The sequence below is a fragment of the Mustela nivalis genome, assembly GCF_964662115.1.
Source record: "Mustela nivalis genome assembly, chromosome: 20".
Classification (NCBI taxonomy): domain Eukaryota; kingdom Metazoa; phylum Chordata; class Mammalia; order Carnivora; family Mustelidae; genus Mustela; species Mustela nivalis.
Genome location: NC_139039.1, coordinates 10165899 through 10237987, shown reverse-complemented (window position 1 = coordinate 10237987; position 72089 = coordinate 10165899).

The following is a 72089-nucleotide window of genomic DNA, read 5'->3' as shown; positions in this document are numbered from 1 at the left end:
AAGGGCGGGCTCTTCATGCAGTGGGGAGTCTGCTTGAGGATTCTCTCTCTGCCTCTCCTCTGCTCCTCTCCCTGCTTGTGTGCTCCCTCTCTAAAATAAATAAATCAATCTTTAAAAAGAAAAGTCACATCATTAGCTTGTAAAGCTTATTCTTTGCAGATACTTCAAGAAGGGTATCTGCATGTAGAATTCAAGTTCTCTTATGTTGAAAACTGTTTCATGTCCTCAGATGCCTGCTTGAGTGCATTTAGTTCTTTTTGGAATGTCATTTTGCAGTTTTCTTCTGTTTCATGGTTGGGTTTTTTGGGGGGGAGTATTTGTCTTCTGAAATTGATGTGTACTGACCTTTTGCAATACTGCTGTATAGATCTGTTGATTTTCTTCTTGGTTAAATTTTTTTTTTTTTTTGTGGTATTGAGTGTTTTATAAGAATCCTGGTTCAACCACAACTCTTTTGTCAGATTCTTTGGTGGAGTTTTGTTTGGTGGTAAAGGAGGGGCTATGAGAGATGTGAGTATGTGTGTGTTTCCTTTTTTGGTTAGGATGTTTCTCCAACAGAGCTTATTTAGTGCTTAAACCAGGTGACGTGGTAGTGTTTGCCTTAGTCCACTACACATTTTCTTCAGGCTTTTCCTTCCTCATTTAAATAACTTCCCTCCCCTCCCATTTATGTAAACTTTCTCTTTGAAAGGTTATAAATACATCGATTTTGGAAACCACTAGCAAGCCTTTTTTCAGATGATAATTCTAGCTTGTATCATTTCTTAGCTCTTGGATTCCTATGCACCCATTTTTTTAGACTGGACATTGGATACTTTTTATTTTTATTTTTTAAGGTTTCATTTATTTATTTGAGAGAGAGAGAGAGAGAGCATGAGTAGGGGGCAGAGAGAGAAGGAGAAGTGGACTCCCTGCTGAGCAGGGAGCCTGATGTGAGGCTTGATCCCAGGGGCATGATCCCCGAGATCATGATCTGAGACAAGGCAGATGCTAAACTGACTGAGCCACCCAGGTGCCCCACTTTTTAATAGCCTGTTTCACTCTTTAGTCCTTTTTATCATTTTTAGCTTCATTTTGTTGATTAATTTCTCTTGGTTTCCCAACCAGAAACTCAGAACTGTGAAGACAATATACATAAGGCCTCAGAATTTTTTATCTTGGTAATGCATAGCATGGTGCCATGAATACAGTAGGTATTCACTAAACACGTAGTGCTTGATAAGTAATGGAAGCCTAATTTTAGTGAGGGAAGGAGAAAAACCTGTGCAGCAAAGTAAAGTCATCAAGTCAATGTGACTCCCCCTCCAGCTGTGTTTGACACATGTCCCAGAGAAGCCAGACAGGGGGGAGACATGTTCAGGACAAGCTGTGGGACAACAAGCGAACGAACAGTGGGAGGAAAAGAATTCGTCCGCAATGCTCTGTTTGCACCACTTTCTAGTGTAATCCTTACTGGAAAACAGAAAGATGAGAGAGAGACTTGCTCTTTGGCCCAAAGATAGGCCAACAAGTCCACCTTGCCCAGTTCCCTGGTTTGGCACAGCCTGCCTGATCCTAACCTTAATATGTATGGGCGGTATACCTTGTCTGATCATCCGCAAAATTACAGGCATTAATATTGGTCTGGTAGATGGTTGGCAGGATTGAATGAGAGGAAGGTGGCAGGATGGTGGGGCCGACTGCCTGAGTCTGCATCTGTGACTTTGGGCCAGTTGCTTACCCTCCCCTGCTCCACAGCTTCATTTGTTATGCAGGGGCATTAATATTATTTACCTCAGAGGGCTTCTGTGAGAACTAAATGGACTGAAACAAGGAGAGCCACTTAGGACAGTGCTTGGCACATAAGAAGACCTCGGTTAAGTTTTATTTTTGACTATGATGGTCTATCTAAAGCACAGTGTCTGACACATGGTAGGAACTCATTGAATGCAGCTATCATTAACTCAATATTTAGTAGCATTTACTAAGATTGTTGTCCATGACAATAAATCTTAAAAAAAAAAAAAACAGTTTATTTGTTTATTTTAAGGAGAGAGAGAGAGGGAGGAGGGGAAGGGGCAGAGGGAATCTCAAGCAGACTCCATGCTGAGTATGGAGCTGGAAGAGGGGCTCAATCCCACCACCCTGAGATCATGACCTGAGCTGAAACCAAGAGTTGGACACTTACATACTGTCCCAACCAGGCACCCCACTGACAAAAATTCTTTAGGGAGCAAAAATTCTCCTCTGAAAGACTGGAAAGGATAGAGGGGATGGTGATTCTAATAACCACAGAGCATTTAACCATGACATTGTTAATTACTCTGTTCTCTTGGCCTCTGTTTATTTCAGCTATAAAATGAAATGTTTAGAATTTGATTTCAAGCTTGCTTGCAAAGCTGAGAACTTCCATCCTTTCAAACAGGGGGAACCTGGGTGGCTCAGTTGGTTAACCAGCTGCCTTTGGCTCAGGTCATGATCCCTGGGTCCTGGGATCGAGCCTCACATCACACTCCCTGCTAAGCGGGGAGCCTATGGAATAGGCCTGGGTTAGCTCAGGGCTAGATCAGTAATTCTCAAAATGCTGTCTTCAAATAAAAAACAACAGCATCATCTGGGAACCTGTTAGAGATGCAAATTATGGGGCCCCACTTCCAACCTCCTGAATCAGAAACATGGGGGATGGGACCCAAAACCTGTGGTTTAGTAAGCCCCCCCGAGGTGATTCTGATGCTCATTAAATTTTGTGGAACCCTGAACTGGAATACCAGAGGAAACTTAAAGAAAAATATGTCCTTGGTGGTTAAGAAGACTCTAAGGAGAAGCAGTGGTTCTCAACCCAGTTCATACATTAGAATCACCTAGGAAAAAGACCACCAAACACCAAAATTTGGCTCCAGCTCTAAAAATTCCGATTTGTTTGGTGGAGACGAGCCCCAGGAATCAGCATGTTTAAGAACACCCCAGGTGATTTCTACTGAGGCTCACTGCTTGTTAAACAATCTCATTATGCAAACGAATAAAGGGGTGCTCTGAGAAATTAGATTGATCACCAAAGTCATAGAACCAATTTGAACTCCAACTCAGGTGACCTGATCCTTCAGCCAGTCCTAAATCAATCATGTTTATATTGTTGTTTTATTGATTAAGTTCTATAATCTCCCCCTTTTGGAAAAAACACGGAGTCAAAATATTTAAAAATAATTCAAATTATATATTTAGTTATCTAATATGTTTGCCCAAAGAATGTCCAAATCTTTTCATATTAGGGGGTTATTGATCTTTTATTTTTCATTTAATCAGTGGTTGTCCAAATAAATCCTTACACACACACACACACACACACACACACACACACACTCTACCCAGAGTTCCAGTTTCCTACATAAACACGTGTATGTGAGCTAGTTCATACAGGATATCAAATGTTCTCTTGTAAGTTAACATTTAACAGATTATAACAATGGAAAGTTGAAAATATCAATCTCCATATTGTCAACTTTCTTTAAAAAAAATAAAAAAGATTTTATTTAGTTATTTGTAAGAGAGAGAATGCACAAGCAGGGCAAGTGGCAGGCAGAGGAAGAACCAGGCTCCCTGCTGAGCAAGGAGCCTGATGCAGGACTTGATTCTAGGACTTTCAGATCATGACCTGAGCCAAAGGTAGATGTTTAACTGACTGAGCCACTCAGGTGTCCCTCTATCCTGACAAATTTCTAAGAAGAGTGTCTTATAGGGAAATAAGAGAGAACCTATGATCAGTGATTCCTGGGCATCTACCAGACACATTAATTATTGACGGCTTTTGGAGTTACTATTTAACCAGGATAATTTTCAAAAGTGACTTAATAGCTCCAAATGTACTTTGCACTTAAAGGAACTAGAGGAAGACAATTTTTTATATTGTGGGGATGTATAGCCAGTGCTTTACAGAAATTTGCAAAGTGAAATATGGCAAGATACAGCAATACAACAATCTAGACTGTGCCTTTCAAACTATGTTTATTCCTCAGAGGTGTTTATAGATTCTGCACATGATTTAAACCTCCTTTTTATACTTTATTTTAAGTTGTTTTAAAAGTTGAATTAAAAAGAAAATAGGCACATTCAAATGTGTTATATGACATTTAACACACTGAAGATGACCAATGAAATTAGCCTTATTTATTGATCAGCTTTACAAGTATGTGTCATAAAGTTGAATTCAGTTAATATTTGCAAGTGTAAAATATACTAATAAATATGCTTCTACTTGTTTTATTTATTGAGAGTTTGTGTGCATTTCATTAAATACACATTCTACATTTACAAATTTTAGAAATCACTGGACAAGAAAAAGATAAATAGAATTTCCTAAGAAAAATTAAATCTACGGGCTAACATCTAGATAAAATAGCCAACTGGAAAGAAAATATTTTTAGGTGTCTGAGGCACGCTGACAACTGCTGATTTATTTGGATGGATTACTAGATTAACTTTATGTGCATGTATGTGTGTGTTTATGTGTATGTATTATGGGTTTTACAAGAAGTATCCAGGATCTCTATCAGAATAAAATTCCATAGATCATGTTCTCTTTTCCTTTTTATAGGTTCCTGCATTGGTGGTATTTCCCTGCCCCCTGCCCTTAGAGTGCTCTATAAATAAAGGACTCCTCCATAGACTTGGTCAGAAAAGAAAAAGATAATCTCTACCCCCTACAAGAAAGTAAGAAAGAGAGAAAAGAAAGTGATCCCTTTACAAAGTTTCTTCCTTTTCCAGGTATAATCTATATTCAAAGACTGGAAGTAGAAATATGATCAGGAATGGTAAATCCATAATGGCAAAATTATGAATATTTAAGAAGTTTTTCTACTCTCCTATCCATTGTATTGCAAATTTCAACACCTATGATCTCCCACAGACTACAAAGAGCAATAGCCATTGCCGACATGAACCAAGGTTTGGTTTAAGAGGACCAAGTCCCATGTCAGAGGTAAATTAACCATAGCTGCTTCTCTCACTTCTTGTGTTTGCCACTGGGTCAGCCAGGCCCATATTTTAAGGTCTATAATTTCATCTTCTTTTAGGCAACCTCTGGATTTCCATAATTGTGCCAACAATAAAAGGTCTGCTAAAGGAAAGTGGCCTTTAATAAAAAAGCCCTGTTCTGTGCCCCTTCTTAGCCCTGAAGGATAATGACAAGAGAAATTCTCCCGAAGAATAAAAGTGAGGCTGGCCAGATTTCAACAAGAAATCTATGCTTTTCCTAGAAAGGAGAACATGGTACTGGATATTGCTCTCTTGTTCTACTTTTCATCATGGGAATTTTAAATGTGATGATCTTTTGGTATATCTTGTAAATTAGAAGTATTGAAGATGGTTGCAATTTTAGCTCAAAGATTAAAAAATTCTGAGGCATGTATATAGGATCTGATTAAGTTTGAAAATGAGATGCAGGGGTGCCTGGGTGACTCAGTGGGTTGTGTGGTCAACTCTTGGTTTCGGCTCAGGTCATGATCTCAGGGTTTTTTAATGGAGCCCCACAGGCTCCATTCATCAAAATTATGAATTTTGATCATCAGGCTTCATGCTCAGCAGGGAGTCTTCCTCTACTCTTCCCTCTGCTCTCTCTCCCTCTCTCTCAAATAAATAAATAAAATCTTTAAAAAATAAAAGAAAATGAGATGTAGAAAGTGGATATGGCTTTGGCTTTTCTCTAGTGGAGAAGATTAATATGGCTGTATATAAAGCATTGTATTATGATAAGCAAGGACATTTTTCAAATTGTATGTATAGGAAAGGATGTGTGTACATAATGTACACATACACACATTATGTACACACACACGTACACATTGAAAAGGGACACAATGTATTAAGTATAAATTGGAGTGGTTACCTGGCTTCCAACACAAGCCCCATGGCTGTTTCCTTGCTCCCTCTCCCTTATTCAGATAGAACCCTAATTCTCCGGCCATTAATTGAGTTAACAATGAGTGCATGGATGAAACCAACCCACTGGGTTCTCAATTCCAGTATTTTTCAGGTGAAAGCCAGTGGGAAAGAGACATTTTGGCCCTTGGTCAGAGAGCTATGAAAATGTCAATTCAAGGCTATCATTTTTATTATTTATATTCCTACTGAGGACATTCACACTTGTTTTCCCCTTAGAATTCTCTTCCCTTGATTTTTCCACGGCTGGCTGCTACTATTCATTTTATTCTCAGTTCAAATATTATCTCCATAGAGAAGGCTTTTAAAATTTATTTTTATTTATACAAATATAAATTTGCTTTTATTTATATGAATATTTGTTAGTCTATTTATACAAATCTCAAGTTTTCTGCCTCACTGCCCAACCCCAGTTCTGTACCACTTAATTTACTTTATGTAATCCTATCTCATTTTCTTCTTTGCTTTTATCATTACTTCAAAATATGGACTTGTGTCACTCTCAGCTTCTGTCCTCTCTTTGTATGTCTGTGCCCTCAGACTTTGAGCTATGATGATACCACTCTCATGGACCAATATATATGACTCCATCTTTAGTTACTATTTCAGTTTCATCTCCATCTTCTACTGATATAATTTCATAGTTTAAATACCTAAGATATATATTTTTTTTCCTCCCCTCCCCCGCCGCCCTGAAGCCGTGTCAGATGGAAGCAATCAGTGTAAGTGTAATATAATCTAGGGTCAGGTACACACTCCTATATTATGGAGGATAATCCTTTCATCTTGCTTCATTTTCTCAAGTAGCTATTTTGCACCAGAAAAGTGCTTTCAATGTGTGGTTCCTAAACAGCATTTAATATCAACTAGATATTTGTAAAAAATATACATTTGCATGCCCCACCCCAGGCTTATCAAACCAGAAACTCTAGAAGTGCTTTAGTAATCCATATTTCAATCCATGTTTTTATAAATTGTGTAGGACTTCTAGGTAGCTGGAAGAAATGGTGGCTGCCTTCCTTAACATCCCCTAATATTTCCTCCAAAAAACAATACAGAATAATAAAAAGGGAAAGATAAGTTGACGCCAAAACAATGCCCTTGGCATAACTTAAAAACAGAAAATGCCCAAACTTCAAAATAACTGTAAAGAAAAGTGACCAAATTTTAGTGAGCTGTTTCTCAGATTCGCACCCCAACTCTCCTCCACAGCATTGTTTGTGGCATTCAAAGAGAGGCTAAGAAAAACTGCAGGGAAGACAGAAGATGGAGGACTGTAAAGAAGCCAGGGGTCAATCTCAACACACCACTAAAAAGACTGAGCCTATCTTAAATCTAAAATTGCTAAAAAAAAAAGAAATAAATAAATAAAGGAAAAGAAGAAGGACAAGGAGGAGTATACAAGAGATCAGAACACAGACTACAGGGAAAGACTTAAAAGTATGTACAGTTTGAAGGCTCGATCTTCAAATATTTAGATTCTGGGAGACAGAATAAATGGAAGGCACAATAAAACTTGGAGAAAAAGGGAAGAAAAAAAAATCACCTCTCAGTAATAGGAAAAGAAGCAAAGAGGAAAAATGTGGAGTCCTGAAGTTCAAAAGGTAACCACAAACAATAAGAAAATAAATAAACCAATTAAAAAATGGTCCAAATACCTTAAGAGACACCTCACCAAAGAAGATATATACATGGCAAATAAGCATATGAACTGATGCTCCACATCATGTGTTATGAGTGGAATTAAAATTAAAACAACAATGAAATACTACTATGCACACATCGGAGTGGTCTAATTTGGAACGCCGACAACACCAAATGTTGGTGAGGATATGAAGCAACAGGAACTCTCATTCACTGCTGATGGAATGCAAAATGGAATAGACACTTTGGAAGACAGTTTGGTTGTTTCTTACAAAACTCAACATGTTCTTGCCATACAGTCTAGCAGCTTCACTCTGTGGTAATAACCTAAAGTGGGTGAAAACTTATGTCTACACAAAAACCTACACACCCAATGTTTATGACAGCTTTATCCATAATTACCCAAACCTGGAAGCAACAAAGATGTCCTTCAGTAGGTATATGGATAAAAAAGGTTTGGCACATCTGGACAATGGGATGTTATTCTGCACTAAAAAGAAATGAACTATTAAGGCATGAAGAGACATGGAGGAATCTTAAATACATGTTACTAAATGAAAGAAATCAAACTAAAAAGGCAACATCCTGTATAATTCTAATGATGTGACATTCTGAAAAAGGCAAAACTATGGAGAGAGTAAAATCAGTGGAACACAAAGGATTTCAGGTAATGAAAATATTCTGTATGATGTTATAATGATGGATTTACAATAATATATTTGTCCAAACCCATAGACTGTACAATACCAAGAATGAAACCTAACATAAACCATATTTGGGTGATTATAATGTGTCAATGTAGATTCAACCTTAGTAAACAAAACAAAACAAACAAAACAAAAACAACAACAAAAAATACACACACACAAAAAAACAAGTACTTCTCTGGTAAGTGATGTTGGTAATGGAGGAGGCTATGCAGGTATGGGGTCAAAAGGTATATGAGAAATCTTTATATCTCCCTCTTAGTTTTATTGTAAACCTAAAGCTTCTCTAAAAAATAAAGTCTTAAAAAAAAAACACATGTGCACATACACACACACATACACACACATATCTCTTACAATCCCTCCATAACCTCCAAACAAAGATCCACTAAAGTATCTTTCAGAAGAGGACTTGTTAAACTAGGACTCTTGTAAAACACAGAATACCATAAAAAATCACTTTGTTTAGACACTGAATAGGCTTTGTCGAAGGAAGGTATAAGGAAAAAAAAAAAATCAACAAAATAGGGTATGGCCCCATACCTTACTGCTATTCTGTGTAGAGTTGCACTTGATGTTTTCACAACAAAAGCTTAGGAGGGATCCGACAAGCAGGAGAAAAACACTGCACTTTGTCAGTTGCTGCCTGTTGAGAGACCATTCTTTATGAGACTCTCACATTTCTGCGCATTGACCAGCCTTTGTTCAAATTATCTTTTTAAAGATGTTTATATAGTGAACTTCCTTAGAAGATAGAGATGATGTCTTCCTCTGGAACAAAATGCAAGTTTATTAAAGCTGTTGAAGGTCAAGAGAGTGTCTCCCTCCAGAACAATGGTAAACATTTGTATGTCCATTATAGAGGATCGGATTCCCAAAGCTCTGGGTTTCTCTCATGGAGTGTGATCTGCTGCTTGTGAAGATGTCATATGTCATGTATTACCATGTAGGAATAAGGTGTAGGTAACTAGAACCACTGCTATTATTCTTAGTGCTATTGCTGTGAGCAAGAATCTGTCCTTTGTCTCTGATTTAGTGGTTTCATTTCTTCTGCTAGCATCCACCAAAATGCAGCAGGTTAACTTGTGAGCTAGTAAGTAAGGTAACATTTCAGACATTTAACAGTTATGGAGACATGCATCTATGCAATCGTGACATTTAGGACCACTATGATCAGAATCTAAGCAATTTGTTAGAACTTTGGCTGATTCTCTTGATAGGAAGGAACACGGAATGCTTGTGAAGGAAAGAAGGTAACAGCAAGATCATCTCATGGCTCAGTCCCTCTTGCATGCAGCCTTTTATGCAAACATTAGATCTATTTGAAGATGACTATAAAAAGTCTCAGAGTTCTTTGCAGCAAGACTTGGCAGCTATCAGGGTGTTCTGCTCCTTGGGGAGATTTCCCTGAGAGAGACAAAATTCTGTGGAAAACCATAGATATGGCGTGAATAATACTTGGGCTCTTGCCCCCCAAACGTTTCAATGTTGATGAAGGTGACCCACTGGAGAATGAGAAACTGCCTCAAAGGAATTCAAATACATTCTGGTGATCAGTCCCATTGTCCTAGAATACTCTCTTATTCCTTGTATTGAAATCAGGCAAGAATTTACAAGATGTCGCCATGACAATGAAGAAGCAAATGCTTGGGATTAAGACGGACTCCTTAAAAAAAGGTGTTACTGTGGCATAAGAGTAGGCATATAAATCAATGGAATAAAATAATCTAGAAATAAGCACTGACATTCATGGTCAATTGATTTTCAATGTGGATAACAAGACAATTCAATATTAAAAAGTGCTGGGACAACTGGTATACATGTGTAAAAGGATGGAATTGGACCCTTAAATATAAACAAAAATAACTCAAAATGGATCTTAAACCTAAATGTATAAGCTAGAACTTTGAAACTCTTAGAAGAAATTATAGTAGTAAATCTTCATGACCTTGGGTTAGGCAAAGATTTCTTTGATAAGACATCACAAGAAAAAGGAAAAAAAGATTAATGGAATTTCATCAGAATTAAAATCTTTTGTGCTTCAAAGGACATCTTCAAGAAAATAAGGAAAACCAAAGAATTGGACAAAATACTTGCAAATCATATATCAATAAAGGATTTGGATCTAGACCATATAGAAGATGTCTTTGGCTCAATAATAAAACTATAAATACTCCAATTAAAAATGGTCAAAGGACATAAATGGACATTTCTTCAAAGATACATAAGCATAAATAAGCACATACAATGATGCTCAATATCATTAATCACTTGAAAAATGAAAATCAAAACCACAATGAGATGGGATATCACACACATTAGGATGGCTATAATAAAAAAGATAGATAATAACAAGGATTGGTAGAGAAGTAGAGAAATTAGAATCCTTATAAGTTATTGGTGGGGTGGTAAAACCATTGATTGGGTAAATAGTTTGGCACCTCCTTCACGAGTTAAACATGAAGTTGCCATATGACTCAACACTTCCACACCTATCCATAAACTCAAGAACATTGAAAATATATGTCTACACAAAAACTAGTTCATGAATGTTAATAGCAACCTTATTCATAATAGCTAAAAAGTAGAAAAAACCCTCAAATGTACAACAACTAATGAATGGATAAATAAGACATGGTATTCATATGACAAAACATTTGGTCTTAAAAAGGAATGAAGTACGGACATGTCATATGACACAGCTAAATCTTGTCAGGGGATAGAAGGAATGGGGAATTGCTAACGAGTACACAGTCTCCCTTTGGGATGATGGGAATATTTTGGAATTAGGTAGCAGTGATAGATGAACAATATTGTGAATATACTAAAAACCACTGAATTGTAGTATACTTTTTAAAATGGTGAATTTTATGTTGTGTGAATTATACCTCGGTACTAAAATACTGCCTCCCCCCCAAAAAAAATACATGGCTGAAACTTGAAATCATTATGGTAAATGAAAGAACCCAGACACAGAAGGCCATATATTACATTATTCTGTTTACAGGTTTCCCTTGTATTCTGAAAGTTTGCTTTATGCCACATCACTTTTGTAAAAGAACTATCTTAGATTCAGTTTTTGCTAACTGAAAGAAATCTGAAGATGATTTTTGCTTTCATGAAATGGAAATTGCTTCTTTGCTTTAGGCCATTTTGGCTTATGAAGATTTCATAGGAACATTCTACTTTTGGATAGCAGGTGAAGCCTGCATAGGAAATAATGTCCAGAATAGGCAAATCCATAAAGACAGAAAGTAGATTAGTGGTTGCCAAGTGCTGGGAGTGGGGGTGGTGTGGTGGTAAATGGGTAGTGACTGCTAATGTGTCTGAGGATTCTTTTGGAGGTGAAGAAAATGTTTTAAAATTGAATGTGGTGATGGTTGCACAACTCTATGAAATATATGGAAAATCATTGAGTTGCATACTTTATAAAGGTAAACTTTATGGCATGTGAATTATACATCGATAAAACTGTCATAAAAAGAACAAAAATTTTATCTGCTTAAGAAGTAGAAAGTGATGCAGTACCCATAAATAAGGAAATTGTTTAATAAATCTTTATATCTTATTATCTATAAAAAAAAAAAGGTGCTACTATGCAAGTCAAGCCTGAGTTCACAAAAATGTAAACCCTGAAGTCCTAGGTAGAAGATAATGCTCCAGTGGCTGCTGAGTTAAAGGGTTCCCAAAGTGGAAATAGATGGAATTTGAGTGGATAAAAAATTCTGGAATTTCATTTTGTTGAGTCACAAGCTGCCACCATATTACTCAAAACTGAAAGCAAACATACCATGTTATTAGTGCCACCTAGACTTTCCTCCACTACTCCAAACCCAGCTGTTTTAAGGAAAAGATGATTAGAAATAAGACTGAGGTCTCTCTGTCCTCAATGACTACCAAAGGCCAAATATACCAGTCCCTACTAGTCTGAGTAAGGTAGGGAACTTCTGGGTGACTTCAACTCCTATGTTTCTGTTGATACAGGCATCCCAAGTCACCATTCTACCCAATCTTGTGAAGGGACATGGGTCCCTGAATTCAACTCAGGGGTTTTGGGAAAGATTAGTGAAAAAGAAAAGCTAACATGACTTTGTGGGTGGGGCTTTGAGACAATTCAGTGTACTGATGTTTTTACATCAGTGAATGGTTGGAAGAACTGATGAGTTACATGGTTTTACTTCTCAGTCCCATAAATGACAGAGAGGATTAGTCTGATTACGAATTGTTGCATGTAGAGAGAGACTCATAACTTTGAAGTCCCTTAACTCTAAAGACTACTTTGAATTACAAGTCTCTGTGACTTACAAATTTACCAATGGGAGCTTCCAGCAATGGGACCCAGCCTCTACCTGGAAGCATTTTGGATTTGTTGCCTCCCCTTTGAAAAGCAGCTATTAGTTTACTATTGGACATTTAAAAAAAATTTTTATTTATTTATTTGACACACAGAGAGATCATAAATAGGCAAAGAGGCAGGCAGAGAGAGAGAGGGGGAAGCAGGCTCCTTGCTGAGCAGAGTGCCTGACTCGAGGCTCGATTTCAGGACCCTGAGATTATGACCTGAGCCGAAGGCAGAGGCTTAACCCACTAAGCCACCCAGGTGCCCCTTACTATTCAACTTTTGTCAAAACCAAACCTTAACTCATAGAGAATTTGATACTCTACAGCCTGATGCTTCTATTTTGGAGTGGATCAATTCATACTTACTGACTGATAAGGTGAGAGGGGTCCAATGAGATTGCTTTTCAATTGGAAATGGCACACTTAAGAATATAGAGGGTCTGGCTCCACCAGTATCTCAGTTTTCATGCAAAAGTGATAGCCATTCCATTTGGGAGAAATTTCACTCCCAACTCCACTGCTTGTAGCAAAGTCATTGGCTCAATGGGACTCTCGATTTCCAGGGGTTCTCCTAAATGACTGGGGCTGGTTAACAGATGGCTTGGCTAAGCTGGCGTCCACTATGCTGCTGTACCAGCTGCATAACAGTGAAAATGGATGTGGTTGTTCACTCTAAACTCTTCCACTCCAGTGGGCAGGACACAGGGGTGTTCTCATAGCTTTGGCCAATATGTGCCTTTATGAACTTGTTATATTTTTACTGATTCTTGAGCTATTGCTGGTGGTCTGGCTGTTTGGTCTGTCACTTGGAAAGCCAGAAGCAGACAGATTAAAGACACCCTTAGGGGTAAATTAAAAGCACCCTTTGGAGCAGATTAAAGGCACTTTTGGGATTGCTGATTGAACCATCTGTGTCACTCACAAGGATGCTCTCAGGAAGGGCCTGTTCTCTGATAAGACCAACTGTAATCAAGCTGCTTATGAAGCCTGAACTACACAAATCACCAAATGTGCCTGGGTCTACCATCATACTATACACAAAGACACTCCTACCATTGTAGACTGGGTGAGATAGACTTTATGTTGCTGATTCAGGTAAGTGTGTGGCCGTGTCAGTCCATTCAGCTGATCTAGGTCTTACCATGTGGCCTTTGAAACTAATTGCACCATGTTTTCAGCTTTTTAGATAATTTTCAGACTAAAAATGTGATGCTGTAGTGTCCGCTTTGTTGCAACAACCACTCAACAAAGATTAATAAGAAAGATATTTGATGGACGGTATGCATTTCTTGTCATACATCAGTATCTGCTATTATTGAGCTTGGAATGGCCTCCTTTAAACTTTACCCCAAAAGATTTCTGATTCTACCTCCTTTAGTTTCTTTATACTCTAGTAAGGCAGTTTGGTCCCTCATGAGTTCTCCCTAGAGATATCCCTAGAGATCATTTTCTCTCAGCTACTTTATGGGTAAATGATCAGCATGAATAAAATAGGAAATAATATAGAAGTATTTTGAAAATTTGGGATTCTTCCCTGACTATTCTTGGGAATGATGCTTTTTTTTTTCCCCAACAAAAATCCCAGGTCAACCTAGTTGGCATACCTTCTGAATGACAGCCTGACCAGGTGGGAACCTAGGAGAATGAAATTTAATTCTGGTTTGGCTTTTGGATTCTTTTGTTTGGTTGACAGGGTCCAAGAGCCTGAAGGTAATAAACACTTGGTTGAGTACATTGCTTGCAGAATTCCCACATGGAGGCCCTCTGGGCCAAAATCTGGGGATATAATGGGTCTATGTAAGATTTGTAAACATTTACTTTTCCCACTTGCACTTGGCCCTTCTGAAGAAAAGTTCTGAGTGCATGTGGGGAACAGGTCATGTTATTGTAGCAGTGGAATGAAAACAACAATCTTGGTACCTGGGAGGAAACAACTTAGACCCTGAGAGATATTGGAGGGGGGAACGAATATTAATGATCTCTGTCTTCCAGAGTTATCTCTGGAACTTTCTTCACAAAGGAAAATACCCTGTTGCAGTGTTCCCAAACTATTGCAAATACCTTAAATTTAATTGAGTGTTGGGTTTGCCATTCCTGATGAGATAGTCCTGACCACAATTTGATCACATTTTCTCTTAAACTTGCTGACGAGTCTATCAGGGGACCCATAACAGTAGGGGATGCCCTCAGTTTCTACTTGTCATCACTTTCTGATGTCTTCTCCACTGTTTTCAGTAATTTGTTGTGGTGTGGATAAACATGACAGACTGAAAGACTGACTTTTGGGTGTCTCTCCAAAAATACTTATTTAAAGTAAACTGGAAAACCCAAGATCTGCCATCTGAGTGGAGGTTATCCTGGAGATATTGTCTACCTTTGCCATCAGACTGATGTAGACTCCACTTGGCAGTCCCTAATAATTGGGAACTCTTTTAGGTGGTACTATTCGTGCCTTCAAGACTGTAATTTTTTGTAAGGAAGCCAGACATTCAGTAACTTGTCTCTCTCCAAAAATATGGTGACTGGCATCTTATTTGTGATCATGAGAGACCTTTGAGTATTTAAGGATACACCAAAAATAGATCATACAGCTTTTAGATATATCTAAAGTAAAGCCACCCTTAGATATCAGAAGGAAATTCTTTGAGGGATAACTGGATCATTATTTACGGTCACCTTGTAGACAGTTATCTTTATAATGGACAGTTACCCATATGATAGGTGTCGTTTAAGTAGGGGGAAAAAGTGGTAAGAAATTTGTCTCATTGACACAAACTTTACCCTAGAAAGCATTCAGTTTAGCTCCAATTCACTGGTAAGAACAGTTACGGATTGTGAGATTATTCTAGGCTTCCTTCTAATGAGTCAAGACACAGAGTCTGGGAACGTGCCAAATATATCCTGCTGTATAAGAATTAATGTTTCAGGTCAAGTGGGAAAGTCAACACAGAAACATAAAGAGAAAGTCACTTGGTTTCCTAAAGTAAACCATGATGGTCCGTGTGTTTTTGTTTAGCTGGCTGGATTTAGGATCCTAGGAGGGATGGTTGAGGTTGTGACTTCAGGCTGGCCTCATCCTGCTGTTTGGAGTCTTGCTATTAGTAACTTTTATTGAATACTTTATTAGACAAACTGAATGGATTTGGTCGCAGCCTCTACCGATCAGATTATTTAGAGTAGGCAGTGTAGTGAGAAACTCATGGGAAAATTCTCTAGAAACAGGGATGACAAAGGAATGAGAGGTAGATGTTGGTAAGATAATTCTCTAGGAGTCTCTTGTATTTCTGTGTATCTTGGGAAGTAACAAATGTTTTTTGTCTCTGACATGGGAATTTTATGTTTTTTTAACTTGTTAGCTTGCAAGTAGAGTAAAATTTCACAGAGGAGTTACATGTCAGGACTAGAAATAGTGCTGATCATACTAAAGATACTGAGACCTTCACAGGTATCTCTCTTGCTAAGGTGGAGGGAAGAAGAATTTTGGGGGCAACATAGAGCAAACACACAGAACAAATAGAAAGTCCATTGTCTATATTGGACTATCACCTTAGGTGACAATGCGATCACTCATGAAGCTCAGTATGCCAGAAAAAATATGATGAAAGCAGCTTGTTAAGGTACATTAACCTGTTAGTATTTTGCAAAATGGACCATGAATCAATAAAACAAATTAAATTCAAGCAATATATTGAACACACTGAACACCTACTATATAAAGCCACTACACTGTCTGCTTTCTTCAAAGCAGACAATGCAGAGGCGAATGAGGTGAGCAATAAGAGACAGTTTATAATTTGGTTGGGAAAAATTTTGTATAAAATCATAGTAAAAACTTGAACAAAGTAAATTAAATATACTGTATAAATAAAGAGACGAAAGTCAAAAAGGACTTAAAATTTTGGAGGAAGAAATTAGGTAACTTTGCTTTAGTTTTAGCTTTGCTTTGTTTAGCTCCATATGTGAGAGCTCCACACCCTTTGTTGGCCTATACATTCCCAATGAAAAGTTAATGAACAATCCTTTTTCTGAAGAAGGTCAGAGCAGGGACCAGAGAAAGATTCATTACAGAATCTGCTCAAACCTGTGAAGACTTCATGGCACTGACCCGGGTTTACTGAACTTAAGTCTCAGAGTTGGGGGTCACTCATCAGTCACTGAACAGAATATCATTAGAGTTGAGGAGACAGCACAAATAATGGATTTAAGTAATGAGGAGGTAGATGAAGAAAAAAATATTCTTAATCTTCTTACTTAGGGTTCTGCTTCTGTGCTTAAGTTTATAGATAGGGAGAATCCATAATCTAGATTCCTATTTCTATCGCCAAGATTGCTCACAGAACTACAAAGACATCTCAGAGTGTGCCCTTCACTGGCACACACCATGATGGTTTTTCTCCTCAAACACCTGCACACGTGGGATGTACAAAGTAAGCCTATGATAAACTGATCTTTATTAAGGCTTATATTTTTGAATAAAGATCTTGAAGAGGTATCTTTTTTTAATGGATGAATTAAAAAAAATTTAATTTAATTTAATTTTTTTCAGTGTTCCAAAGTTCATTGTTTATGCACTACACCCTGTGCTTATAGTCTTTCTCTAGCAATACACTGCTTTGGGATCACTTACAGGGTGGTTTTGAGAATTAACCAGATTTAATATATGTGGAAAACACTTGGTAAACTGTAAAATGGTAGGTGAATTTTAGAATTTATTTATATATTCATCCAAAGCTTTGCTTCAGAAAGAAGTTAAGGACTATTATTTATATTTCTATGAATAGCTGGTCACCTATCTTTTGGCTAGAAGTCAAGCAACTCATATATCTTCAAACTTTTATTCTGACTCTACTATCTCTCCTCAGAGTTCTTTGCTCGGAAAACTCTTTCCTTCATAGGGTTGGTTTGCCTTTGGAAAAAATAAAAGAAAAAATATACATAATATATATAGTTTATATAACTACTTTCCCCCCCTCATTATAGATTTCTATCTCAGCATATTTAGAAAGGAAAGGCAGCTGGAAAAAATGAAAATTACCATCTGAAAAAGTGATTATTGATAATACTGTACATCATATCATTTTTCTAAAGATCATACACATTGAAAGCCTATTTTTAAGTTGTTTTCACTTAATGCTTTATGAACATTTTCTCTTGTTCATAATATTCTTCAGAATCATAGTTTTTAAATTATAAATGTTGCATCATGTTCCATTTGGAGATAGTACCATTAATTTATTTAATTATTGTTTTTTGTTTAGATGATGTAAAAATTTTTATTTAGTGAATTAAACATATACCTACCACATTATCAATAAGCCATTCCACTGTTCAGATATTTATTTACCCAAGAGAAATGAAACACCTGTTCATACAAAAAGTTATATATGAGTATTTTGTAATACCTCAAACTGAGAGTGACCCAAATGTCCACCCATAGGTGAATGAATTAATAAAATGTGGTGGTACCTACATATGATGCAACACTACTTAGCAATAATAAAGCATGGACTAATGGAAAAAAAACAAACAAACCAGTCTCTTCAACAAATGGTCCTGGAAAAATTGGACAGCCACATGCAGAAGAATGAAACGACCATTTCCTTACACCACACACACACAAATAAGATTCAAAATGGATGAAAGACCTCAATGTGAGACAGGAATCCATCAAAATCCTTGAAGAGAACACAGGCAGTAACCTCTTTGACCTCAGCCACAGCAACTTCTTTCTAGGAACATCGCCAAAGGTAAGGGAAGCAAGGGCAAAAATGAACTATTAGGACTTGATCAAGATCAAAAGCTTTTGCACAGCAGAGGAAATAGTCAACAAAACCGAAAGACAACCGACAGAATGGGAGAAGTTATTTACAAACAACATATCAGATAAAGGGCTAGTATCCAAAATCTATAAAGAACTTATCAAACTCAACACTCAATGAAAAAACAATCCAATGAAGAAATGAGCAGAAGACCCGAACAGACATTTCTGTAAAGAAGACATCCAAGTGGCCAATAGACCCATGAAAAAGTGCTCAACATCACTTGGCATCAGGGAGATACAAATCAAAACCACATTGAGATACCACCTCACACCAGTCAGAATGGCTAAAATTAACCATTCAGGAAAGGACAGGTGTTGGCGAGGATGTGGAGAAAGGGGAACGAACCCTCCTACACTGTTGGTGGGAATGCAAGCTGGTGCAGCCACTTTGGAAAACAGTATGGAGGTGCCTCGAAGAGTTGAAAATAGAGCTACCCTATGACCCAGCAATCGAACTACTGGGTATTAACCCTAAAGATAGAAATGTAGTGATCTAAAGGGGGCAACTGCACCCCAATGTTTATAGCAGCAGTCCACCACAGCTGAACTATGGAAAGAGTCTAGAAGTCCATCAACAGAGGAATGAATAAAGAAGATGTGCAGTGTATATACAATGGAATTCTATGCAGCCATAAAAAAATTGAAATCTTTCCATTTGCAATGATCTGGATGGGACTAGAGGGTATTACGTTCCGTGAAATAAGTCAATCAGAGAAAGATAATTATCATATAATCTCTCTGATAGGAGGAATTTGAGAGGCAGGGCAGGGGGTCATGGAGGGTGGGGAGGGAAAAAATGAAACAAGATGGGACCAGGGAGGGAGACAAACCATCAGAAACTTTTAAGCTCCGGAAACAAACTGAGGGTTGCTCGGGGGAAGGGGGGGTGGGAAGAATGGGGTGGCTGGGTGATGGGCATTGGGGAGGGTGTCATGCAATGGTGAACGCCGTGAATTTTTTTTTTAATTTTTTATTTTTTATAGACATATATTTTTATCCCCAAGGGTACAGGTCTGTGAATCACCAGGTTTACACACTTCACAGCACTCACCAAAGCACATACCCTCCCCAATGTCCATAACCCCACCCCCTTCTCCCAACCCCCCTCCCCCCAGCAACCCTCAGTTTGTTTTGTGAGATTAAGAGTCACTTATAGTTTGTCTCCCTCCCAATCACATCTTGTTTCATTGATTCTTCTCCTACCCACTTAAGCCCCCATGTTGCATCACCACTTCCGCTGTGAATTTTGTAAGGCTGATGATTCACAGACGTGTACTCCTGAAACAAATAATACATTATATGTTAATTTAAAAAAAAAGAGAATGGACTACTGGCACAGGCAGTGACATGGATGAATCTCAGAATCATTGTGCAGACCCAAAGAATCCAGACAAAAAATAATGAGCTTATCATTCCATTTATGTATAATTTCATAGAATACAAAGTGTTCTATAGTGACAGCAGTTGTTTGAGGACAAGAGTGAGGGAGGATTGGATGAGAAAGCATGAGGGGATGGAACTGTCCAGTATCATGATTTTTCCTGATTGTTTCATGGGCAGAAACATGAACCCAAACTCATTGGGTTGTATAATTTAATTATATATTGTTTAGCATACATAAATAATACTTCCATAAAGCAATTTAAACATTGCAGTTTGGTTTGAAAATAATATGTTGATATATGATGACCCACTGAGTTATAAGAATTTTTTTTTTTACAAAACTCTGGTTTTTTTTTAAACATATTTCTAGGCTCTATTTTCCTGGGAAGAACAGTGTGAAATTTTAGGGCTTTGGGCACATATTGTGCAACTTCCCTTGAAATAGACCTTAATATGTGGAGTCCCACTAGTAGTGGAAATAGAGGTTCATTTTCTGAGAACTGGGGAGCTACTTATATCTGCACATTTTTTTATACCAGTATGAGTTAAACTCACTTTGTAGCTTATGTGCAGTTCATTTCTAGGTAATTATCAGAACAGAACCAATTCCTTCTCAAATTGGACAGTGTCTATTTCCAAGGATGAGTGCTTATGAAACAGAAAAGAAGCGATTCTTTGGCAGGACTGTTATTCACCACTGGTCAGAACCCTACCAAAAAGAAGCTCCTCCAAGTTATTTAGATTGCTTTCTCAAACTGCCTGGTCTTCTGGGTAGATCAGGGACCTGAACGTATCCACGTAGCCATGGAGATCAGGATGGGAGTTCCATGTGCTCTCAGTCAGGTGAAGAGGTTGAGAAGAAGCACATGGGCGAAGGACCCGGAAGATCCTGAGGGCACATGAAATCTCACTTGACCCTCTCCATTGCTGACTTCACGAACATCTTAATGCATGCGGACCACTAAAATACAGCACTCTGTGGCTCTTTTTTCCTTTCTCTCTCTTTCCTTCCTTTCTTTCAGATTTTATTTATTTATTTATTTATCTATTTATTTATTTATAAGAGAGAGAGAGAATATGACCCAGATGGGGTTGTGTGTGAAGGGCCAAGGCAGAGAGAGAAGCAGACTCCCTGCTGGTCAGGGAGCCCAACTCTGGACTCCAACCCAGGACCCTGAGATCATGACCTGAGCCAAAAGCAGATGCTTAACTGATTCAGCCACCCAGGTGCCCCACAATACTTTTTCTTTATTCCTGCAAAAAATATCTGTAACAAATATCAGTCTGTGTGATTTTGTGGAAGGACCAGGCTTTGGAGCCGGCTTCAGATATGTGACTTAGGACAAGTTATTCATTTCTCAGAGGCAGATTTGGGCAGTGAAATTTATCTTGCAAGATTGTTTTGAGGAAAAATGAGAAAACATATATAAAAATTTACAATGCCTAGTGCAATGTTAGATATTAGGTTTCTTCCCAATTTAAAATGTTAGATATTAGTTTTCTTCCCAATTAAAAATTAAAAATTAAAAATAAGTCTAATCTTCCCCCGTAGATTGTCACTGCATTTTATATACTATCTAATCTGTTGTCGGAAGGAAAACATGACAACGATGAAAATGTTTTGTAAACTGTAGGATGCCATACACATCTGAGATGGCAGTTATCTTTGCTTTTAAATCCTATAACACCCGGATCAAAGTTAGCTCCTCTTAAAAAACCAAAAAGTCTATAGCGGTTGATTAATAGAGTAAAGAGACCTGGTACTCAGACATTTCAACAGATGCCAGGATACTAAACTACTATTTTTTTTAATATGTAGAAGAAAAGCCGAGTGCTGACTCTGTCCGCTGGGTAATTACCTTGAGGATGCCAGTGTCTGCTGTTGGCAGCAGTTTCGAGTCATTGTGAAGCACCTGGAATGGAGCCAGGCAATTTTACTTAAGGAAGGAGGGTTGTTGATAAAATACACTCACAAAAGCACTAATGGTCATGGTTTCTAACAAAGGAGAGATTTCAAGAAAACTAGGTTGGAAAAAAAGCATTTTCTTACCCTTAATAACGAGGTCTATGTTGATCGCCACTGTGAATTTGGAACAGCTGACCTGCTGTTAACAAAATGCTTACATGGACTGCAAAGCTGGAAGAAAACCAGAGAGCCTGTGTCCTAAGGGGCAACGGGCATGCCGACACGCTCTCTCCAAACCTTATGACAGCTTGGGAAATCTCTGAAGTTACCTTGTATTTTTGGAAAGTGGGAAGCCAGGAAAAAAAAAAAATCCTGGGAAACCATCCAAGTTTTAAAAACATCTTTTCTCTTCCTGGCTCTCCTGCTGTTATTTCAACTCTTTGCAAAGAAGGACAATCAATAGTTATTTTTAGATATTTAACACACCATGAGATTGGTAATTAACCAAGGCAATGTTTCTGAAAATAGTTTGCTTCTATATATGAAGGTAATATTTGCATGAGGGTTTTCCTCCCCTATGGCAAATGTTTGTTAAGCTCATTGCAGACTTTCATCCCTGCCAGTCACGTACAGAGGTCATGAAAATCTGTCTTGCTGTAGATTGTTTCTCTACCTTGTACTCAACCCAATATAACAGAATGAGAGGGAAGGAATAAAAAAATATGAGCAAGTGGAGGTGCTGAGAAAAGGTGTCTGGAAACCGCAGATCATTGTCTTCTTCATTTGGAATAAAAAGGTAAGAGATGAAGTAAAACATAAAAGATTGAGAAATACTCAGAGGAAAAAAAAGGTAATAGCTGGTAAACTGTTCTGATGGCAGGTGAAAGAAAAAGAAGATAATGTTACAGGCCATTACATTTCAGAACAATACCAAAGAGGGAGCTCTCAAGCAAGAAAATCATGTTTATTTTAATCTAAACAAGCATGTAAGAAATAACAAAGATGATTATCCCATCTTTAATAGGCAGCAAGCTGATTCCTTGTTTCCATCTTCTTTGAAGATACAATCTTTTAAAATAATGTATACCTGTGTGTGTGTGTGTGTGTTTGTGTGTGTGTATTTTTTTCCATCAAGAGTAGGAGGTAGTCTCTCCACAGGTCAGCACGTTCTCTGCCAGAGCCATGCTATTTTCTTATAACTGTAAGATCTGCTTCAGAATTGTGACGTCCAGGGGAGAGAGATGCCAGGACATTAGCACATTGTGAACATCTGACCTCTGATTTGGGGAAATGATGAAAAATTAATGGGTGCAGATGTGCTCATCCTGTGGCAGACAGATGTTCTCTTTACACACCATTTAGAATCCCCTGGTGTGTTTGACTACAGGATGATGAATACAAGAGCTAAATGATGTGGGGATCAGCAAAAGTGCTGGGAAAACCAAAGTTTATGCTAGAGGATGGCTGAAGTGTTCTCCACCAATGGGCACTGTCAGAGAGAGCATGCTGTCAGCAGGGAGGTGGCTTCACCTGGGGCAGAGGTCGCAGTCAAGCGGACTCGAATACTGAGACTCATACTCTGGTCTCAGTAGAGGATAAAGTAGGGACATACCGTTCTTGATCCAAACTCAGCATGCGAAGCTCAGCGACTTACAGATGGGCTCAAATCCCTTTGTCATTCAAGAGTACGATCATATCCAGGACCATCTGTAATAACACGGATCTGTATGCCTCCCTTGACATGGCACCAACAGACTCAAGTTTGCATTGAGGAAGTGATCCCTTAGAAGTGGCTTTATCATCTCACCTCACTGCTTAGAACTGTTCAATGGTCTCTCATTGCCAGAGACATTTAAAAGTGACTCGCACTTTGTCCAAATGCAACACGCTTACATGGCAAGATAGACTCCTCGAGATGTCTTCGAAGAGGTGTCCTTAGAAAAACCAAAGCACGGAAAATAGTAACTATGTGTAAAGGTTAAATAAAGAAAATAAACACATCTATCTGAAGAACAGAAAGCTTGCTGGTGGGATAATAGTGGTTTTTAGGTCCTCCGTGAAAACTGGAAAAACAGTCTAGATGGTTACATTAAGCAATACAGGAAATTGGATCGAAGTAAAAGTGTCATGACTAAAGACATTTCGAACCCAAGAATGGTATTAAAACAATACTTGGAATCCATATTCTTTAAAATAGGACAAACATCCCTCTCACAGGAAAGGTTTATGAGCCAAACTGTCTAAAGAGAGGCACGTGGAATGAATCAAAGACAGGAGATTTCTTCCAGAAATGAAATCTTCTGAGACTACTAGAGAACAGGGGCATCCAATAAAGCCCACACTGTAGTTACTTCTTCAATTTCTTCTCAGATTACAAAATCAGACATTTTCCCTACTCTCGCTGCTCTTGCCAATATCTCCCCATATCCTCCTTTCTACTCAGCTGCTATACTAATCTGAAATTATCTCGTGTATTTCATTAGGTCACTAGCATTGAGTCTCTTCCCCTTCATAAAAATGTACGATCCACAAGAGCAGAGACCTGGCCATTTCTTCCCAGCATAAAATGCCTTGTGTGCTATCTAGTAGGTACTCAATAAATATTCACAGAACAGTAAAACTACACACATGGTCGCTGGGGTGATGGAGGAAATGAGATAGAAGGGGATGAGGAAAAAAGAACCCTCTTTTTCTCTAGCTATTTTTGTCAGTAAATGCTTTTTGGAATTACTTCAGTTTTCTGTTTTTGGTGACGTGACGGAAGGCAGAGTGGCAGCCAAGGTTCCCCTGACTGAAAACTCAGGCACTGAGTAGGCTAGTCCTTCCTCAGGTTTCTTGAAGATCATTAGGTACCTCCTGGTCTGATCCTTTTTGCTGGAGGAGTTGGCTGCCTTTCCTGAAATTATTATTTTTTTCCTCTTCTATTATGCTTGTTCGATGTGGCACTTACACTTTAATGCCTTAGAGATAAAATGATCTCTGTCAGTCTGCACTTCTCATGCCTGGAGAAAGTTTTACTGCTTCATAAAATCCAGTAATGCCCCAGTGTTTAAAAAAGATCTATCACTCTATCAGTGGGTCTTTATGGGCTCTGTGTACTTTTTTTTTTTTTTTTGCAATGCAAGGTTGGTTTCTTAAAGCAAAAAAAAAAAAAAAAAAGGGGGGGGGGACAGAGATAAATGGATCTGTGTGTGTTAATGAATGTCAAGAATTCAGCCCAATTTATGCAGAGGTGGTACTAAATGGCTAAGCAAATTGTGAAATATCTGAGATGCAACTGCATTAAACATCACGAAGAAACTGTAATAGAAGGTTTCCCCTCCGTAAGTGGTTATAGGAAGATGACTGTTTTATTCACTGTTTTGGACCCTAGAGTGTTGATGGGTGCAGCTTCCATTCTTTCCTTCCTGACAGATGCTCCGCAGCCTGATGCCGGTGGAGTTTACTTTGTGGACAGGGGACCCTGGGCATGAACTTCCTCCTGCCACCTGCTCTACTCCAATCATCTCTGTGTGCCTTATAAAATCTTTGAAAGGCACATTTTCAAGATGTAAGCTAAAGGGATTTCTGTCGGATTTCAGGCATGAGATGTAGCTCTCTAATCTGTTGGTTTAGGACTGGCCGATTTCTATCCAAGATATGGATATGTGAGTGTGGGGGCATGTGTGTGTGTCCATGTATGTGCACAGTCACCTAGATGTGTGGCACCAGGACTATGTCTCTATGTGTGCGGCTGACCCAGACTGGCCCAGCCGAAACATGTGTCTCCCAGAGCTAGGAGTTCTAAGTTGCCTCTTCTCTCTGCAGGGCTGTTGGGTCACTGCTTGTGGTATGTGGGTGCCTACAGAGGAGTCCGTCTCCCCTGGTCACAGGTGTCTGCAGTGAGAAGATGAAGACGGCATCACTTGCTCTACGGCCAGGTGGAGGGAATGACCCGAGTGCTGGGCCAACCAGGCGTGCAACTCCCCTGCCCAACCCTCTGCCCCATTAGCCGCTCGTCTCTCCATCCCTTCATTGTGGTGCACTGAACCTTGCACTCAGAAGCTGCCAGGGAGTAAATGAGCATCTGTTTCCGCACTACTGAACAATTTTTGCGTTAGGTAGGTTCAGAACGTTATTTACTAAGTAGTTTATTTATGCTCTGTGATTTGATAACAGCGACGATGAATAAACACATCATGGTCGTAACCGGAAATGGGAGCTGATGCGGGAGTACTTGGGCGTCGAAGCAGATGATGCGAACACGGAACAGAAAGCCAGCAAGCAGGAAGCAGGCAGCGACTCCACTGATGTGCCCTTGAAACCTGCTCCCCTGCACAAACTTTCTGCATCTCTGCGGCTGGACAATAGTATACGGAGTAAATAAATATGGAGCACCAACTGCTCGTCCTCCCTGGCCTCGCGGGGATCAAAAACACAAGGCATGAAACACAAAAACCTGCCTGGGAAGAGTTTATTTTTGACCTTGAAAGATGTGGTTTGGGAAGGATGAGAGAGAAGGAGTGGTCTGTTGGTTTGGAGAGTGTTGGAAGCCCCCTTAGCTCCACCACAAGCCATGGAAGAAGGTCCTCTTAAGTCACTGGCAAGGAGCAGGGGGACATGGGAGGAGAGATGGATTCTGGTCACCACCCGGTTTCCACACCCCTTGTGTTGTAGGACCTTGTTCTTTTAGTCTCCGCTTCGTGTGCTGGAGAAAAGAAACGTGTCAGGTAGGAGAGGATAAAGAAAGGTTATCTTATGGACTTCGCAGGGTTTTTGTCTCAAGCAAGATGTCCCACGTGGAAGGGCTTTGGGAACTGGGCTATGCTGTAGCAGCCAGTCATTAATCATGAGTTGGGAGGAGGGCGGGCTCAGGTGACAGGTGGGAACTCGACACAGGTGCAAGGGATGCTCACGGGAAGGGCGCTGAAGAGGCAGATCTCCGTCCCAGGGGCCTGTGTGTGTGTGTGTATGGGGGCTCTCAGTCCTGTGCTCCTTGCCCACAGCTCCCCTTACCCCTCAAAGCACTGGCATGAAGTAGGACCCCAGTGAAAGTTACCTTTCGTTACTATTTTTAATATTGTTAGCATTGCAATTCGAATAAATACTGTGTAACCTCCCCAAAGCAGTATCAGACCCCGCACTCAGGGTCATTCTGCAATATTACCAGAACCAATGACTTTGGAATAAAAACATTAATTTAAAGGCCACTAGAGGACCAAGGTGACCATGGGCGATGCAAAACCAAAAAACAAATACGTTTATCTTTACACCAAACTGTTTAGGTGCGGGAGGGCTTTCCTTCACCTCTGTGGATGTGTTCAATTCTGGTTCAAATCTGTCAAAGAAGATAGGACACAGCCGGAATGTCAATCCTAGCCTGAGGACCAGCTGTCACAGAGACGGATCAGAAATCTGGAGTCCCGAGTGTCAGTCAGTAAGTGCTGAGCCTGGCGTCCTGTTACATTAGAGTCTAATTGATCTGCAGCCTGGGTCGAGTCTTTCTAGGGAGGGTCCTTCCCTCTGCCCTGGAAAAAAGTCCAGTCTACACGCCTGCTTTCCTGTCCCAGCTCCAAGCTTATGTGCTGGCTCCCTTGAGGGACTGGAGCCTAGCCCAGTTCTTGGATTTGACTCCCCCCTCTTTCTCTCTCTGCAAGGAGAGCCTGCTCACAGTATCTTCAGCTTAGTTAGGGACCCCAGATTCATTCAAACAATTCTTCGTGTAACACAGTGATCCAGTTCTGGAATATGACTCTAAAAACTTTGTTGCTTAAAACCTTCAAGAGAGGACCCCTGGGTGGCTTAGTCGGTTAAGTGTCTGCCTTCAGCTTAGGTCATGATCCCAGGGTCCTGGGACCCAGTCTTGCACTGGGCTCTTTGCTCAGTGGGGAGTCTGCTTCTCCCTCTGCTCTTCCTTTCCCCTGCTCATGGGCTCAAGCTCTCTCAAAAATAAATAAATAAAATCTTAAAAAAAAAGCTTCAAGAGAATGTTCTACCTTTTCCAATGTGTGGGTTTGATTTATTTTTTCTGTATAACTGTGTAAAAATTCATATATTAAAAATACAGCAATAACAATGACAAAAACTCATGTATTACAATCCACCCCCCCCCCACCAAGAAAGACGGCTAAAGTAATGATGATTAAGAATTCTGATCCTAAAAGAGAGATAGAAAATTGGTCTAGGGGAGATCATGTGGGATCACGGGGGAAATGCTTATTAATATAAGCTGAAGGACAAGGAAGAAAATTAGCACATAACTTGGACCATTGGACTGAGTTAGGAGCTATACGATTAAGAGACGATGTCTGTTAATTGTAAAATTATTTATAAGAAAGTTTGTGGGTCTCTATTCTTCAGCCAAACTGCTTTAGGTACCAGGTGACAAAATATAGCTCGGAGCAAGAAACTAAGATGCTTTCTCTGCTTCTGCATAGAACCTAGTCTGCTTTGACTTCCTGAAAAATAGCAGCTTTGGGCCTATCAGAGGCTATATCCCTGTGTCACGCATTGTGGCTCTCATTATATGTGCCTGAGCGGTGGTGGCAGGGAGACATCATGGATGTGACTAGTGGAAGCCAGAGTAGAAGAAGGCATATGTCACGTAGTGCTTATAGACAAATGACTGGTCTGTGCGCACATGTGAAGTGACACTTTGGAAGTCACTGGAAAAGAAAAACCCTAATGACACTTACCAGAGGGGACAAATGTCATGCTGTTATGCATTTGGAGGTTATTGGGCCAAAAGAACTTGAGCTGCACACGAGCCCCTGTTATGCCACCTATCTGATCTGAAGAACCAGGATCACGGCCATTCATTCGGTGATGCCTGCTGCTCCTTCGATAGGACAGATAGATTGTCACCACCCATTTTTATCTACCTGGAGCCTGCTGTGGACATTCGTGGGGCCTGCTGAGAAGCACTTTTAAGAGATTATTCCTTGGACCATAAAGAAATTAAGTCCCTTTTCTAGGGGTCAAAAACTAGAGATTCTTGAGATGAAGAAATATGGTGAGAGAATCTGAAATGCTTAAGAGATTATAGGTTTGGGGATGGCCCCGTGCAGGGAGAGATATGGGAAAGAGTCCTAAGTATAGAAAGGTAAGGCAAAAGGTGACAGAATAACATATCCATGAAAAAGCAAAGTGCATAGATATAATAGACATAGTATAGGATGTCAGACATCCTATGCTATGGTCATACAATAGGATGGTCATACAATAGACCAAAGCATAGGATGAAAGAATTAGGGTCTTCATTTTCAAGTTCCAAGAAGGTGAATAGAGAAAATATTAAGTGTTGCATTAGCATGTTGTTATAGGAAGTAAGAAATAATCTGCCGGACCCTCTAGAAAGCTTTTAGTCATTAATATTTTTTGCCAGTTTGGAGAATATGTCTTAACATTTTTGAAGTAATGAGCTAGTGCAGAAGTGTATGTGCAGGGGACACCCTTAACATCCCAGGTAGAAACCATGGAAGATAAACATTTTCTCTCTACACTGATAGCTCATCTTAGACATAACCCTGGTGCCTGATGCCATCATCTCAGGGATACTGTTGGTAGGATGAACCATAGAAAGAATAGGATTTGGCATTTACAGTTGTTTAACTGTTTTCAGTTAATAACTGTTTTCAGTTAATAACCTTAATAACCTATGAACTTGAACAGAATCTTTGCAATAGCAAAAGGATTAACTTGGTTATAAATCAGTAAAATTTTTGGAAACAAAGCCCTATAGCTGGTTAATTCCTCCAATACCCTCCTAAATTTCCTAGAAATAAACATGTTTAGTGTATTTAAAAGATGTCTGAACTTCAATCCAATGAGCATCTATGGATCAAAGTTCACTGTTACAGTGAACTTTGCATCTCAAGAAAAGAGTCCAGGCTTATGGCAGGTCCTAGAAATATATAGCTAAATAAGACAGGGACACTTAGAGCCTTTGACTCTAGGGAAAATGCTCAGAACTATTTTTATTCCCACCTCCCCCCCCCCCGCCCCCCGAATGAGTTTCTGATGCTCTCTTAGATCTAGAAATAAACAGTTGACGTTATGGGCTCTTGAGGCAGTTTTATTAAACGCCCTTGCCTCCGATTCCTTGTCTACTCTCTCAGAAAGTCTTATACTATCACCTTAGGAATCTTTACAGTCAGAAGATCTGAATTGTTTTCATTGTTGCTTAAGCACGTCGGTTGAGCTGTATTCTGTATGGAGAGGCGCTGAACAGGGGAGGTATGAGATGCAGGCCAGGGGAGGGGATAAGAAAAACAGTTCTCTCCCAAAGGAAGAAAGGACAAAGCAAAGAGACAAACAAGCTAAATGTTCTGCATGCTGTGGAGATTCTGGGTGTCAGGAACATTTAATGAGAACAACCTTCAGAACTTTCTATGTTCTTAGCAAAAGTCAATTTTTTTTGAAGATTTTATTTATTTATTTGACAGACAGAGATCACAAGTAGGCAGAGAAGCAGGCAGAGAGAGAGGAGGAAGCAGGCTCCCTGCTGAGCAGAGAGCCCAATGCGGGGCTCGTTCCCAGGACCCTGGGATCATGACCTGAGCAGAAGGCAGAGGCTTTAACCCATTGAGCCACCCAGGTGCCCCAGCAAAAGTCAATTTAGATGCTGACCCTAAAATTGAGGATCTGTCTAAATTAGAAAAGCTATTTAATGTTATGAACAAGAAATACCAATGTTAGTACAATTAAATTAGTATCTAATATGTTGTGACAAATATCCTATGATCTTACTTGTATCTGGACTCTCTAAGAAAAAAGAAGAAAACTCCAGCAAACTCGCAGATAAGAACAGATCAGTGGTTGCTAGAGGCAAGGGGTGAGGTGGGGGTTGGCAAAATGGATAAAATGAGTCAAAAGTTACAAATGGAATCAATAAAATGAGGATGAAATGTACAACATGGTGACTGTACTGCATATTTGAAAGCTGCTAAGAGAGTAGATCTTAAAAGTTCTTATCCCAAGAAAAAAATGTATAACTAGGTATAGTGACAAATGTTAACTAGACTTATTGTGGTGATCTGTTTGAGAAGGTCAGGACACCCAGTTGACTTTTGAGCTAGACCTGGGCCATTAGAGGCTCCTCACCCGCTTCCCTGTGCTTTCTTTCCTCTGCTGGGAGCCATTTTCAGGAAGCAGTGGGTAGTTGAGAACCTCTTGGTGCTATACATGACTGAATCTTTTTTAAGATTCAGGTGGGCAGGTAGGGAAATATGCTTCTGTAGTGGCCTGCCTTTCTTTGAACTCTCCTTGCTCACTCTGGGGCAATTTGTGAACCAACTTGATAATTTTCAATGTATACAAATATCAAATCCTTATGTTGTATACTAATGTATATGTGAATGTATGAATATAATTTTATGTCAAATTTATGTCAATAATCCCTCAATCAAAAATAAACTATCAGTGTCAATAAAAATTTAGGTAAGACTGTAAATGCATTTCAGAATTTAAAATATGAAAGCAGGAAATGTATATTTACTGAGGCTAGCTAACATAAAAGGAAATTCTGCCAAGTTTCTAGTAAAATCAAGCTAATCCTGAATCCCATTTAAGATTCTAAAATTATTGAGACAATAGCTTAGAAATCCCATTGTTTCCCAGGGCTGTAATAAATTTAGCCAAGAGAGGAAGAAGAAGAGTTTCTGTAATTAGCATTGTACAGCTTGGAAGGAAATGGGCTAGCCTTAGAGAGTGTTTTCTAGATAACTGAATGGGAAGGGTGGTGTTATCTCTAGGAGTAATTCTAGAGCCTTGACCAGCCCTAAAATTCAAAGTGCACTTTCCTAAAATACAGAGCTAGTTAGTGAAAGAGTTCCTGAGAAGCAGCTCTGGGCACTTTCCATTCTACCCGACTGCCTGCTCTGCCCCAAGTCCCCCAGGCTGGGGGCACAAGACTTACCTATACATGCCAAATATTATTTCTAAAGAACTAGCTTAACATCCAGTTATATCTAGCTGAAAACTCAGTTTTCAGCTACATGTCAGTAAAAGGAAATTTTGACTGTCACAAATGTATCCCATTTCATCTATTTCAGAAGGGTGAAGATGGATTCTTTGCAAAGCAAGAGAGCTGGGGTGTCTTGCTTTGTTGTAAAGTCAGACTCTCTCTTATTCCTTCTTCTGGGACCACTTCAGAGGAAGAGTGGTGATGGCCAGGGCAGATGTGTAAATGCCTAGGCTTTAGATTTGGGTCCATTTTCATCAGTTTGAACTTCAGCCCTGATGCTAATATGTGAGGGCCCCTGAACAATTTTTTTAAGGTACCAGAGCCTCAGCTTGCATATCGCTGAATGAGGTTCATAGCATCAATATCATAGTAATAATGTGAAGATTAAATGAGGTGGCCTACGGGATATACTTGGGATATACTATAGGATATACTTGGATAAATGACTGACTCATTGAATAAAATAGTCAATAAATAATAGCTCCTGTATTGCCTAATGTGAAACAAATATTAATTGTCTGGAGACGTTTCCTTTCCTTTTTTTTTTTTTTTTTTAACAAATGGCTGAGTTTGTTTTTGGTTTTGGGCTAGGTTTATCATAGGGCAAAACCGATTTTAACACAAATATTCTTACAATCATTTGTACCATAAGCTAGTTTATGAAAAGGATGGGAATGTGGATAGGACCCAGAGGATAGTTCACCAGCTTTGTCACTATATAGAGTGTGAGCACAATCATGCCTCACCCAGCAGGTGCCTGGGATTCAGGCCAGAAATCACCAATGAGTGCCAGTGCTGGCTGAAAGGGTTCAATCAACATTAATCCTGAAATGTTACTTACAGAGTTTATGGGGAAGAAAATGTGATTAATCCACACAAAAAGGAAAAAAAAAATAACCCCGTTTCTCAACCGAGGGGGAAAATTCCTTTGAGCATAAACAGATTGCACTATTTATACATGAAATATTTTCTGCATCTATAAACTTACCATGTTCAAGTATTCTAATTAATTGTGGTGGTTGCCCGGGAAACCAAACTAACTCAATTATAGGTCTGCAGGAAGGTGCAGCGTATTTATGACTATGAAGCAGGTACTTTTCTGTGCGAAAACTAAAACTGAACAGATGCCTAAAGATTTTCAATGTTTTAGAGAACACGACATTATCTGAATGGATTTCCTGAAAGTATGTCTTGATTTTCTTTCTTCCTGACAACTTGGTTTGGTGATCTAGACCATCAATGTGACAAATTGAGAGGACAAAATTAGGAACATGATCAGTAATAAAACCACAGGAAATGACTGAATGAGGAGGCTGTGATTCCCACTGAAAGAGTCTTAATTCTGTGTACCAATTTTGGTTTGGCTATCTTCTTAACTAAATACCTGAGGTCCAAAGAGGGTAAGAGCTAAGAGGGAAGCAGCTGGCAGTGAAAATAATAATAATAATAATAAACATAGAACCAAAGTATTAAGTTGAAGTAACTTGTGGGAAATTAATGGCATTTGACTAGAAGACCCAGGAGTGTTCACATTTTCCTTTCTAAGAACCTATTATCCCATGAAGATCCTCAAAAAGGGGGATACAAAGAACCAGTAGGAAATGAAATAAATGGAAAATGAGGGGTCAAGTTCCATCAGGCTTGAGAATCCACCATGCCATACTCATTAAAGAAAGGTATTATAATTTCTTAAAAATATTTATTTATTTGAGAGAGAGAAAGAGAGAAAGCCTGTGAGTGGGGGGAAGGGCAGTGGGGGAGGGAGAGAGAATCCTCAAACAGAATCTCTACTGAGCACAGGCGGTGGAAGGCCATCCTTCAGCAGTGCATAAATCTAGCTAGCTGCAGAACAGTTTTCCATTCTGCAGCTGCCTCCCTTGAAACACAAATGAATTGTTCAATAGAGAAAATAAAAAATTAGCTTTAGCAACTTCTTGGCACCAACCCCCTTGATCCTCAGAAGGGTTTCTCTAGTGAGTGCTCTTAAAGGAAGAGAGATAAAAAGGAATCTTAGCCATTTCTGGCATCTTGTGAGTCAACTGGAATGCCTATAAGATGCTTCTTATTTCAAGAATAATACCCAGAAAGGAGACTGTATTCTGTGCAGCCTGACCAACCTGGCATGACAGCACATCACACGGTGCCTTTGACAGCACCAAGGATTGGAAAATGGAATTGCAACTATCAGGCATCAAGTTATGTTTTAACATTTAGTTATAAAGGCCATGTCATGCCCTCTGAGAGGCAGCAGGGGTATTAGTCCTGACATTTTGAATTTCAAATGCAAATTGGAAACTCCAACCTAAACTAGGAAAGTCAATGCGTGTAAATGGACTGAGTTCAGTATTGAGGAGTGGCTCCTGGGGGAGGCTAGTCAAGTCTCCCCAAAGCTCTTGTTTTACTCTGTCAACCACACAACCGAAGAAAAGTTTCAATTAATATGATGTCTAAATAATATCTGAAGAGTACCACCTAAACATCTTATTTGCTAAAGGGATTATTGGTAAATTGTATCTAAATGATACAATTATGCCATGCGAATCTAACTTGTTCCACAACTAGATTATTGCACAGATTTTTTTTTTCCTTTTTTCGAACTATGTATTCAAAATCTCCCAATCATGGTACGCATTGTAATTGATTTATATTTTCCAGAGCTGTAAGGTTAACCGGTTACCACTATTTTTCAGAGTGGTTAAGGGACCTGCCCATTTTGAGAAAGTAATAGAATTGGGACTAGCGCCTGTCTGATTGCCTTTTCACTGCTTCGGCTCCCACTCAACACACTCTACGACCGCATGCCACACGCAAAGAGTTATGATGAGAAATGGAGAAAACACATAGTTTACTTGAAACAAGTCCATTCTTTTTTGTTTAATAAGCACAGGTGTGTGCATAGGAGGTGAACACTGGCCAGTAAATGCATGGCTTTCAGGTGGGCTAGAGGCCCTGATAAGTTACTGCGTTCTCAGTGTCCTTTTTAGAACACAGATTCGACGAAGTTCCTTTCCTACCACCTTTAGGGGCTCCCCATTGCCTAGGATCAAGTCCAACTTCTACCGCACAGCTTACCACTTCTGGACACGCCCCACCCCCACTTCTTGCTGTTCTCTGAATGTTCCATGCTCTCTTCACACATGGGTCTGCAAATGTGCTCGTCCTTCTATTTAGAAAATGCTTCTTCTCTTTTGCCCTTTGCCTGGCTAATTCTTGTTTGTCTCGTTTCAGCTGTTGTCACTTCCTCCGAGAAACATTTTGTGCATCCCAGATCTAAATTAGATTCACCTCCTATGTTTTAAGGCATCCAGTACTTGTTTTATCATAGGCATTATAATAGGCACTGAAACAGCCTGTGTGTTGGTTTTTATTATCCATTATTCCCTATGCACCATGTGTGTAAGATCTGTATCTATCTTGTTCTTCATTTTATTTCTGGCATTAACACCCTGCCTGGCAGATAGTAGACACTCTGTGTATTGGAAGAATTAATGAATAAAAAAAGAAATCTGACACTTTGAGAAAGGTCTTCTTCGATGGGCAAAGACCTTTACAAGGACAAATGCCACACTGATTTATTATCTATTATGTACCAGCCATTTTCTATATGTTATCTCTCATTTAGAGGCATTTTCATGGAAAAAAATAAAAACAACAACAACAAAGACCTCGTAATAGATTGTTTTATTGGCTAATATTCAGTGCTCTTCCCTGATGGTTCACATCCTTGCCCTGTTGAACTCTGGTATGAGCATGTGAAATGGAAGAAGTGACAAGTGTGACTTCTCTGCAATAGCTTTGCCAAGTGGTTCATGGTGGCTTGTCTTGTAATTGATCACTGATATGTTTCAAAAAGAAATGTCCTTTAACTAAAGCCTCAGAGACTGTGGAACAGAGCCCCAGCTAACGTGAACCGAGTGAGAAATAGAAATGTTTGTTAATATAAACCATGAGTAATGTGTATGAGAAGTAGAAATATTTATTATTGCAAACAACCATGATTTGTGTGTGTGTTACAACCACAAACTACAGTCTATCCTGACTGATGGAGATCTGTTCAACCCAGTTCAAATGAAGCAGAGCTCAGTGAAAGGATTCAACAGGGAATCTTAGGCACCTCATAGATTAGAACCAAGAACACGTAGGTTTCATGGGAACAGGAAACTGAAAGTCAGAAACTGGTGCTATTTTATTCACATTTTAGAGCTGCATAGACTCGTATTTCTGCTTCTCTCTGCTTACCTGCTACTTTTTCCTCTGTCTTCAGTAAACTTTACAAACATGCTAATCATAAATTTGACCCAAATGAAAATGATCTCCAGCTCTTGTCTTTATATGATTTCCCATCTCAGAACCCATTACCAACAGCTGCCTTCCTCTGAGTCTCTTGGTTTATATTCTTGAGGGACATAATTGTGGTTTTAGTGTATCTTTTTGAACAGGTTGTAGGCCAGATGTCACTGACTAGTCAGTTTTATCTGGTTACTAGTCTAACGTTTGCCCAATCAGTTGTGCCTGTGTATGAGTGTGTCAGGGAGTGTGGTGGTAGTTCAGTAACAAGCCATGTGGTACAAAACATGGCTGTTTGAGCCAACAAATACAAGGGGGTAGGATTCAGTGTCTTAAAAAAGTCTACATAAAGAAGAAATATCTTTTTTTTTAAAGATTTTATTTATTCATTTGATAGAGAGAGATCACAAGTAGACAGAGAAGCAGGCAGAGAGAGAGAGAGAGAGAGAGAGAGAGAGAGAAGCTCTCTGCTGAACAGAGAGCCCGATGTGGGACTCGATCCCAGGACCCCGAGATCATGACGTGAGCCAAAGGCAGCAGCCTAACCCACTGAGCCACCCAGATGCCCAAGAAGAAATATCTTAATATATATTAATATAGCATAGTTATGTTGGTTTTATAAGGAAAGTATTATTATTATTATCATAATTACCAAATTTCAGATTATGAAACCAAGAGAAACAAGGTAACGGATAAAGTTGCATACTAATATGTGAAAGGCAGAGTAGATTTAAACTTTAAACCTTAGTATGGTTTAGCTGACCCCAAATTTCATGCTCTGCCATGTAATAAATCATGTCAAAGGTGTGAACTCTCCCTATCAGTGAAACAAGTATGAATAACTTTATAGAAAAAAATGAACTAAAATAAAAATTATGTAAAAGTGTAACAGATGGGGTTATTTTAGAAGAGAGTGGTATTATTGGTGTATACTAAAGGTTAGAAAGGGTTTTAGAGCCCCCCAAAAGTTTTTTTCCAAAACCAGTTTTCCAATATTTTATTGTGAGAAAAATTTCAGTGTATAGAACTTTAGAGTTAAAAGCCATATATTCACCATCTAAAATTTGTTTTTGCTATATTCTTGCTTTATTGCATGTCTATGTATCCATCCATTAATCCCTCTTATTTCATATGCATTTCTAAGTCAGTTGGTTGGCCCCTTATCATTTTTTTTTGAGTTTTAAGTTTTATTATTTTTATTTATATTTATACTTGTTTATTTTATTTAAATGCTTTTTTTACTATTTTTTTTTTATTTTCAGCATAACAGTATTCACTATTTTTGCACCACACCCAGTGCTCCATGCCATCCGTGCCCTCTCCAATACCCACCACCTGGTCCCCCAACCTTCCCCCACCTGCCCCTTCAAAACGCTCCGATTGTTTTTCAGAGTCCATAGTCTCTCATGGTTCACCTCCCCTTCCAATTTTCCTCAACTCCCTTCTCCTCTCCATCTCCCCTAGTCCTCCATGCTATTTGTTATGCTCCACAAATAAGTGAAACCAGTTGATAATTGACTCTCTCTGCTTGACTTACTTCACTCAGCATAAAAATATTTATTTTTAACTTTTAATTGAGGTGTAGTTGACATATAATATTAGTTTCAAGTGTACAACATACTGTATGTTCCCCAATTCTATACATTACCAACTTCTCACTACATGTAAGTGTGGTCACCATACAACATTATTCCAGTAGTGTTGACTAGATTCCCTGTGCTGTACTTTTCATCCTTGTGACTTATTTATTTTATGACTGGAAGTTCATACCTCTTAATCCCCTTCACCTATTTTTTCCTATCTCCATGGCCCCCTCCTCTCTGGCTACTGCTAGTTTATTCTCCATATTTATGAGTCTACTTCTCTTTTTGTTGTTGGTATTGTTGTTTGTTTTAGCTTCCACATATAAGTGAAGTCATATGGTATTTGTTCCTGACTCATTTCACTTAACATAATACCCTGTAGGTCCATCCATGTTGTCACAAATGACAAAAGTTCATTCTTGTTTATGGCTGGGTAAGATTCTATTGTGTACATGTACCATAAGGCCCCTATCTTCAAAAATTGAATGAATTTGGTGGGGTCTTACAAAATTATTTTCTTAAAAGCCCTCTAAGTCCTTGCTACTCAAAGTATGTTGCATTACCACCAGATAATGATGCCACCATAGGCATCATCTGAAACTTTGTTAGAAATGCAGAATCTTGCGTCCTACTCTAGATCTAATAAATCATAATCTGAATTTAACTAAGATTCCCCTAGGTGATTTGTGTGTGAAGTATGTATTGAGAAAGACTGATATGGATGATTCCAGCAAACACTGAGGGCGAAAAGTACTACATAAGACAAGTAGTTGTATTGTATGTTTCTTCCATTTACCAACAGTACTGTCTTGGACAATAACTTATTTGAATCTTAAGATTTTTATCTTTAGTATGGGGAGAATAACTTTGCAGTTATGATGGGTCAGATATGATCATTAACGGGGCAGAGCTCTGGCATTGTACATATTATTTCCACAGGTAAATGTGTTTCTTTCTTTCTTTCTTTCTTTTTTTTAAAGATTTTATTTATTTATTTGACAGACAGAGATCACAAGCAGGCAGAGAGGCAGGCAGAGAGAGAGGAGGAAGCAGGCTCCCTGCTTGAGCAGAGAGCCCGATGCGGGGCTCAATCCCAGGACCCTGGGATCACAACTTGAGCTGAAGGCAGAGGCTTTAACCCACTGAGCCACCCAGGCGCCCCTAAATGTGTGTTTCTAAGGGCATGCAAGCAGTAGGATAAAATTTAAGAGCTTTCTTCATAAAATTGTTCAAACTTGGTCTTGTATTATTAACCAATTTTGTAGATAATGATAGAGAAAGTAATCTGGATTAGGCCTAAACAGATGGAACAGGGTTTGAAGTAAATTGGATAAATCTGATTAAAGGCCTGAATGTCTACAAGCAGGAGTCCAGGCTGCATGTGGAGGGAGAAAATGGAGTTTTGTGTGAGTCTCAAGCCTAAAGAGAAGTGAGAAAGGTGCATTTCCTTGTCATTTGTAGTTAAGATACGCTGATTCAGAGATGCCAAGATTTCCACAAAAGGGTAAACGTGACCAAATAACTTGACAAATGGGATCTATTAGAAATTAGCAAACATTTATTGATGAATAGTAACCATCACACAAGAGCACATGTTGTTTGCGGATCAAGAATGATAGTGAGGGAATCACAGACACAAGAGGAGGCAAAAGATAGTAAGTTTGAATTGTGAGACAGAAATGAGAGAAAAGAGAACTACATCACAAATCCCAAGATCTCAGAGCAGAGAGAAGAGACATATACTTGGTAGAATAACAAAATTCAAAAGGAAAGCAGAAAAATTCTGTGAGCATTTCCATGGTAAATGCATGCATATCAGGGCTCAAAGGCAGCACTGCCATATTCAATAGCCAACCCCCCCAAACTCACTGGAAAGTTTCGTAGTATTATTACTCAATTCTTTATTATGTCAGCACCTCCTAGGTCTACAGAACTTACATTTGAGCCTCTAGAATTGGGCCAAAGTCCTTCTAGTGATTGATTCCTCTGACCTAACCTCCTTGTTGAGTCATCAGTTACCCTTTCTTTGTGAGTCTCTCTCCTTTTCTTTAAATATAAAGGCCCAATGAAAACAGGGGAAGCCATTCACAAATAGAAAGTCCCAATATAAATCAGAAAGCTAAGACCACTTACATTATACGCTAAACATGAGTAATGCTAAAATTTTGTCTGTTTTCTACTCCAGCTTCTAAGGGACATCATTATATTGGTATGATTGTGGTGTCCTAAATGCTTTAGGCGCCTTCTCAAAAGTGTCACCTGATAAATGCATTCTTTCTACCAGATGTTCCTCTTTCTCATCAGCAGTTATGGATGTTATTTTTAGGTACGACTGAGTTTTTGCTTTCCACAGCAGGGCTGTTGCTTCAGTTTCTTTTATTTTACTTGTTTCCATTTGCTTTTGTTTTTGTTTTGTTTTTTTTAAAGACTCATTTCAAAAAATTTCCAAAGATGCCTTTAGCAAATTTCAATGCTATTTCTTCCTAGTCTCCTAAATAGAACAGGCCAAAGAATGTAGCCTTTAGAATTCTCTTAAAAGTATTTGATTTGGGAAAAACAGTCTGATCTATAATGATGTTAGGTAAAGAAAAATCCAAACTGGCCAAGGGTTGAATATTTTTGTTTAAAGGGAAAGAAATGAGTGGTCAACAGGCAATGGGAAAAGTTAGAGATACAAAATTTCTAGCATAAATGAAACTTGTCTTCTATAGCAAATGTATTCTCATTTCAAAATAATACTTTTGTTCTATCCCATCCCATAAGTTATTGTAACTGATGCAAGGTAAAAGCAATGTCCTGGAGAGTTGCCATTTTCCTCTCCAGAGTCACTCTCCAAACTTTGCTAACCTACTCTGGCTCTGCACTAACTCTGTGCTAGTAGGCTTCTTTGTCCTCTGACCTGCAGATGGGTCTGTCCAAAAGGAGGAGTCAGCAGGGTATATGAGGGCGAAAGAAGGAAGAGGTCTGTGTATTCGACTTCCACATTGTTTTCCTACTGTGTCACCTCTGATCGGTGGCATTCCTTCTACTGAAGTTTATACTTCTTTTAGGCAGTTTTGTCTCTATAGTTTCTCTCTTCATATTTTGGCCTCTGATTCCTTTGCTTGCTCCTTTAGGTGTAGGGACAACAACACCATCCCACTGTTCCTGGCCCCAGGGTATTTCACCATCCTTACTGGTCCCCTCCAATCCTGTCCACGCTTTTGTAAATAAGAGATTTAACTTTACCAAAACTTCCTTATTTGAATTTTTCATGTACTCTCTGTAGGTGCCCTGAATGATATAGATGAGTTCAGCATCATTCATTCATTCCTTCATTCTTTCATGCATCTATCTATTCCTTTACTGGCTCATTAATTCAACACATATATTGTATGTCTCTTGTGTGCTATGTACTATTTGGGGCCTTAGAAATAGAAATACTGAACAAAACAGTAAGAAATTTCTGTCCCTATGAGCCTTAAATCCAGGCCAATGGGTGAGATTCAAAGCATGAATTCTGTGAATACATAAATATTTAAACTATGGCATACACTGTACCCAACGTATCAGTAAGTCTGTCAAGTGGTTGTTGGGTTGTGGACAGGATTGGAGGGGACCAGGTGAAACAGCCAATGCATAAGAAAAATAGCTGAATTATAGTATGCTAGGAGGTGGAAAGTGCTATGAAAATAAAACAAAGGGGGGGTGTGGAGGGATAAAAAGCATGTATGTAGGAAAGAACATGTGTGATTTTAGATAATATGGTTAGGGAAGGTCTCACTGAAAAGGTGGCATTTAGATAAAGATTGTAGGAAATGAGAAAAGACAAAGTAGAGGGGAGGCATTGGAGGTTGAGGGAACAGCAACTGCAAAGACCTACAGGAAGGGGGTGTGCATAGATATTTAAATAAGTATGGCTAGAATAAATTAAGAGAGAGGGAAGTTCTATGAACTGAGTTCAGAAAGCCAAGGGTGTGTCAAGACATACAGGGCAAAAAGACCATTAGAAGGACTTTGACTTCTATACCGAGTGAGGCACAGAGCCATTGGGAGGTACTGAGAAGAACAACAATATTAAAACTTATATTTCAACAAGATTACACTGGAGGTTGTATTGAGACTAGACAGTGACAGTGAGAGGGTGAGATCAGGGAGATAAATTAGGAGACTCTTGCAATAATCAAGTAGAGAGATTATGTTGGCTTGGAGCAGGCAAGTGGAGAGAAGGTAAAAGTGGTCAGCTTCTGGATAAACTCCAAGAAAAAAATCCATAAACCCAACAACCACTTGACAGACTTACTGATACGTTGGGTACAGTGTATGCCATAGTTTAAATATTTATGTATTCACAGAATTCATGCTTTGAATCTCTAACCCTCAATGTGATATAGTATTATGAAGTAGGGTCTCCAGTTGGTGATTAGGTCCTGAGAGTGGAGCTCTCATGAACAGGGCTCATTCCCCTGTAAAAGAGACTTGAAATCTCCCTGACCCCTTCCATCATGTGAGGACTTTGCAAGAAGAGGGTTGTCTATGAACCAGGAAGAAGGCTTTCACCAGACACTGAATCTACTTTTACTGGTGCATAATATTGGAATTTCTAGCCTCCCTAACTGTGAGAGATTCATTTTTGTTTTTCATAAGCTTCTCAGTCTGTGATAGCCTGAAGAGATTAAGACAGTGTATGAATGAGTGCATTCCAGAATAACTCCAGTGCTTTTAGACTGAGGAAATGGAAAGATGGAGTAGCCATCGACTGAGATGGGTGGACAGGAGGAGAAGGTTTCAGAGTGAAAAACTGTATTTCAGGTTTGAAAACATTAAACCTGAGATGACTATTAGACATTTAGGTATAGATGTTGCAAAGGCAGTTGGATATATCAGTCTGGAGTTCAGAGGAAACTTCTGGGTAAGAAATCTAGATATGATAGTCAATAGGTTTTATGTTGTTTTATGGGCCATAAACCTGGGTGAATTTATTTAAGGAGGAAACCTCAATAAGGAGAAGAGGTCAAAGGACTGAATCTTAGGCTACTCCTACAGTAAGACGTTTTGAAGAAGAGGGCGAAATTGGCAGAATAGACTAAGAGTGTCCAATGGAGGGGAAGGAAATCCAGAGCAATATGGAGCCCTGGAAGCCAAGGGAATACAATGTTTCAATTAGGAGAAAATACTTAACTGTAGCAAAATGAAGATTAAGAATTTTCTGTTGGATTTGAGTCATTGGTGACCTTCAAAAGAGTAGTCTCTACCAAGTGGAGAAGTTAAAAACTTCTTGGAATGGGTTCAAGAAGGAATGTGAACTGATGAATCAAGGAAGTACGAACAACATTTTGAGGAACTATGCTTAAAGAAACAACAACAACAGAAAATTGGGCAGTGACTGAATGATAAATTGGTGTTGAGAGAAAAAATAGCATATGGTTGTGTGCAGGTGGGGAACATCTGATAGAGTAGCAAAACAGTATTATATATGGTAGTGAAGTGAGAATTTCTGGAGCAATGTCCTTGAGGAAAGGGGATAGAATAAAATGTTACTTGTGTGGGAAGTGGCATTTGGCAGGGGCAGGACTAGTATGAATAGTAACAGGCAAACATGCAGGCAGGTGAGAAGACGAGATGGTGGGAATAGTGAGGGTTCTACCATTAACACTTCCATTTCATCATTAATATAAAAAGAAAGAGTGTCAGCTGAAAGTGAGAATGGAGAGGACATGTTGCAGATTTGCAAAGAGAAAGGAAAGATAAGGAATAGTCTAAAAGAGTGTAAGAGCTACTGGGCCAAGAAAAGATGGTAAGATTTCTGGGCAGCCCTGACGGTCTGTTTGAGGTCAGTGGGCATGGAGGCAGAATGAGACCGGCTGGCACTGCTGTGTGCTTTTCTCTAGTCATCATCAACTCCATGGATGTAAACAAGGAGTGAGAAGAGCACTGTATTCAACCAGCGTGTGGCTTAGCCAAATGTCATAGGCTATGTTCCCTGGGAAATAAACTCTGAAGCTGACATTTGCATACAGATGGTTTTGTCCTTTTGGGAAAGACAGTTCTAAGGGAGGAAGGGAAAAAGATTTGAGGAGAGGGAGGAACTGAACTGTTCCCTGGTCTGGCCCCTCAGGATTCCTCAGGATCCTGACACTGAAATGACTCTTAAAAGATTGAAAAAAGAGAGGAAAGAGCCTTTAGACCCCCATACCAATCAGTCACTAAATGTGGGCTGCCTCTAGAGCTGGAGGGTAACTTCTGACTAAAGCTCTCAGTCCTACAGTTGCAAGGAAATAAATTCTGCTAACTATCTTAGTGAGCTTGGAAGCTGGCTATTCTCTCTCCTCTCAGCTAAGAGGAGGGCCCTGGAATTTAAAAGAAAGGAATGGGACATGGGTGCCTGGGTGGCTCAGCTGGTTAAGCCACTGCCTTTGGCTTAGGTCATTATCTCCAGGTCCCGGAATCAAGTCCTGCACCAGGCTCCCTGCTCAGCTGGAACCCTGTTTCTCCCTCTTCCACTCTCCTTGCTTACGCGGTCTTTCTCTCTCTCTATGTCAAATAAATAAATAAAATCTCAAAAAGAAAGAAAGGAAGAAAGAAAGAAAGGAAGAAAGGAAGGAAGGAAGAAGGAAAGAAAGAAATGGGACATGTCTGCAGTCCCCAATGTTCAGGAAAATCTGGCCATTCAAAAATTGGAAATGGTCATACATTCCCATCTCAAGTTCTGAATCTGAGCCCCAACGTTGCGCAGCAGACTTTTCAGGTTGCAGAATTCAAGCTTATGTGGCTCTCCACTACCAGCTGAAGTCCTGGGCCTGATCTTCAGTTTTCTTTTTCCCCCTCCAGTTAGAGCAGATGAGAGATTCTTTCCATGTTGCCAAGGATACTATCACTATGTGCCTTATACTGATTAATTACCTTTGGCCTTTCACTATCCCTCTACAATATTTTAACAACCCCCAGTAGCAGCTGTCCAATTCTATAGCTCATATGATTAGTATTTCCCTATATCTCTCAAATGCTTGAGACATTATATCTCAGTGTACTCTCTTCCATGGATATACCATTTCTGTTTACCACAATCATGACACTGTGACGCACCAGGAGCTATCCTAAACGCTTTGTCACCAGGGATGTGGTCTTTATTGCCAACCTGGTGACCGATGATCCCAGTCCAAATTCTGAGTTTAGGATCTACTCTTTTGTTCCTCTTCTAATTCTAACTGTTTAAGTCTCCGTCCCAGACTCCAAGATGGAGATCCGCGTACAGGTGTTTTCTACGACAGCAGTCTGGGGAATAAACCTGCAAGGATAATGGGAGTAGGACAGGGCAGAGGGAGAAGTTGAAATCCAATGTGGTCTTCAGTTGATCCTAGTGGGAGAACAGAGCTGGGAAGACCCTTCAGAGATATCTCTGACCGAGACAAAAAAGACTGAGAGAAAAAGACTGGGATTTTTCACTCCTACCTCAACCAGTCATTGAAAGTAAGATGCTCCTGGGGAAGAGGTGTAATCTTAGATAATCTGGTTCCCTTTGGTGGAAGGCAGTTCCTGGAGGGAATGGGGGACTCAGATATGAACCAAAGATACCCAGTAGTCTTAGCAGTTGGGTAAACGTTTACTGCTGTCCTGAAAGGGGGCTCTGGATGGTGCATATAGAGGAAGTGATGCTAGAGAGGATAAGGTAGCTCAGAAAGATCATGGAATTTAAGTAGATAAAGGGAAAAAGAAAGATATGATAGGTGGTGAGGTGGTAGGTCAATGGATGGTAGGCCCTAATGATGTCAGTGGACTTTTGGAAATCAGCATTTGGAAAGTATGATGATTATAACTGAGATTTTGGAAAGCTTCATTCCCATGATTATTTATTCTCGAGTGAATCACTTAATCAGAATGTTTTGAGATATATAAAATTACTTGCCCAATGAAAGCTTTTCTGGATATACTAGTGTACAATTCTATTAGGATTCTATGCATTTAAACACATTCACATATACCATCTTAAGACTGTGAAGGCTACAGTTATTTTTGCTCTGGTGCTGGCAACAAATTACATTGAAAAATTTGGTGATAACTACCTCAAGAATTTTCAAATTACCTCAGTGGAAATAAATGGTGTTTTTGTATCAGAAGTAGCTCTCACCACCGCGCTCCCCCCATCTAGTTAAAAAGTGAATATCAAAATATAAGTAATCAAATATTCTTTGTCTATCTACACTTCAAAACTAATTCTTTTAATTACTGGCCTCTGAAATACTTTTTTTTTTTAAGATTTTATTTATTTATTTGACAGAGAGAGAGAGAGAGAGATCACAAGTAGGCAGAGAGGAAGGGAAGCAGGTTCCCTGCTGAGCAGAAAGCACCATGTGGGGCTCGATCCCAGGACCCTGGGATCATGACCTGAGCTGAAGGCAGAGGCTTTAACCCACTGAGCCACCCAGGTGCCCCTGAAATACTTTTATAACAATTGACATGCAGGGTTTTATTGGTAAGAAAACTTTGGGAAAAAATTGAAGTTTGTAGACTTCAAATGCCAAATAAAAGTCTGTAGTCCTTTAAATTCCAACTAAAATATCCTTCATTAGGAACTTCAACTTTTCATTTATTTCCGGAAGAAACTCACTATCCTCCACTAAATTCTGAAGGCTGTCAGCATAATTCAGGATGAAATGGTGACTTGCACAGGGACATAAGGCAATGATGTGAACTTTAATCAAAATTCGAGACTGAAGGGAATATTTGAACTGTTACTTCCCCACAGGGTAGATATTTCCTCCTGTCCAATAAAAATTTATTTTAAAAAATTCTACCTCTAATTCTGCAGCTGTACTTATACATGCACACACATGTCTGTAAATGAGTAGCTCTATTCTGGGTAGAATCTGGAAAACCCCAACTGCCTGAATTTTTTTTTCAGGGCCCTTTGAATGCTTTCTCTTAATATTCATGACTGATTTTCCAACATGTGTTGAGGAAGTATTGTGTGTCTCAGAGCTGAGGCCCCAAATGGCATGACCAAGAAGGGCAGACAATCTCACAAAAGTGTGCTGACTATTGAAGAAGTAAGAGGAATAAAAAGAGAAAGAATGTGCATAAACACAAAACCAATAATGACAAAAAATTAAAAAAACACATTAAGATTTCAGATGCATTGTATTGTATTATCAAGATAGGATTTTCATGCTACTCTTCAACCTTCTTTCACATAGTTTTTGAGACCACCTGCCAAAAGATGGTTGAGTGGTTTGAATCAGTATGACTAGCCAATCTGATCACTTGAGTATCCTTCAAGATTACTTTTGCCCCCTTTCCCCTTTGTATACAGTAGAATGTTCAAAGGCTATTCAGGTTTGTTGTTGTTGTTGTTGTTGTTTTTGTTTAGTAGAATCTGATTAAACCTATAGGTGAGAGATTTTTTTTAATGAAAAAATTTGAGTGGCTAATGGACCAAGAGAAAGTACACATTGATTTTGTTTTCATAGAAAAAAAGATAAGCTTGTGTCCGGTTAGGGAGTACTAATATCTTTAAGAGTATTTTCTAGCTCCCCCAAAGAAACGGAAATTGGGGGAAAGGGTAAACAAAGGCTTCAACCTATTGTTCTAGTTATTTAAAAAGTAACCAAAAGGAAATATATCACATTCTTAGTATACTATTTGACAAGTCTGGGTGGTAGCTACAAGGATCTCCATCATAATATTCCTTTTTTTGTTTTGCATGTTTGCAGTATTTCATAATAAATATTGTACAAGGTGCTCATATGAAGTGTAATATTAAGTTGAATTATATAAATTTAATTTATGCAATTGTGTTTGACCCATGAAAAATGACAAATTCATATGTTTCAATCTCATGTTGTAGACATTTGAAATATTCCCTCCCTGCTATTGCTCATGGAAGTCATGCTTCTTAATCTTTTGAATTGGTTCAAGGAAGAAAAGCATACTTATAAGGTTGTGTGTTATATTACTAATCCAGAAATACATTTTTTTGATGTCATATTTATTTTGTAACCAGAAATGTCTAGTGTATCTGTATTACTCTAAATAGAGAATCTCATAATATATGTTAACTTTATTCCTTAATATCAGTGTGAAATATTAAAAAGGTGGTTCTCATGTTTCTTTTCTGCAGTGAAGTATGCTACACAGAGAAAATGAAAAGAAAACCAGTTGAAGTGGATGGTAAGTTGAATAATGGCCCTCCTAAAATGTCAAAATCCTAATCTCCAAAACCTTGTGATTACACCACCCTACATGGCGAGAGGAATATGCAGATGTAATTAAGTTAAGGAACTTGAGATAGGATATTATCTGGATGGACCCCAAAGAATCACAAGAGTCCTTACAAGAGGGAGACAGGTGGGATGGATCCAAAGATTTTTTGACATGTGATGCAGCAGAAGGAAGAAGAGGTGGTGATGGAAGCAGTAGTCAGAGTGATGTGGAGTCGGGAGAATGAGCAGCCTCTAGGAACAGGAAAAGGCAGGGAAATAGATTCTTCCCTAGAGCCTCCTGAAAGAATCCGTTCTTGCTTGCCCATTTGAGCTTTCTGCCCTCAAAAACTGTAAGAACATAAATTTGTGCTGTTTTAGGCCACTAAATTTGCCGTTTGAGTACTTCATAGCAGCAATAAGAAACTAATGCGAAGTATTTATTTCCCTATTTTAAAAAAAGATTTTATTTATTTATTTGACAGAGATCACAAGTAGGCAGAGAGGTAGTCAGAGAGACAGAGAGAGGGAAGCAGGCTCCCGGCTGAGCAGAGAGCCTGATGTGGGGCTCGATTGCAGGACCCTGAGATCATGACCTGATCCGAAGGCAGAAGCTTAACCCACTGAGCCACCCAGGTGCCCCCAGAGTATTTTTGTAAAGGAAGAATTTCTGGTACTTAAAAAAAAAAAAAAAAAAAATCTACGTAGGCTTCATATACTATTGGTTAAAAAAAAAAAAAAATCGATCTTTATTTTTTAGACCCATTTCTGGAAGTATAGACTTTAAGGATATTTTAAGGTCTTTTCAACCAATGAAACTTTGGATGTTTCAGTTTCCCTAACCTTGTCCATAACTGATGAAAGTAAATCCGGAAGTGCTTTAAGAACTTTTGTACAGCTGTATGAAAAAAGCTCTTTTTCTTTATGGGTGTCTCCTACTGGTCTTAGATTTACCTTTGAGATTATACCAAATAAGGCCCATTTATATTTCACTAAAATTTTGAAAGACAGCTACTGGGACTATCCTCTTTGTAACAGAGAAACCCTTCCTCTCCGTAACATGACAGAAAAATACTTTGATTTCTGGCTCAAAAACCATTTCTTATTTTCCCCCAACTTTATTTAGATATTGGGTTGCAGCAATGCTTAAGAATTTCCCAGTCCTTGGAAATGAATCCTGATTGTTCCAAAATGGTCATTGTTGCTGTATTCCTTCAGATCAAAGATTATTCTAGGGTATATATGTGGCAAGCTCTGACAAGAGCACATAGAGTCTATTCTGCTGTTATTTCCCAATTAAAAAAAATAAAGGCTCATAAAGAGAAAATCACCTTTTTGATTTGGTTATGGGTGTGTGAAGGAACAATGCAGGAGTAATCTTGCCAACATGAAGGGCCAAGCATGAAGAACAGAAAGTTGAGGATAATGGAGCAGAATGATATAATGAATTTGAGTCCTTGATAACATTAGGAACAACTGAAACAATGCTTGAACCACCAACTTCTATACATCTTGGCTTTGGAGATAATACAGTATTTGTCATCAGATTGAGCTGCAATAATAAAACACCATAAACTGATGGTTTAACAGAAATTAATTAACTAATTATTTAATTTAGAGAGAGAGAGCGCGAGTGAGCAAGCTCAAGCAGGGGGAACAGCAGGGTGAAAAAGAGGGTTAGGGAGAAGCAGACCCTCCACTGAGCAAAGAGCCGGGTGTGGGGCTCCATCCCAGAACCCTGGGCTAATGATCTGAGCTAAAGACAGACAGACACCTAAGACTGAGCCATCCAGGTGCCCCCAGAAATTTATTTTTTAACAGTTCTGGAGACCGGGAGTCTGAGATCAGATTGCCAGGGTGGTCGAGTTCTGATAAGTACCCTCTTCCTGGTTTGCAGGCAACCACATTCTCCTCCCTGTGTCCTCAAATGAAGAAGAGAAAGAGTTCTGGTCTTTTCCTCTTCTTAAAAGGACATTAATCTCATCATAGAGGCTTCATTCTCATAACCTCATCTAGACCTAGTTACTGCTTAAATACCCCACCTAAAGTGCTGTTATATGAGAGCTTCAACATATGAATTTTGGGGGATACAAATACTTGGCCCATGGCAGTTTAATTCGCTTTTAGCTGAACATTCTGTTTAATTCTTGCATTTCTACTCCAGTTCCTTCAATATTCTCTATCTAAATTGGGTGCCAAACTTTTCATTGCCTTGATTAATTTACATTTGTTTTTCTTACATTTATCTATTTCTCCTTTCAAGAATGAGGATATGAATAGAAGACCTAGGTCTAGGTTAAGTCAGACAAGACAGAGTGAGATTATGTCAACACTAATTTTAGATTTTATGGTTCTATTAGTTCAGAATATAATTTATAGGCTTTTTTTTTTTTTCAGTAACTTCAACCTTCAGTTGACTCTAAATGAGTTCACCATTGACTCCCTAGCATTTGCTAAATGCGACTCATCTGTCGTATAATAATGCAGTTGATTGTTGGGACCCAACTGTATGATGTTAGTCTTATTATCTTAGACCTATTTGATTTTTTTAAAGATTTGTTTTATTTTCTAGTATGTTCTAATATTCTTAAATTTTTACTAAAAAGTTGCAAATGGGTAATTTCCCTATCAGTCTTAGATGATCTTCATATGTAATGGATGCTTACCTCCTATCATTTTTTTTTTTTAATCAAGTCCCTGGAGAAGATAGTGCCTTGCATTATTACATATGAATTCTCAGTCTCAGTTTAGTCATTCAAATTTAATAACTGCATAAGATTATCCACCAATTACAGTGTGGTTACCTTTACGTAGGGACCAATATTTACTCATCTTTACCAGGTATGGGACATGCAACACTGTTTTCTGGTAGGAGGGTACAGCATATTTATACATTGGTCCTCCGTCCTGCCGGCATATTAGCATACCCTGTGAAGCCTTTATAAAATACTAGTCTCATCCTAGTCCCTCTGAATCATAAATTTTGAGTGTTAGGTCCAGGCACTAATATTTTTAAGAATTGTTTAAAAACAATTCTGATGAACTCTTACAGTTTCAAGCCATTGATTTTTGAATAATTATTGCATGGCTTTGATTCAAATTCTTTTATCATGTCCCTTAAGTTATTTTACATTAGATATACTTTTGCCATTTTTCCTTTATCACATTTTGTTCTTATTAATAATACATGTAAAGGTCTCTCTGTTCTTTCATGGGTAAGTTACTTAAGGTCTCAGACCATAATTTCTTTTATGTAACAAAGAGTACAGTGCCTTCCATGTACTAGCTACTCAATAGAGGCTTAAATAGAACTGAAAAACGATGTTTATGAGCAAGGATTGGAAGTGATTTGTCTGTTCTTAGAAGCAATCACCTGAATGTCATAGTCTTTTTATTTTGCTTTTAGTGATAATACACTAATTTGGAACATATTTCCATGTTGGTTTTTTAGATGGTCTTCCATTAGAGATTTTGTTTTGTTTTGCTTTACTTATTTGTTTGTTTGTGTCTCTTGCTAAACTGATGGATGGAGAGCAAAGATTAGCCAGTGTTTGGCAGGGACATTTTTGAAGAGAGAGAATTTCACCATGTGTTTGCCATATGTATGTCTGGTGTTTATATATTGTAGTGTGTATTCTATGTAAGAATCAGGATTATATACTCACTGAGAATCCTTCTTGGACATGGAAATTATGTAGTCTGGGTATTTGAAGGCACAGAAGATATTAAGACATGGTACAGGAATATACCAGAATGCTAGAGTGACTGAGAGTGGGTTAAGTCCAGAGCAAATTTTTTTTCAGTAACTGATTGCTACCATAGTTGATGCCCTGTGTGCTTTTTATATTTTGTTATTACTGACACAAATATCTAATTTTTATGCTTAGATGCTCTTGAATAGATAATCTAGCAAAAAATGTGGAGTGAAGTAAATTTTACATATTTCTGGCAATCAATTGAAGGTTACCCTCATGTTGGAACAAAATAAGCTCTTTATTTACAGGTTTTGCTTTGGTACCTATTGCAGAATGTGTCATCATCAAGCTTGGTTTCTTGGGTTTATATACTGAGAAGATTTTTAAGAGACCAGAATAAGAGGTCAGAATAATAATAATGTTAAAAGACACTATTTAACCTCTCTGATCCCCAATTTCCCGATTAGAATGAAGGAAATCAACCAGGTGAGTGACTTGTCTGAAGTGATATACCTGCCCAATAGCACTGTTAGAATTAAATCTGGGGGCACCTGGGTGGCTCAGTGGGTTAAGGCCTCTGCCTTTGGCTCAGGTCATGATCCCAGTGTCCTGGGATAGAGACCCGAATTGGGCTCTCTGCTCAGCAGGGAGCCTGCTTCCTCCTCTCTCTGCCTGCCTCTCTGCCTGCTTGTGATCTCTGTCTAGCAAATAAATAAATAAAATCTTTAAAAAAAAATTAAATCTGCATTTTTAGAATATCTTTCTATCTACATTATTTGGTTTATTTTTAGAAAAGCAAACAGATTTTAAAAGAATATACATACTATTCTGTTTTTTTTTTTTTTTTTTAATGAAATCCTCCTAGGATGACATATTGATGTCTTTCTTCCTACTTTGCATAGATTTGACATTTAATTAACTTGTGAAATTATTGAACTTACCCTTACCCTAGCATGACAGTTTTTTATACAAATGAAAATCAATCATATGTACAAAATTTTGTTTCTTCTATTGGCAGATGTTCTATGCATATCAACCCTAAAACTTTTGTGGTTTCTTGAATGGCATATTTTTAGATCATGGGTTGCAACTAACGTATGAGAATAATTTCTTCAGAAAGTTCACTAGACTCAATAAATAGCCAAACAACTTTACAATAAATAAGTGTCAAGATGATTTCTGGGTTTTCATCAATTATAATAAGAAAAAATATAATTATTCAGTGCAAAACATCCAAATGGAATAAAATTTCCATGCCTGCTAGTGAAACACTAAACCATCTGGTTTAAGTCAAGGTTACATTTTTTTGGAGGCAGCATGATAGCAGTAGAAAGATCAAGAAATTTGAAATCGGACTGGACTTCAGAAATCAAACTGTATACTCCTATTTTTCAGCTGTATGACACTGGGATGGCTACTTGTCTTTTCCAAGCTTTACTTTCCTCATGTGAAAACTGAGGATAATAATACCAGGTTATTTTTAAAGTGAAAAAAAAAAAAAAAGAAAAAGTATTATGCTTATCAGTTACTTAATATTTCCCCAATAGTTGATAGATGCATATTGACTATAACTAACTTCCAGGAAAACAGCTAATACCAGGTTCTAATAAGTTTCTGTGTAGGTTTCCTGAGTGCCTTACTATGTTCAGTTGGCTTGAGAGTTAATTTACTTTGAAAAACAGTGTCTTCTCCATTGGAAATTTCAATGAATAGGTTTTTCTAATTGCAACTTATGTTTAGTCCATGTCCATTTTATGTCACGCATAGACTTGCTGACAGAACAAATTTCTGTTCCTGAGAAGAAGTGGAGGAAGGATAAACTGAGTGCTCCCAAAGCTTAGCTCTCCATGAAACTAGGTTGACAATAGATATATTCTATGCTTAAGAAACTAAAGAAAGGGGGCACCTGGGTGGCTCAGTGGGTTAAGCCACTGCCTTCGGCTCAGGTCATGATCTCAGGGTCCTGGGATCGAGCACTGCATCGGGCTCTCTGCTCAGCGGGGAGCCTGCCTCCTCCTCTTTGCCTGCTTGCCATCTCTCTCTTTCAAATAAATAAATAAAATCTTAAAAAAAAAAGAAACTAAAGAAAGCATCTTCTTAAGAATTAATGATATTTTCACAGTGACACTTAGCTCAGTCAATAGTTTTACTACTTATAATGGAACTACTTAAGTAATTTGAAAATGCACTGAGAAAGAATGCCTGAAGTCCCTAAATTGTTGGCTTAGAACACAAGAGCATATACATTGGTCTTAAGACCTATCTGTGCAGGTGAAGAGAAGACCCTAGGAAGTTCAAATCATGGACAAAAAGTGCAGTTACTATACACAGTAGAGGAAACTCTCAGCTCCCTTCTCTATACTGAAGCCTTTGGTCATGAAGCATAAAATAAATATATTTTACTAAAAAAGCCACATGCCAAAGATTTCTACAAGATGGGATGACAAAAAGGGTTCACATTCCTGCCTGAAACAACTAAAAAAAAATCATAAAATAACATCTCCCACTGGGCATCAGGTGACAAACTCCAAATTGTGATGAACTCTACATTTTCCTCAGACTATTGCCTTGAAAAAGTTTCTAGGCCAAGGTGCTTGAGGAGGGAGCAAGGAACAGCCTGGGAGAATCCTTGAATTGAGGAATTAGAGCTACAAGTCTGAGAAAACCAAAGCAACTAGAATTCACAGGAAAGAGTACCAGAGATCAAAGAATTGTGCAAGAAAATAACTCCAGAGAGCTGTGGAAGGTTTCTCTCATGTATTCAGTAGAATATCAAAAAAATATGTGTTTCATGATGAAATATGTATTTACACATATGGGGAAGACTCACCTAAAATGATTAGAAATAATAGAACCTGTTATATGTCATTTATACCTGAGTAAAAAAGAAAAAAAAAGAAAGTCAATTGATTATTTTAAAAAAGCAGAAATAACTATACCTAAAGCACTAAAGAATTAGAAGTAGTGCCTGTTCTCAAAAACCAGACTGAAAAACCTCATAATTATCAAGGTACTAAGGAGAATACACAAAAAGGTCTAACCTCAATTGTGGATCATAAATAGCCCTATGTAGGCATTGTTCCAGTGCAGTCTTATAAATCTTAAAATGAAGACTGAAGGATCAGACTGATTCCAAGACAATTAAATGCATTTTAGAACAAAGCTTAGGAGTATTTGTAAGAATATTAAAACATCTGTCATGTAAAATATTCAGGTGAAAATACAATATCTGTCTTCTAATAAAAATTTTTCTGGCATGAAAATAAACAAGAAAATAGGGTACTTGACAATGAAGAGATAAATCAGTCAAAATAACCCCAGACAAACATAAGTATTAAAATGAACAAAAACAACATTAAAATTAGTTATTCTAATTGCATTCTATATGTTCTAACACTTAAATAGAGTCATGGAAGATGCAACAAATGCCCAAAATAGATTTCTAGAGATTGAAAACATCAGTGTGTGAAAAAAAAATACATATGATAGGATTAATGGCAGATTAGACATTGCAGGAAAAATTATTAGAAAATTTAAATACGTAATAGTAAAAGTTATTAAAATTGAAATAGAGAGAAAAGATAATATTAAGAAAAAATAAAGAAAGCGTCAGTTGTGCAATATTTCAAGCAATCTAATATACTGTAATCAAATTTCAACAAGGAGAAAACAGGTGGATGTGTGGGCAAGCAGAAAAAAAATAAAGAAATATGGCCCAAGGTTTCCAAATTTTATGAAAGCTACAGACACATAGATTCAAGCAGCTTAATAAAGGCCAAGACAAGAAACATGAATACAACTTAACTGAAATAGATTATAATTAAATAACACATATTCATTGATACAAAGAAAGTTTAAAAGGAATCAGACAAAAAAGATTTTATATACAGGATAACAAAGGTATAGATGACTACAGATTTCTCATTGGAAGCAGGATAAGTGAGATAACAGTAAAGCAACATCTTTAAAGAAAAGCAAGCAAGCAAGCAAGCAAGCTGTCAAGCTAGAATTCTATACCTAGCACAATTGTCTTTAAAACAATGCCAAAACAAAAATTTTTAGACAGAACAAAGCTAAAAGAACATACCACCAGAAAGACTACTATTATGAGTATTTCAAAGGAAGTCCTTCAGGTAGAAGGAAAATGACAGGGAATGAAATTGTGATTTTCACACCAAGGAAAGAACACTTAAAATGGCAATGACATGCATAAATAAAATACTTTATTGTGATATAAATATGTTTTAAAGATAGTTTTAAGCTGCTTAAACTAAATGAAAATATAGTGCATGGTTTATAATTTATGGAAAATTAAAATATATGGCTATAATAGAGCAAAAGTCAGAAGGGAACTGAATTCTGCAATTGTAAGATTCTATACTATAGGTTAAATGTTATAATATTGCCTGAAAGTAGATTGTGACACATTAAAGACATACACCAAGAGGTAATAAGGTACAGAATAATATATTTGCTTAAGGGGTGAATATCCAGATTATATAAAGAACCATACAACTCAATAGCAAAACACACACACACACACACACACACACACACACACACACACACACCCCACACACAAAACCCAGCAAACTCTGATTTAAAGCATGGACAGAGAAACTGAATAGGTATTTTTTTCCAAAGAGGACATACAGATGGCATCAGGTTTATGAAAATGTGCTCAACATTACTAATCATTAACAAAATGCAAATCAAAACCATAATGAGATATCTCCTCACACCTCTTAGAATGGCTATTATCAAAAAGACAAGAAGTAACATATGTTGGTGAGGATGTGGAGAAAAGGGATCCTTGTGCATTTTTGGTGGGACTATAAATTGGTACAGCTAATATGGAAAATTATATGGAGGTTCCTCAAAAAATTTAAAGTAGAGCAACCATGATCCAGCAATCCCACTTCTGGGCATATATCCAAAAGAAATAGAAACAAGATATCAAAGAGATATCCTCATTCCCATGTTTATTGCTGCATTATTCATAATAGCCAAAATATTTAAACAACCTAAGTGTCCATCAAAACATGGGTGAATGGATAAAGATGTAATATGTATATATACGGCATATCTACTCAATAGAAGTAAGTCCTGCACTTTGTGATCACATGGATTAATCTTGAGGGCATTTTGCTAAGTGCAATGAAACAGAAAGAAAAATACTACATGGTATTACATATATATGAAATCTAAAAACATAGGTCAAATTCATGGAAAAAGTGGTTGATGGGACTGGGGCTGGTGAAAGAGGGAGAAATGGCACAAACTTCCAATTGTCATATGAATAAGATCTGAGGATCTAATGCAAAACATGGTGACTATATTGATAACACTGTGTTGTATAATTGAAATTTTCTATTAGAACTTAAATGTTCTCATAAAAGAAAGTGAAGTGATGGATATGTTAAGCAGTTAGGTGGAAAGATTTCTTTCATAATGTATATATGTATATCAAGTTGCCACAATGTACACTTTAAATACCTTAAAATTTTATGTCATTTAAACCTCAGTATAATTGAAGTTAAAAATAAATGCATACTATAAACTCTATAAAACCACTAAAAGTAATCTCTAGCTAATAAGCCATGATAACTGTGGAATAAAATTGAAAAACTTCAAAAGGAGACAGAAAAAAGGAAAATGGAACAAAGATTAGAGAAGACAAATAGGAAACAAGTAGGAAGTTATTAGATTTAAAAGTCATCCACAAAATTAAACACATTATATATAAATGGTCTAAATACATGAATTAAAAGGCAGAATTATTAGACAGGATTAAAAAAAAAGAAAGATCCAATTATATGCTGCCTAGAAGAAATGTGCTTCAAATATAAAGATAAAAATTGCTTAAAAGTAAAGGATAAGAAAAATGTCTACCACTATAACACTATAAAAAAAATCTGGAGTCACCATATTAATATCAAGCAAAGCATATTTTAGAGCAAAGAATGTTACTAGAAGGTTATTTTATAATGATAAAGGAGTAATTCATCAAGAAGATATAATATTCTGGGAGGAGCAAGATGGTGGAGGAGTAGGAGACCTAAATTTTGATGGGTTCCAGGAATTCAGCTCGATAGTTATCAAACCATTCTGAACACCTACAAACTCAAGAAGAGATTGAAGAGAACAATAGCAGCAATTCTATGAACAGAAAAGTGACCCGTTTCTGGCAGGTAGGACTTGTGGAGAAGTGAATCTGAGGAAATATATGGGAAGATAGACTGTGTAGGGAGAGGCTGACTCCTGTGCAAGCAGAGCACAAAATTGGAACTTTTAGAAGTGTGCCTCACTGAGGGACATCACTCCAGAGGCTAAGCGGGGGGTGGAGCCCTCACAGGGACAATGTGGTCTCAGGTCTTTCAGTCACAAGAAGACGTGGGGTGGCTGGGTGTGGCAGAGCTTTCAGGTATCAGAGCAGGAAAACTGGTTGCAAAGACAGAGCTGAGAAGAGGGGGGTCTCACCTCAGGGTTCCATAAACCGTGATTCCTAGCACAGTTGGGCACCAACTCTTTGAACAGGGACCACACAAGTGGCAGATCTGGGGAGCCTCACCTTTCTTCCTTGGGAGAGCAGCATGGGAATGCACTGCAGGAATCTGCTGGGTCTGGAGACTCCTAACAGGGTTGAGTGCCAGAGATAGAAATGTTTGGTCACAAACTGGGTGAGCACAGAGTGTGATTGGAGACCAGGAAGATGGGAATGATTGACTGTTTTCCTCGGAGGGTGCACTGAGGAATGGGACCCCTAGCTCTCAGCTTCTATGGGGCAGGAGATTTGGAAGCCACCATTTTCATTCTCTGCTTCCAAAGCTGTATGGAAAGCTTGCAGGGAACAAAAGCCACCCAGAGCAAACCCAAGCAGGTTACATAGCCTGGCCCCTGGCAAGAGAAGTGCAATTCTACCTCAGGTAAAGATATTAGAGAATCACTGGAACAAGCCCCTCCCCCAGAAGATAAACAAGAACATTCAGCCAAGGCAAGTTCACCAATCAATGAGAACTGCAAAACTTCAGCTAGGGAAATACAGCACATCAAATTCATGACTTTTCCTCCATGATTCTTTAGTCTTTCAAAGTTAAATTTTTTTTATTTAATTTTTTTTTATTTTTTAAATTTTTTCCTCTTTCCATTTTAACCCTTTTAAACTGTTTTATCTTATCAATTCCTTTATAAAAGTCTTTTAAAATTTTCACCTTTACAGTCATATTCCATCCCTTCATCATGTTTACTCTTATTTTTGTGTATATATATATATATATATATATATATATATATATATATATATTTTAGTTTCTTTAAAATTTTGGGAGGCAGTAACTTCTAACAGACCAAAATGCCCCCAAAATCAAGTGTGTGGCTCTGTTCTATTCAGAAGTCTAACTACACACACACACACACACACACACACACACATACATATGTATATATATATATATATATATATATATATATATATATATTCTCCTCCAAGTTTCTGGTCTCTTCTAATTTGGTTAGTGTGCATTTTTCTGGGGTCATTGCTACCCCTTTAGTATTTTGTTCTTTCATTCATCTTTCTTCTCTGGATAAAATGACAAGGTGAAAAAACTGACCTCAAAAGAAAGAACAAGAGGCAGTATAGTATGGACTGCTAGGGACCCAATCAATATGGACATTAGTAAGATGTCAGAACTATATTTCAGAATGATGATTACAAAGATGCTAGCTGGGCTTGAAAAAAGCACAGAAGATATTAGAGAATCCCTTTCTGGAGAAATAAAAGAACTAAAATCTAATCAAGTTGAAATAAAAGCTACTAATGAGGGGTAAAAAAAAATGGAGTTTTGTACAGTTAGGATAAATGATGCAGAAGAGAGTATCAGTGATAGAAAACCAAGTAATGGAGAATTAAAAAGCTGAGAAAAAGAGATATAAACAACTACTGGGTCAAGGGGGGAGAATTTGAAAGAAAAGTGATACCATATGATGAAACAATGTTAGAATAATTGGGGTCCGAGAAGAAGAAGAAAAAGGGTGGAGTGGGCAGAAGGCATATTGGAACAAATTATACCAGAGAACTTCCCTACTTTGGGGAAGGGAATAAACATCAAAATCTAGGAGGCACAGAGAACCACCCCCCCTTGAAATAAATAAAAATGTCAACATCCCATCATCTAATAGTAAAACTTACAAGTCTCAGTGACAAAGACAAAATCTTAAGCAACTCAGGATAAGAGGTCTGTAACATATAATGGTAGAAATATTAGATTGGCAGAAGACCTATCCACAGAGATCTTGCAGGCCATAAAGGACTGGCATGATATATTCAGAGCATTATTTGAGAAAAATATGTAGCCAAGAATACTATATCCAGCTAGGCTGTCACTGAAAATAGTAGGGGAGATAAAAATCTTCCAGGACAAATTAAAACTGAAAAACATTGCAAACACCAAGCCAGCCCTACAGGAAATATTAAAGAGGGTCCTCTAACTGAAGAGAAAGCCTAAAATTAACAGACCAGAAAGGAACAGAGACAATATACAGTAACAGCCACCTTCCAATGGCACTAAATTTATATCTTTAAATATTTACCCTGAATGTAAATGGGTTAAATGCCCCAATCAAAAGACACAGGGTGTCAGAATGGATAAGAAAAAACAAGACCCGGGGAGGAGTCAAGATGGCGGAGAAGTAGCAAGCTGAGACTGCTTCAGCTAGCCGGAGATCAGCTAGATAGCTTATCTAAAGATTGCAAACACCTGAAAATCCATCGGCAGACCGAAGAGAAGAAGAACAGCAATTCTGGAAACAGAAAAACAACCACTTTCTGAAAGGTAGGACCGGCGGAGAAGTGAATCCAAAGCGACGGGAAGATAGACCCCGGGGGGAGGGGCCGGCTCCCCGCAAGCAGCGGAGCAACCGTGCACAAAATTAGGACTTTTAAAAGTCTGTTCCGCTGAGGGACATCGCTCCAGAGGTGAAACCGGGGCGAAGCCCACGTGGGGTCAGCGTGGCCTCAGGTCCCGCAGGGTCACAGAAGGATCGGGGGTGTCTGAGTGTCGCAGAGCTTGCGGGTATTGGAACGGGAAAGCCGGCTACAGAAACAGAGCCGACAGTAAGCTCACAGCTCGGTGTAACCTTGAACTGATCGCAGGCTCGGTGAGCTCGGAGCGCGGCCGGAGGTCAGGCAGACGGGAATAACTGGGCGCTGTTCTCTGAGGGCGCCCTGAGGAGTGGGGCCCTGGGCTCTCGGCTCCTCCGGGCCGGAGACCAGGAGGCCGCCATTTGTGTTCCCGTCCTCCGGAACTCTACGGAAAGCGCTCAGGGAACAAAAGCTCCTGAAAGCAAACCCGAGCGGATTACTCACCCCGGCCCGGGGTAAGGGAGGTGTAATTCCGCCTGGGGCAAAGACACTTGAGAATCACTACAACAGGCCCCTCCCCCAGAAGATCAACAAGAAATCCAGCCGAGACCAAGTTCACCTACCAAGGAGTGCGGTTTCAATACCAAGGAGAGCAGCAGAATTCCAGAGGAGGAGAAAGCCAAGCACGGAACTCATGGCTTTTTTCCTGTGATTTTTTTTTAGTCTTGCAGTTAATTTAATTTTTTCTTTTTCTTTTTTTTTTTTTTCTTTTTCTTCTCGCCTTCGGGTAAAAATTTTTTTTTTAACTGTTACCTTTTTCTTTTTTAACGATTTTTTACTAGTTTATCTAATATATATATTTTTTCTTTTTTACATTTTTCTCAGGTGTTTTCTTTTTTTAAAAAAAATTTTTTTTCTTTTCTTTTTTTTTTTCTTTCTTTCTTTTTGAACCTCTTTTTATCCCCTTTCTCCCCACTCACGATTTTGGATCTCTTCTAATTTAGTTAAAGCATATTTTTCTGGGGTTGTTGCCACCCTTTTAGTATTTTACTTGCCCCTTCATTTACTCTTATCTGGCCAAAATGACAAGACGTAAAAATTCAACGCAAAAAAAAGAACAAGAGGCAGTACCGAAGGCTAGGGACCTAATCAATACAGACATCGGTAATATGTCAGATCTAGAGTTCAGAATGACAATTCTCAAGGTTCTAGCCGGGCTCGAAAAAGGCATGGAAGATATTAGAGAAACCCTCTCGAGAGATATAAAAGCCCTTTCTGGAGAAATAAAAGAACTAAAATCTAACCAAGTTGAAATCAAAAAAGCTATTAATGAGGTGCAATCAAAAATGGAGGCTCTAACTGCTAGGATAAATGAGGCAGAAGAAAGAATTAGTGATATAGAAGACCAAATGACAGAGAATAAAGAAGCTGAGCAAAAGAGGGACAAACAGCTACTGGACCACGAGGGGAGAATTCGATAATTAAGTGACACCATAAGACGAAACAACATTAGAATAATTGGGATTCCAGAAGAAGAAGAAAGAGAGAGGGGAGCAGAAGGTATACTGGAGAGAATTATTGGAGAGAATTTCCCCAATATGGCAAAGGGAACGAGCATCAAAATTCAGGAGGTTCAGAGAACGCCCCTCAAAACCAATAAGAATAGGCCCACACCCCGTCACCTAATAGTAAAATTTACAAGTCTCAGTGACAAAGAGAAAATCCTGAAAGCAGCCCGGGAAAAGAAGTCTGTAACATACAATGGTAAAAATATTAGATTGGCAGCTGACTTATCCACAGAGACCTGGCAGGCCAGAAAGAGCTGGCATGATATTTTTAGAGCACTAAACGAGAAAAACATGCAGCCCAGAATACTATATCCAGCTAGGCTATCATTGAAAATAGAAGGAGAGATTAAAAGCTTCCAGGACAAACAACAACTGAAAGAATTTGCAAATACCAAACCAGCTCTACAGGAAATACTGAAAGGGGTCCTCTAAGCAAAGAGAGAGCCTACAAGTGGTAGATCAGAAAGGAACAGAGACCATATACAGTAACAGTCACCTTACAGGCAATACAATGGCACTAAATTCATATCTCTCAATAGTTACCCTGAATGTGAATGGGCTAAATGCCCCTGTCAAAAGACACAGGGTATCAGAATGGATAAAAAAACAAAACCCATCTATATGTTGCCTCCAAGAAACTCATTTTAAGCCCGAAGACACCTCCAGATTTAAAGTGAGGGGGTGGAAAAGAATTTACCATGCTAATGGACATCAGAAGAAAGCAGCAGTGGCAATCCTTATATCAGATCAATTAGATTTTAAGCCAAAGACTATAATAAGAGATGAGGAAGGACACTATATCATACTCAAAGGGTCTGTCCAACAAGAAGATTTAACAATTTTAAATATCTATGCCCCCAACGTGGGAGTAGCCAACTATATAAACCAATTAATAACAAAATCAAAGAAACACATCAACAACAATACAATAATAGTAGGGGACTTTAACACTCCCCTCACTGAAATGGACAGGTCATCCAAGCAAAAGATCAGCAAGGAAATAAAGGCCTTAAACGACACACTGGACCAGATGGACATCACAGATATATTCAGAACATTTCATCCCAAAGCAACAGAATACACATTCTTCTCTAGTGCACATGGAACATTCTCCAGAATAGATCACTTCCTTGGTCCTAAATCAGGACTCAACCGGTATCAAAAGATTGGGATCATTCCCTGCATATTTTCAGACCACAATGCTCTAAAGCTAGAACTCAACCACAAAAGGAAGTTTGGAAAGAACCCAAATACATGGAGACTAAACAGTATCCTTCTAAAGAATGAATGGGTCAACCGGGAAATTAAAGAAGAATTGAAAAAAATCATGGAAACAAATGATAATGAAAATACAACGGTTCAAAATCTGTGGGACACAATAAAGGCAGTCCTGAGAGGAAAATATATAGCGGTACAAGCCTTTCTCAAGAAACAAGAAAGGTCTCAGGTACACAACCTAACCCTACACCTAAAGGAGCTGGAGAAAGAACAAGAAAGAAACCCTAAGCCCAGCAGGAGAAGAGAAATCATAAAGATCAGGGCAGAAATCAATGAAATAGAAACCAAAAAAACAATAGAAAAAATCAACGAAAGTAGGAGCTGGTTCTTTGAAAGAATTAATAAAATTGATAAACCCCTGGCCCGACTTATCAAAAAGAAAAGAGAAAGGACCCAAATAAATAAAATCATGAATGAAAGAGGAGAGATCACAACTAACACCAAAGAAATACAAACTATTATAAGAACATACTATGAGCAACTCTACGGCAATAAATTTGACAATCTGGAAGAAATGGATGCATTCCTAGAAACATATAAACTACCACAACTGAACCAGGAAGAAATAGAAAGCCTGAACAGACCCATAACCAGTAAGGAGATTGAAACAGTCATTAAAAATCTCCAAACAAACAAAAGCCCAGGGCCAGATGGCTTCCCGGGGGAATTCTACCAAACATTTAAAGAAGAACTAATTCCTATTCTCCTGAAACTGTTCCAAAAAATAGAAATGGAAGGAAAACTTCCAAACTCATTTTATGAGGCCAGCATCACCTTGATCGCAAAACCAGACAAGGATCCCACCAAAAAAGAGAACTATAGACCGATATCCTTGATGAACACAGATGCGAAAATACTCAACAAAATACTAGCCAATAGGATTCAACAGTACATTAAAAAGATTATTCACCACGACCAAGTGGGATTTATTCCAGGGCTGCAAGGTTGGTTCAACATCCGCAAATCAGTCAATGTGATACAACACATCAATAAAAGAAAGAACAAGAACCATATGATACTTTCAATAGATGCTGAAAAAGCATTTGACAAAGTACAGCATCCCTTCCTGATCAAAACTCTTCAAAGTGTAGGGATAGAGGGCACATACCTCAATATCATCAAAGCCATCTATGAAAAACCCACTGCAAATATCATTCTCAATGGAGAAAAACTGAAAGCTTTTCCACTAAGGTCAGGAACACGGCAGGGATGTCCATTATCACCACTGCTATTCAACATAGTACTAGAGGTCCTAGCCTCAGCAATCAGACAACAAAACGAAATTAAAGGCATCCAAATCGGCAAAGAAGAAGTCAAATTATCACTCTTCGCTGATGATATGATACTATATGTGGAAAACCCAAAAGACTCCACTCCAAAACTGCTAGAACTTATACAGGAATTCAGTAAAGTGTCAGGATATAAAATCAATGCACAGATATCAGTTGCATTTCTCTACACCAACAGCAAGACAGAAGAAAGAGATATTAAGGAGTCAATCCCATTTACAATTGCATCCAAAACCATAAGATACCTAGGAATAAACCTAACCAAAGAGACACAGAATCTATACTCAGAAAACTATAAAGTACTCATGAAAGAAATTGAGGAAGACACAAAGAAATGGAAAAATGTTCCATGCTCCTGGATTGGAAGAATAAATATTGTGAAAATGTCTATGCTACCTAAAGCAATCTACACATTTAATGCAATTCCTATCAAAGTACCATCCATCTTTTTCAAAGAAATGGAACAAATAATGCTAAAATTTATATGTAACCAGAAAAGACCTCCAATAGCCAAAGGGATATTGAAAAAGAAAGCCAACGTTGGTGGCATCACAATTCCGGACTTCAAGCTCTATTACAAAGCTGTCATCATCAAGACAGCATGGTACTGGCACAAAAACAGACACATAGATCAATGGAACAGAATAGAGAGCCCAGAAATAGACCCTCAAATCTATGGTCAACTCATCTTCGACAAAGCAGGAAAGAATGTCCAATGGAAAAAAGAAAGCCTCTTCAATAAATGGTGCTGGGAAAATTGGACAGCCACATGCAGAAAAATGAAATTGGACCATTTCCTTACACCACACACAAAAATAGACTCAAAATGGATGAAGGACCTCAATGTGCGAAAGGAATCCATCAAAATCCTTGAGGAGAACACAGGCAGCAACCTCTTCGACCTCAGCCACAGCACCATCTTCCTAGGAACAACGCAAAAGGCAAGGGAAGCAAGGGAAAAAATGAACTATTGGGATTTCATCAAGATCAAAAGCTTTTGCACAGCAAAGGAAACAGTTAACAAAATCAAAAGACAACTGACAGAATGGGAGAAGATATTTGCAAACGACATATCAGATAAAGGACTAGTGTCCAGAATCTATAAAGAACTTAGCAAACTCAACACCCAAAGAACAAATAATCCAATCAAGAAATGGGCAGAGGACATGAACAGACATTTCTGCAAAGAAGACATCCAGATGGCCAACAGACACATGAAAAAGTGCTCCATATCACTCGGCATCAGGGAAATACAAATCAAAACCACAATGAGATATCACCTCACACCAGTCAGAATGGCTAAAATCAACAAGTCAGGAAATGACAGATGCTGGCGAGGATGTGGAGAAAGGGGAACCCTCCTCCACTGTTGGTGGGAATGCAAGCTGGTGCAGCCACTCTGGAAAACAGCATGGAGGTTCCTCAGAATGTTGAAAATAGAACTGCCCTATGACCCAGCAATTGCACTATTGGGTATTTACCCTAAAGATACAAATGTAGTGATCCAAAGGGGCACATGCACCCGAATGTTTATAGCAGCAATGTCCACAATAGCCAAACTATGGAAAGAACCTAGATGTCCATCCACAGATGAATGGATCAAGAAGATGTGGTATATATACACAATGGAATACTATGCAGCCATCAAAAGAAATGAAATCTTGCCATTTGCGACAACATGGATGGAACTAGAGCGTATCATGCTTAGTGAAATAAGTCAAGCAGAGAAAGACAACTATCATATGATCTCCCTGATATGAGGAAGTGGTGATGCAACATGGAGGCTTAAGTGGGTAGGAGAAGAATCAATGAAACAAGATGGGATTGGGAGGGAGACAAACCATAAGTGAGTCTTAATCTCACAAAACAAACTGAGGGTTGCTGGGGGGAGGGGGTTTGGGAGAAGGGGGTGGGATTATGGACATTGGGGAGGGTATGTGCTTTGGTGAGTGCTGTGAAGTGTGTAAACCTGGTAATTCACAGACCTGTACCCCTGGGGATAAAAATATATGTTTATAAAAAATAAAAAGTTAAAAAAAATAAAAATAAAAATAAAAACCCTATTGTATGAAAAGAAAAAAAAAAAAAAGAAAAAACAAGACCCATTGATATGCTATTTGCAAGAAACTCATTTTAGACCCAAAGACCCCTCCAGATTTAAAGTGGAAAACAATTTACCATGCTAATGGACATCAAAAGAAAGCTGGGGTGGCAACTGTTATACCAGATAAATTAAATTTTGAGCCAAAGACTGCAAAAGAGATGAGGAAGGATACTATATTATACTTAAAGGGTTTGTTGTTCAACAAGAAAATCTAACAGTTTTAAATAACTATGCCCCTAACATGGGAGTAGTCAATTATACAAACCAATTAATAAGAAAATAAAAGAAACACATCAACACTAATACAATAATAGTAGGGACTTTAACACCCCCTGTCACTGAAATGGACAGATCATCTAAGCAAAAGGTCAACAAGAAAATAAAGGCTTTAAATGACACACTGGACCAGATAGACATCACAGATATATTCAGAACATTCCATCCCAAAGCAACAGAATACACATTCTTCTCTGGTGTACATGGAACATTCTCCAGAATAGATCACATCCTGGTTCACAAATTGGTCTCAGCCAGTACCTAAAGATTGGGATAATTCCCTGCATATTTTCAGACCAAAATGTTTAGAAACTAGAACTCCACCACAAAAGGAAATTTGGAAAGAGCTCAAATACATGGAGGCTAAAAAGCATCTTACTAAAGAATGAATGGGTCAACCAGGAAACTAAAGAAGAATTAAAAAGATTCATGGAGGGGCGCCTGGGTGGCTCAGTGGATTAAGCCGCTGCCTTCGGCTCAGGTCATGATCTCAGGGTCCTGGGATCGGGTCCCGCATCGAGCTCTCTGCTCAGCAGGGAGCTTGCTTCCCTCTCTCTCTCTCTCTCTGGCTGCCTCTCTGTCTACTTGTGATTTCTCTCTGTCAAATAAATAAATCTTTAAAAAAAAAAGATTCATGGAAAAAATGAAAATGAAAATGAAAACACAACTGTTTGAAATCTTTGGGATGCAGCAAAGGCAGTCTGGGGAGGAAGTATACAGTAATACAAGCCTTTCTGAAAAAACAAGAATAGTTTCAAACACACAAGCTAACCCTACACCTAAAGGAGCTGGAGAAAGAAGACCAAAGAAACCCTAAACCCAGCAGGAGAAAAGAAATAATAAAGATCAGAGCAGAAATCAATGAAATTGAAACCATAAACAGTAGAACAGATCAACAAAACTAGAAACTGTTTTTTTCAAAGAATTAATAAGATTGATAAACCCCTGGGGCACCTGGGTGGCTCAGTGGGCTAAGCTTCTACCTTTGGCTCAGGTCATGGTCTCAGGGTCCTGGGATTGTGCCCCACATTGGGCTCTCTGCTCATCAGGGTGTCTGCTTCCCCATCTCTCTCTGCCTGCCTTTCTGCCTACTTGTTCTCTCTCTCTCTCTGTAAAATAAATAGATAAATAAATCTTTAAAAAAATTGATAAACCCCTGGCCAGACTTATAAAAAGAAAAGAGAAAAGACCCAAATATATAAAATCATGAATGAAAAAGGAACGATCACAACCAACACCAAAGAAATACAACATATTATGAACAACTATCTGCCAGCACATGTGACAATCTGGAAGAAATGGATGCATTCCTAGAGATGTATAAACTACCAAAATTCAACCAGGAAGAAATAGAAAACCCAAAGAGACCCATAACCATTAAGCAGATGGAAGCATTCATCAAAAATCTCCCAACAAACAAGAGCCCAGGGCCAGAGGGCTTCCCAGGGGAAGTTTATCAAATGTTTAAAGAATTAATACCTATTCTCCTGAAACTGTTCCAAAAATAGAAATGGAAGGAAAACTTCCAAACTCATTTTATGAGGCCAGCTTTACCTTGATTCCAAAACCAGACCAAGACCCCACCAAAAAGAATTACAGACCAATATCCCTGATGAACATGGATGAAAAATTCTCACCAAAATACTAGCCAATAGGATCCAAGAGTACATCAAAAGAGTTATTCACCATGACCAAGTAGGAGTTAATCCTGGGCTGCAAGTTTGGTTCAAATTCCACAAATCAATCAATGTGATGCATTAATGAAAGAAAGAACAAGAACCATGTGGTACTCTCAGTAGATGCTGAAAAAAGCATTTGACAAAGTACAGCATCCTTCCTTGATCAAAACTCTTCACAGTGTGGGGATAAAGGGCACATACCTCAATATCATCAAAGTTATCTATGAAAAACCCTCAGTGAATATCATTCTTAATAGGGAAGAACTGAAAGCTTTTTCCCTAAGGTCAGGAACATGACAGGGCTGTCACCACTACTGTTCACACAGTACTAGAAGTCCTAGCCCTCAGCAATCAGACAACAACAACAACAACAACATTAAAGGCAACTGAATTGTCAAAGGAGTCAAACTCTTACTCTTTACAGATGACATGATACCTTATGTAGAAAATCCAAAAGACTCCACCCCAAAACTGCTAGAACTCATACAGGTATTCAGTAAAATGTCAGAATATAAAATCAATGCACAGAAATCAGTTGCATTTCTATACACAAACAACAAGACAGAAGACAAAGAAATTAAGGAGTTGATCTTATTTACAATTGCACCCAAAACCATAAGATACCTAGGAATAAACCTAACCAAAGAGGCAAAGAATCTATTAAGAAAACTATAAAGTACTTATGAAGGAAATTGAGGAAGACACACAAAATAGAAAAACGTTCCATGCTCATGGGTTGGAAGAACAAATATTGTGAAAATGTTTATGTTACTTAAAGCAATATCCACATTTAATGCAATCCTTATCAAAATAACATCCATTTTTTTAAAGAAATGGAACAAATAATCCTAAAATTTGTATGGAACCAGAAAAGACCCCGAATAGCCAGAGGAATGTTGAATAAAAGAACTATATTTGGTGGCATCACAATTCCAGACTTCAAGCTCTATTACAAAGTTGTAATCATTAAGACATCTAAGTTGTCAACTATGATTCCTTGATTGATGTATTACTCTGAATTTGAAATAAAAGAAATGGGGGGGGGACAGTGTGGTATTGGCAGAAAAACAGACATATAGATCAGTGGAACAGGATAGAGAGCCCAGAAATGGGCCCTCAACTCAAAGGTCAACTAATCTCAACAAGACAGGAAAGAATGTGCAATAGAAAAAAGACAGTCTCTTCAATGAATGGTGCTGGAAAAATTGGACAGCCACATGCAGAAGAATGAAACTGGACCATTTCCATAAATCACACACAAAAATAAGACTCAAAATGGATGAAAGACCTCAATGTGAGACAGGAATCCATCAAAATCCTTGAGGAGAACACAGAGAGCAACCTCTTCGACCTCAGCCACAGAAACTTCTTTCTAGAAACATAGCCAAAGGCAATGGAAGCAAGGGCGAAAATGAACCATTGGGACTTCTTCAAGATAAAAAGCTTTTGCATTGAGATATCACCTTACACCAGTTATAATGGCCAAAATTAGCAAGACAGGAAACAATATGTATTGGAGAGGATGGGGAGAAAGAGGAACCCTCTTCCACTGTTGGTGGGAATGCAAGTTGGTGCAGCCTCTTTGGAGAACAGTGTGGAGATTCCTCAAGAAATTAAAAACAGAACTTCCCTATCACCCTGCCATTGCACTCCTGGGTATTTACCCCAAAGATACAGATGTCGTGAAAAGAAGGGCCATCTGTACCCCAATGTTTATAGCAGCAATGGCCACGGTCGCCAAACTGTGGAAAGAACCAAGATGCCCTTCAACGAAAGAATGGATAAGGAAGATGTGGTCCATATACACTATGGAGTATTATGCCTCCATCAGAAAGGATGAATACCCAAATTTTGTAGCAACATGGACAGGACTGGAAGAGATTATGCTGAGTGAAATAAGTCAAGCAGAGAGAGTCAATTATCATATGGTTTCACTTATTTGTGGAGCATAACAAAAAGCATGGAGGACATGGGGAGTTAGAGAGAAGGGGTTGGGGTAAATTGGAAGGGGAGGTGAATCATGAGAGACTATAGTCTCTGAAAAACAATCTGAGGGGTTTGAAGTGGCAGGGGGGTGGGAGGTCGGGGTACCAGGTGGTGGGTATTATAGAGGGCACGGATTGCATGGAGCACTGGGTGTGGTGAAAAAATAATGATACTGCTATGTTGAAAATAAATAAATTAAAAAAAAAAAAAAAGCTTTTGCACAGCAAAGGAAACAGTCAACAAAACCAAAAGACAACAAACAGAATGGGAAAAGATATTTGCATATGACATATGAGATAAAGAGCTAGTATCCAAAATCTATAAAGAATTTATGAAACTCAACACCCAAAGAAAAAATAATCCAATCAAGAAATTGGCAGAAGACATGAACAGACATTTCTGCAAAGACATCCAAATGGCCAATAGACCCATAAAAATTCTCAACATCACGTGGCGTCAGGGAGATACAAATCAAAACTGCAATGAGATACCACCTCACACCAGTCAGAATGGCTAAAATTAACAATTCAGGAAATGACAGGTGTTGGCAAGGATGTGGAGAAAGGGTTCCCCTTCTTCACAGTTGGTGAGAAAGCAATCTAGCACAGCCACTCTGGAAAGCAGTATGGAGCTTCCTCAAAAAATTGAAATATAGCTACCCTACAACCCAGCAATCACACTACTGAGTATTTACTCTAAAGATACAAATGTAGTGATCCAAAGGGGCACCTGCACCCCAATGTTTATAAAAGCAGTGTCTACTATAGCTGAACTATGGAATGAGCCTAGATATCCATCAATAGAGGAGTGGATTAAGAAGATGTGGTAGTTTGTACAATGGAATACTATGAAGTCTCAAAAAATGAAATCTTGCCATTTGCAATGATGTGGGTAGAAGTAGAGGGTATTATGCTAAGTGAAATAAGTCAGTCAGAAAAAGAGAACTATCATATGATCTCTCTGATATGAGGAATTTAAGAAGCTGGGCAGGGGGTCATGGGGGGGCGGGGAAGGAGGAAAAAAATGAAACAAAATGGGACTGGAGAGGGGAACAAACCATAAAAGACTCTTAGGAAACAAACTGAGGAGTACGGGGAAAGGATCAGATGGCTGGGTTATGGACATTAGGGAGAGTATGTGCTATGGTAAGTGCTGTGAATTGTGTGAGACTGATGATTCACAGACCTGTACCCATGAAGCAAATAATATATTATATGTTAATTTAAAAAAATCACAAGGTGAAAAAAAAGAAGATATAACATTCTTAAATGCTTACGCATTTGGTAACTAAGCTATAAAATACATGAAATTAAAACCAATCCAATAACAAGGAGAAATAAAAAATTTACAATTACAGTAGGTGATTATTGATAATTTATAGAAGAAGTAGACAAGAAAAATCAGTAAGAAATGTATATTTAAACAACTTCATCCACAACTTTATCTAACTGATATTTATGGAATACTCCACTTAAGGGAATACACGTATTTTTCTTGTGCACAGGAAACATTTGTGAAAATAGAGCATAATCTGGGCAATAAAACAAGTCTCAATAAATTTAAAATAATTCAAGTAATACAAACTATGCTTTCTGACTGAAATGGAATTAAACTAAAAATCAAATATGAAAGTAATATCTAGAGTCTAAAA